The sequence below is a fragment of the Centroberyx affinis genome, unplaced genomic scaffold (assembly GCF_046629955.1).
Source record: "Centroberyx affinis isolate AG114_WGS23_722 - 3 ecotype Tasmania unplaced genomic scaffold, CSIRO-AGI_Caff_v1 ptg001495l_1, whole genome shotgun sequence".
NCBI classification, from domain to species: domain Eukaryota; kingdom Metazoa; phylum Chordata; class Actinopteri; order Beryciformes; family Berycidae; genus Centroberyx; species Centroberyx affinis.
This window is the reverse complement of record NW_027279960.1, coordinates 279,261-351,349: the sequence shown is the minus strand read 5'-3', so window position 1 is coordinate 351,349 and position 72,089 is coordinate 279,261. Positions and strand designations below refer to the sequence as shown.

At 40.4% G+C, this 72,089-nt stretch overlaps 2 protein-coding genes across 2 annotated transcripts; both read left to right on the top strand.

The window, feature by feature from the left end:
- The first annotated feature begins 29,063 nt into the window (after positions 1 to 29,063).
- LOC139650477 (CD276 antigen-like) lies at positions 29,064 to 49,909 on the top strand. Its single transcript, XM_071527160.1, has 10 exons — positions 29,064 to 30,021; positions 32,784 to 33,158; positions 33,561 to 33,866; positions 35,630 to 35,728; positions 38,631 to 38,662; positions 44,419 to 44,461; positions 45,856 to 46,218; positions 46,335 to 46,616; positions 48,712 to 48,813; positions 49,160 to 49,909. Exons 1-10 carry the CDS (start codon positions 29,973 to 29,975, stop codon positions 49,285 to 49,287), a joined length of 1,779 nt encoding a protein of 592 aa, XP_071383261.1. The 5' UTR covers positions 29,064 to 29,972; the 3' UTR covers positions 49,288 to 49,909.
- A 3,395-nt stretch (positions 49,910 to 53,304) lies between these two features.
- Positions 53,305 to 67,252, top strand: LOC139650480 (ICOS ligand-like). Its single transcript, XM_071527162.1, has 7 exons — positions 53,305 to 53,419; positions 53,978 to 54,022; positions 54,325 to 54,363; positions 56,031 to 56,405; positions 56,740 to 57,036; positions 63,612 to 63,728; positions 64,350 to 67,252. The coding sequence occupies exons 2-7, from the start codon at positions 53,983 to 53,985 to the stop codon at positions 64,661 to 64,663; spliced, it is 1,182 nt and encodes a 393-aa protein (XP_071383263.1). The 5' UTR covers positions 53,305 to 53,419; positions 53,978 to 53,982; the 3' UTR covers positions 64,664 to 67,252.
- Positions 67,253 to 72,089: the final 4,837 nt, after the last annotated feature.

Sequence of the window (72,089 nt, the reverse complement as noted above, 5' to 3'; positions counted from 1 at the left end):
CGCACTTCAGGATTTAAAACAGTGTCCAGCAGCTTTCGTTGTCGGTCGTTCTCCTCTTTTAAACCAGAAGCTTCCTCCTCGTACTCTGCCATCGTTCTTTCAAACAGCCCAAATATCTCTTCAGCAGCCGCAGTTAGTCGCTGCTTCACCAACGCTCTCAGCTTTTGGACTTTAGACATTTTCACACAGTGACAGGAACTGATCTGAGTCCATAAGAGAGTTTCTTCTCCTTCTTATTGTTCTTCTTCCTCTCAGAACTATACTGAGCCTCAGCTACAGTTTATATATTCTTCTTCTTGTCGTTAGCCACTGAAACATAGAAGTGCAATTCACTTTGCGGGTGTTTCTCCCCTTTGTCAGTTATACAGGGCTCCCGACTAACTTTTTCAACTGGTGGCGCAATCACAAAATTTTGTGGCTCAACATTTTGCTGTGGCATCGCACATTTTAGATATTATTTTACTACGAACTGCAGTGGCCTATTTGAGTAGATTTGTTATTACAAAGTACATAAAAAGGCTTTGAAAGCAGAAATAAGGTTCAACACTTTATTTAATAATTAAGTATATTTTTTCTTTCAAACTGAAGGTGCATAACAGGTCAATGTGCAAACAGTATACAGTATTTTCCTTAGAAGCCTTCCGGTGCCATTTTTTATTCTTCTTATCGATCCGATTCTTTGTCGATTCCCTTATCGATTCCTACTGTATACATTTTCAGGGGTAAAAGACTACATGCAGATTTAGGGGAGTTGACTTTGTTTTATTACTCAAGATAGACATGGCTGTGTAGAGCTACTCCAGTCTCAGAATTACTTTTCAAAACAGCTACGGCTCATTTGGTATAATGCCTTACTTTAGAGAACAAAATACAAGAGCGAGTGAAAAAATGCAATTGGAGGTCAACATCATAGAACGAAAACAAAATATTTGCCACTGACTGCATTTACCACTTTATTGGATCGTTCAAGCGTGCTCTGCCGGTAATTACAATATTTCTGATGGCACTTGAAGGCAGCATCTGCCTGCTATTGTAGTGACGGTCGGCGAGGTGCAGAACAAGTGAGTAGCATGTTCCTGCAATACCGGAGGCTGCAGTTTCAGGACCGCAGTTCTAGGACTCTAGTTTTTTTTTTAAAGTTTCTCGCGCCAGCGCCACCTAGCGAATTGGATAGCCAAGGACCGCAGAAGATGGACGACAATCAGAGTGTGAGTACTGAATGTGAATCATGCAACTCTTAGCAACCAAGTTGAATTGCAAGACAGAAAGTAGTATTTTGGTGGAATAAACCTTTAAAACGGTAAGTCGTCATACATAAAGTAGTATTTGGGTGGAATAAACCTTTAAAACTAAGTTGTTATACATAAAGTAGTATTTGGGTGGAATAAACCTTTAAAACTAGACTAAGTCGTTAGACGAAGTATGCGGTCCTAAGACTGCGGTCCTGAAACTGCAGCCTCCTGTACTTGCGGTCATCCAATTCGCGCGAAAAACTAGGGTCCTACAACTGCGGTCCTAGAACTGCGGTCCTGAAACTGCAGCCTCCGGTATTGCAGGAACATAGTATAGGAACAAGTGCGGCAAATCTGGGAAATAATGACGTCAATATTTGACTTTTGGACTCAGTGCAACAATTTGCCTTCAGAAGACTTGGATTGAGCTGTTGGAGAAATTGTATGGCCGTTTCATTTGCCGTTTTTGGAACTCTAAACAAACGGTATCCAGCAACTTGTGTTGTTTTGAAGGCTACCACGGAGCTGCGCTAGCTAACTTGTCGACTGACATGAGGGTGAGTACCTACGTGACCCGCCTTGGGTCGGAACGAGTCTAGGTTACTATAGTAACGGGTCAAATCGCAACAACCGTAGCTTGCGTTTACAGCGAGCACATTCCTAACGGAAAAGATTTTGCAACCGTTCACGAACAAAAGTGAATTTGAACGCACTGATTCACCCAAAGAAAGGGTTTACAATGGTTACTAGTTATCTGGCACATTTTACCACTGGCACTGGTGCGACCAGTTATATTTTTTGGTGACACTGGCAAGGAAAATGGTCGCAGGCTGGAGCCCTGTATTATACATATTATCATTATTATCATTATTACTCATTATACAATAACGCTGGCTACTGAGAAAACACAATCTGGTCGATATCAAACAGCGCCTTTAACGTAGCTAAATTGTGTCCTGTCTATTAACTTACCAGCTAGCTAGCTATGCTAACTTTGTAGGGAGATGAATCTGAGGAAAAAATGCGAAAAGCCATTGAGATAGAGTTCTCCACACACACACACACACACACAATCTTCTGCTGGTTAACTCGTGTTGTATGTGATATGTAACGTTACTTGTTAAAAGCTAAGACTCACGAAATTAAGCAATATTACACGAGAGGGTGTGCGTTACCGTCATTATTGGCACGACAGTGATGCAGTCAGGACCGAGGCGCTTGCGCCGAGGTCCGTAATCACTGAAGTGCCAATAATGACGGTGACGCACACCCTCTCGTGTAATATTGCGATTATACAACAGTTACCAACAAAATAAAAGATATACACAAAATGTATTCATATTGTGGGGCAATTCGCTCTCAAAATAAAAAACTTTTTGCTAGTGTTATCTCCGTTTCCCTGGAAATACATGGGGTCTGACTAATAACTGGAAAACAATCAGACACGTCAGTAGACTCCTATGTCATGGAACCTAGTTTACTACTCCAGCAAGTAGGCGGAGCCTTAGTAACGACCTAGCAACAGAGACGATTTCTAGTCCCTGTTGAGTCAGCCAGCCAACTTGAGCTAATGCTTTCTAGAGATCGCGGGATTTCCCAAACTGAATAAATACCACACATATAAACACAAAACTGCCTTGCTAGCTCAATCTTGTTGTAACTAAGATATCTGCTGAAAAAAATAATTTTTCCATGGACAGATTTAGCTACTATGTCCGCGAACTTCACATGTATTTTTAAGCTAGTAGCGCCGTGTCACCGACTCACCGGCACAGCTGATGGAGGATGCCAGAGCGTCTGGTAACATCAAGGCTGAACAGAGTTAGCGTAGCGTTATATTTAAATATATTGTATGATAATATGGCGGAGTAATATTTAGTGATGAGCACGGCTAGGTGTGCTGTCATGCTGATTTTAGCGCGTTCTAAATGTCTAGTTGACCAATCAGATTGCTTGGTCGGAACTACCTGTTGTATAAACTTGTTTAAGCCAGACGCCAGACTGTCCGCCGTTGGTTCTGAACAGGCCGGTTGGTTCTGAACAGGTCCGTTGGTCTGCCGGGAGAGGAATGCACCTCACGGGAGCGCGCACGCATTTCCAACCAGGTGTGTTTCTGGGCACTGTACAGATCAAGCATATAGAGTCTAGAGTCTAGACACTAATAACTACTTGCAAACTCAAGTAAACCTTGGTGTTGCTGTGATACCAAACAAACCCAGAATATTCCCAGTGATAATACAATTTAGCAGATTTGTTTCCACTAGCAAAACTTGCATTTAAGTTGCATAATGCAAACCAATTTTCATACACTGTTTACATAGGACTCCATTTGATCAGAGAGCTTTAATATTTATGTCATGGCCAAATGTTTTGAGGCGACTCACCTTTGATCCAGTGTAGTTCAATCCCATGGCATAAATCAGTACTGCAGCAGAATAATAATGGCTACAAGCAATACTATCTCTACACTGAGGCAACAGCATGTTCATTAACTTGGACTGTGTGGTCTAGATGTGTGGCTTTAGTCAATGTTGACAGAAAGTACTCACAAGGAAGAGACATTGAACAATTTAGCAGTGTATATTCTTAAGACTGGTTAAGACTGTTAGTAACAATATTTGTATTTGTGAGAGGAAAAACACGTAAATAAATGCTAATAAAATATAATAACCAAAGTAACCAGGAATGTAATGAAACAAACTGGGAAATAAATGTATCTGCTACTAATTATAAAACGAGGGTTAATATTGTGAAAACTTTTGCCAGAAAAGCTTATTGGATTGGAGATGTCTCACTATGGCAGAAGAGAAGAGGGAAAGCCAGATTTGGGCCATACTACAAACTGATTTTTTGTGATTTTGTAGAGGCATATATGCATTTACAGGTTGATTGGTGTTGCCTTAAGTATCATTTTTAACAAAATAAATGATTTTAAATATCGAGATTTAATGAAATATAAAAATGTATCTGGCAGTGAGGCTTAAACATAGTCAAAACAATAAATAGTAAAGCCATCTCTGACAGCATGTGTGACACAAGGTGGCTGATCTCTGCAGGTAGGCTGCCTGTCAGGGCCGGTGTGTCATGAAGCTGTTGTGTTCCAACTAAAGACTGTTGATGATTTACTGACGAAACGCAACAGCATCTCTGAATAGACTATCATAACGTGATCGATTGTAATAAGCAAAACAAATGAAGTTACTGTTAGCTATCCAGTATAAGTAAAGTGAATATAGCGAGAGGATTATACATCATGTTTATCAAGTAATCAGACAGCCAAGTTGATTCAACTAAACAGAGGCAGAGCCACCTTATGTTTCTTCTTGTTTATGGCCATAGATGTGTGTTTTCCCCCTTTCTTGTTACCCCTCCCCCAAAACTAGTCCATCTTCTTCAGTGTTTTGATTACAGATTACAGGTAAATGCAGATCTCTCTCTCTCTCTCTCTCTCTCTCTCTCTCTCTCTCTCTCTCAATTCAATTCAATTCAATTCAATTTGCTTTACTGGCATGAATGCTACAGCAACAAAATTGCCAAAGCGTCTCAGGACAACCAACAAAAGGATCTAACAACAAAGTAAACAGTGGATATATTACTGATACATTACAGTAAAATAAATAAAATAAGAATTGTACTAGTATTATAATACTACAACTTATGACACTATTATTAGTACAGTGTTAGAATAATATAATACAACTCTATTATTAAAATAATAATTATAACAATTATAACAATACATAAACAAACAGTAGTGAGTACTATAGGTCAAGATGATCATTGTGACCCTCAGCCCCTCAGTCTGTGACAGGCGGTCACATACTGTGCAGCTAGCTCTCTCTCTCTCTCTCTCTCTCTCTCTCTCTCTCTCTCTCTCTCTCTCTCTCGCCCTCTCTCTGCAGCAGCTTCCATGAGATCCAGGACCTCAGGAAGTATTTAGCTGAGAGGCCAGCTCCATCTGCTGGTTCATTTGAGGATGACAGTTTGGTGGGGAAAGGAAAGGAAACATGGGGCAGCATCAGGGCCCAGTTGTTCAAAAAGTTTAATCTGGATCAGAATGATCCGGATTTAGAAATCCTATGTTTTGCTATCCAGGATCAGGTAATCCATTTTACTTTTGTGCCGGTTTTTCAAAGCACCATTGGATTGGATCACCCTGATCCAGATACAAATTTTTCAAGATTACCAAATCCGGATTACCAGTGCTCTAAATGGGACTACATATCACAATGTAGGCTACTAGCTATGTAAAGAACAACAGGTAGAATAGCCAGTGTGGGGTCACTTTAAGTGTTTTTATTTGAAGAGACACAAAACAGCACAATAAAACAATACAAACATCCCCTTCCATTTTCAATTTCTTTTAAACAGTCAGACCCCTCATCTGACCCACAACAAATAAATAAAAACAAACAAATATACATTATTCACAAATACATATTGATATTTTGAACACGTGTTTTAAGGCTAAATGTCAGCTAGTTAACAAAATAAAGAACGTTCAGAGTTCTTCTTCATTTGTGGAGAGACCACCTTTTTGAAGGGTTAGAAACTACTTTTGACTAGTTCATCTCTGATGATTGTGTCATTGTAATTAATATACAGTGATAAATGACAGTTAAAATTAAATATATTATTTTTGTTTGATATTGACAGCTGTTTGGGGGATTATTTTATGGGGACAAAATCCTTTTTTTTTTTACTGTACTGAAAGTCTTAATAGGTAGCCTAATGTCTACTTTATCTACTTTATCACTGTAACGGTTAAACAAATCAAGTGCAAAATATAAATAAATATATATACTACATGATACAAATGTTGTATTATTTGACCAATTTTAAAGCTTTATTACATTTTTTTTTCCTGAAATCCACCCTGAATCCACCCTTCTGCTGGGATCAGTATAATCCTGATTTTTTGGATCAAAGGTATCCCAATCCTACTAAAAAGTTTTGAACAACACATACTGAAGGTTTGATCCAGATCAAAACCAAGACTGGATTACGTGATCTAATCCGATTTCAGAATCCTTTTTTTCTTTTGAACAACCCATTTTGAAGATTTGATCCAATCCGAAATCCAAAATCCGATCAGATTACTTCTGAACGACTGGGCCCTGGAGCAGCAGACATACATAGTGAGAAGCAAGTCATCATCCAAGGCCTCTGGACCAACTGGACCTGCTGCTTCTCCTCACCAAGGTAAATACACTTGATGGTTTATATTATGGTGTTATTCAGCGTCAAAGTCATTCTTAGTCCTGTGAGGTTTCATGTGTTTTTTTTGTCTTTAGCCCTGGGAAAAGTCCCTGTGCCTGTCCCACCACAGCTGCTTGATCTGGTCCCATCCTGGGCCTCTACGCAGGGATCAACATCATCGCAACATGGTATGGAATTTCACTTTTGTGGCATTTGAATCATTTGCATCACTAGCAACTCATCATTAAGCTTTCCATTTATTAATGTGCTGTGGATGCTGTGGGTTCATAATTTATTTATGTTCATATCTATTTGTTTATTTTGTCTCATTATTTTAGATCCATCGATCATCCCTCCATCCTCTGTCCAGACTGCAGCCTCCATCCCTCCATCCTCTGTCCAGACTGCAGCCCCCCCCCCTCCACCTCTCCACATGCCCGCCCAGCCTGCCTCAGTCCCAGTTATGACCAGGATGTCATTCAGTGGAACCAGGTTGATGAGAGAGTAGGATTGTAGGACTTTAGGATTATGAAGTTCAAATGCAACACACACACACACGCACACACACACACACACACCTCTCAACCCAAACCCTGTGTCTACGCACCCTTTCAAAATGTGTGTCTTTTAAATTGAGGAAAATAATAATAATTGAAAATTAGTTATTTTTTGTATTGCAGGATCTCTGGGGGTAAATCCATACCAGAAAGTGAGAGAGAGAGCGAGAGCGGCAAGTGTAAACCTAACAAGAATAGAGCTCGTCTACCATCTAGTGGCGGAACCCTGCTATTGCAGCCTGTTTCCTGAGCCCACTGACTACAATGTGACGATGTTCACTCAGTATTTTTATTAGTCCCGGGGCAGCAGTGGCTCCATGGATCGCTTTGTCGGTCGGTCAGTAGCTCTGTTCACCTCTTTAGGTCACGTGAGTGAAAGTGAAAGACCCGTGTTCGATTCCCGGCAGGTACGCTTCCACAAAATTCAATGTTACAGGGCTGTTAGACTTAGTCTTGTGAAACAAATAATTAGCCTACTTCAAAACTGTTTGCAAGTCTAAATATGGTGCAGTAGTGACTTTATGGTTTACACTGTGGTCTAGTTTTTCTACCAAAAGCAACATTAAGCTAAGTTGTTGTTTACCTTCAAACACCTATAACAAAAAAAAGGTGGGGAAAGTAGGCTATACTGATAAGACTTTAAAAGAATCAAAATATGAAAAAAAAAAAAAAAAAAAAAAAGAACTGAGCTGAGAGAAATCTGCTATAGGTAGTATGGGGAGAAAGAATTAAATGTATACAAAAATAAAAAAAATAAAATATAGCCGCAAGCGGCGATTGAGGGGTCCAAGCACAATTTGATAAGACAGATAGACAAAACATTACAGAAGGTAGAAAGACACACACAAAAAATGACATGTTGTGAAGTTCGGACATGCAGTCTAACACCGGCTTTTGTGTTGGCCCGTGACCTCTGTCAAGTTAATCTTTTCATACGGTCATTTGTCCAAAGATTAGAAACTTAAGACATGCTTAGTTATCACAAGCTTAGTGGTGTGAGGCGATAGCATTACCCACGGGATTTGAACCTGCAACCTTTTGCATTGCAGACCTATGCCTTTACCAGGCACAATTTGTTGGACCTTACGTCTGGTCTGATCGTTATATAAACTAGACAGTTGTATCTGATGTTTGCCTATAAATCTGCTGGCCATATTTACAATTCTGGTCAATTTATTTCTGTTTCTGCCCCCAAGTTCCCATACCATGTTGACATATTCAAAGATAAAACGCTCTCAATAAGGCTTTTGTAAATCAAAATGTCCTTACTGATATCATAAGAAGATAGTTTCCTTAACAGATACACATGTTGCATTGCTTTCTTAAACATGTATTCAGTATTTGCAGTGAAGCCTAGCCTACAGTCAAAAAAGGTTCCCAAGTAGCCTACTTAAACTCCACTACCTGTACAAGATGGTCGTTAACCAGGACTGGTGGAAAGGAGTGTGGATCAAGGTTACTGCTGATAACCAGCTCCTTTGTCTTACTTTCATTAATGAACAGAGCACTGTCTTTGCACCATTTAATGAGCTCACCAATATGGTGAAAATATGTAGACTCTCTGTCTGTGTCCCTTTCCTGTAGTAAACTAGGTAATACAATATCATCAGCATATTTGTACAACTGACAGGTTGAGTTCACTATCTGCATTTCATGTGTATACAAAGAAAACATGGTGATAGCACACAACCTTGAGGTGCTCCTGTATTCAAAACCAATTTTATAACGGCTAATGAATAACTGCCTCTATACTAAAAATGTTCACGTTTCCAATGATAATTAATGTCTGGGACACAATGTACCTTTATCTAGTGATTTTTGAATAATTAACAATAATAATAATTAACATAAAGTTGTACAGTAAGGTCTTTACTAGAGCAGGTGGTATGTTTTGCACTGCAGTGTGCTTTTATGAATCGCTTTCCCCCTGTTAAAATGATCAAAAGGGGCGGGAGTAGAGAAAACCTTACCGCTTATGACGACCCGGTATGTCACGTTTCTGAATGAGAAAACAGCCTATGGTGACGGAGTCTGCTCTAACTTCACGCTAAAGCTGCCAGTCAGTTTTCTGACTTTGCCCCTAGCCCCTTTGTCCCTGTGAGAGCGGGAGGTAAACTGCACAATTAGGGGAGACCGGGTCATTTTGTCACTTTTTACTCATTGGTGTATTTCTCAGCAGTGCCTTCCTACTGAGATACAATATATATTTTTCTAGCTAGATTAAGGTCTCCTCGAAAAAATTGCATTTTTACATTTTCAATATTTTACTGGAAGCAAGAGTTATTACTGATGAAATACCACTTGTTGTGACAACTTACCCCATGTCAGGGCATGTTGTCACGCATGACACATGACACATGAGTATGTACTGAAAACAACATACTTCATCTCAGAAATCGACACCCATCTGATCTGTATAACCCAATGTTTAGTTGGTATACATTTTGTGACTAATCCAAGTAACGCTAAGAGTGATGATTGATTAAGATAGATGATGATAGATGATCCTGGAAGAATTGTTACTCTGTTCTGTTCTTATTAAAGAAAGAAGTGATTATTTCACTTCAAGTGTTTTGGCTCTTCCTTGCAAGTGTCTAGCCTGATCCCAGTGAAAGATCCTGCCTAATTGTTTTAATATTTCTTTATTTATGCAAAATAGATAGTGGGTATTATTCCTTGACTGTCTTGCATATAGTCTGTGTGATGGAGTTCCCTCACTTCCCTCACATCATGTGTGTTGTGTGTTTTATTAATGTCTGTGCTTGTGAAGATTAGGAGGATTAGGAGGATTCACTGGTCTGCAGTTCTTGGCAGCCATGGAAGTCAGTCCGACACAAGGCAGGAGACATGGAGAAGCAGTTGGGGCAATACCACAAACAGGCATGCCGGCTGTCTATTGTTTGATGGTAGTCTAAATACTGCTAATATAACTGTTTCTCTGGATGTACTTACCAGTGTGTTGTAGGTCCTGTGTTCGGGCAAAAGAGTCCTACAGCAGCTGAAGTTTAATTTATAGTTCTGGGTGCTCCCATTAGTAATTGGGGGGGGGGGGACATCCTAAAGGTTGGAAGCTATAGTAAGGTTGTATTGTTAGTAGAAGTAGTAGTACTTCCTACATTATTGTTATATGTATATATATAGGAGACTACAAATTGTATAACTACTAAATATAACTCTATATGTGTTAATTATGTGTACGAATCCACTAATTAAGCACCTGGGTAGGATGGTATATAAGGAGTGACTGTGTGTGGGGATACAAGGCTGTTTGGGTAATGCTGCTGGTAGCACCTGTAAAGAAGTTCTGCTTGAATAAATGTGCCTCACCATGGGCTTAAAAAGAAGTTGATCTGCCTCCTGCCTCCTCACTGAATCTCCAGTATCGGCCAACCTCACAGTCTGATCATCAGATTTTGAAATATCCTGACAGCAGAAATCACTTGTGTTAGGACTTCAAACATGGTTACTGGTCATATCTGTACAATATCCTGACATCGGACATGACCAGTGAATCTTCTGCAGATATGACAGCTGTCCATTTCTGACTATAGATATTTTCTGAATCTGAGATGTTTTTATTGCATATCATGATGATATCAATCTACAGTATCCGGGATGACATGAACTCCAGATTCTAGCAATATAAGAATCATTGAAGATAACATGAAATCTGTGACTCTCATGATCGGAGAGTATCCACTATGTATATCATCATAGTTGGATCATATCTTGGAATATTCGGGCAATAATATCTCTGGATTCCTGGGGTTTTTGCACAGTATTATATGACTTCCCATCGCTTGATTCTACAGTGATGTGTCGTGTTTGTGTGTACAAATGTACACACTAACCCTAACCCTAACCCCACACCTAACCCTAACCCTAGGTTGGGAACTAACGCTAACCCTAACCCTCGAAGCACTGTTTCAACACGGCAGGGTCGCAGAAGTGTCAAAGTGTTGTTTGGAGTCCGCCCATCACTACTTCTAGGCATATAGATTACTCAACTAACAATTTATAACATGAATTTTTAAAGACTTCTTCCACCGGTTGAAAAATGTCTGACAATTATTAATCACACTATGTAAAGCATAAACATAGCCTGAGGATCAAGAAGAAGGTTTCTCATTGTTCCACACAGGTGACTTTAACTGCAAAACATATGATTTCACTTCTCCAGGGGAAGATTGGAAACTAACGTTTGTTTTGGCCCCTTGATCAACTCTCCAAGTAAATAACTGAATAGGCTTGTGTGTGTGTGTGTGTGTGTGTGTGTGTGTGTGTGTGTGTGTGTGCCTCCTGGGGCCTGGAGGGTCGAGCATGTGGCAACACACTCCCTTCAAAACACACAGTCAGCACCCACAGTGAGAGCGCCCAGCCTGCCAAGGGCTCGTGGGAAAATGAAACACCATACACCCACGCCTAACCACACACACACACACACACACATAAGCCTATTCAGTGTACTTATATAAATCTAACATGACATGATGAGACCACAGACTGACACTTTTATGCTCATGGGAAGCTCACTTGAGTCTCTTCTCTCACTCATGTTGACTAATATCTGAGAACAATAGGGGGGAGAGGGTTCAGTTGTCATGTGACTGTCTGAAGGTTACTGTCAATCACGTGTCCAGCACACCTTTGTGTTACTTTGTGTTACAACACAACATCTGTTAATGACAGCAGATTTTTTAACTGTCTTTGAAAAGTAACACAAATGTGTGTTGTAGCAAATGTGTTCAAAATGTCTTTTTTTCTTTTTAGAGTGTAGCGTTGGAATGAACAATATCCCTCTTGAATAGGGATGATGATGGTGATGAGGTGGGAAAGGCACATACACACACACACACACACACACACACACACACACACACACGCCTAAACCTAACCCTAGTGTTGTAGTCGAGACCACCTAAACCGAGACCGAGTCAAGACCAAGACCAGAGCGTATCAAGTCCGAGTCAAGACCAAGACTTTGAGGGGGCGAGACCGAGTCAAGACCAAGACCGAAGGGGGGCGAGACCGAGTCGAGACCGAGACCAGACCAATGTGAGTCCATTTTCAAGACCATGTAATCAGAGTGATGGCTCAACATTTACACCATTTCTCTGCTAAAATTCAAAAAGAAAGAAAGCATTATTTAGGAATTTAAGTAAAATACAAATGGCTGTACAGTATGTACTCGGTGACAGAAGGCAATCCTTTGAAACATTGCAATTCGATTTCATTGACCTTTGGAAAGGCTCAAGACAGTGGGCAGAATGAAACAGGAGTGTTAAAAAACCCTAAGCAGATAGCTTCACTAAAACATTCAAAATTATTATCAGGTTATAGCTGACCCTTGCTTTTATGTCACAATGTATAATTATTTTGATTCCTGAAATGAGAAGAAACATAAACTTACTGTCATGTATAGGCTACAAATTGTTTTTATGTTATAGTGTTTTGACTTTGACCAATGTGCCAACTTGCCCTGCTCTCCCCTACTCAGTCTGCCAGAGCCCCGCTGTGCAGACAAAAGTGAAACTTAAAATTCCACAATTTACTCTCCTGTGTCAGTAACGGTATAAACAGTAACCTGATAACACGTCTTCTGCTGCACTACAGACTTTAACGGTAACGTTATTACCTTGTGGAATTTAAGCCTAACATTAGTGAAATTATAATTTAACTGATAACTGTGTCGCAATGCTTTAATGCAGCGCGTTGAATTGAACGCGCCATGTGCCTGTATGGAATTGGTGTTTGTTCTTAGAACTGTTTTGCAAAACTCTCTGTGATTTCTGTAGGCAAATTGTATTATTCTCATTCTCTCTTCCTCAGCCACACATGGTGCTCTCTCCCCCTGTATCCTGCGTTCTCTTTCTTGGCGCAGCTCAGAGGTAGGTGAGTGAGGGTGGCAGCGTTTAATGGTTAATAAACTTTCAAACTTAAAATAAGCCAAGTTATCAGTTGCAATTTGAAGGGGAAAGTTTTATATCCAATCACAGTAAAAGATAAATAAATCAGACAATGCACCGGCAGGTAATGATGTTACTGCACTTGTGGTCTCGACTGGTCTTGAAATAAAATTCCGAGTCCTCTTTGTCCGAGACCGAGTCAAGACCGAGTAAAAACGCAGTCGAGTCCGAGACGAGACCGAGACCAGCAAAATGTGGTCTTAAGACCGGTCTCGAGACCAAGACCGATCTCGAGTACTACAACACTACCTAACCCTTACCCTAACCTTACCCTAACCTTAACCACTGACCTCACCCACCTAACCCACTCACACACACAAACATACACACAGACACAGGCACACACGCACGCACGCACACACAGACACAAATGCTGTGTTGAAATTGCATTTTTTATAATCTATAATTATTTCTCAATTCACATCATCAGGAAGTGTGCTAGTGTGTGTGTGTGTGTGTGTGTGTGTGAAATATCTATGAACTACACTTATATGTAGGTTTGTCTTGAGATTTGGGTCTGGCCTTTGTTGCCTTAGCAGCCAAAAAACATTGCTGTAAACACCCACCAGCATGCTGAGTAAGTAAAATCTAAAATGGAGAAGTGTGTGTGTGTGTGTGACACTGCATTGCAAAACAACTCATTTAATTTTGCATTCTTAAAGGTGCCCCTGCATCTGTAGCATTCTGAAACATCAATACATCAAAATGAATTAAATCAGTTTGAAATGAAATGAATAGTGCTACCTTGGTATCATTACAGGAAACAAAGGGGACGACTACAGTCTGCAGCCTCGACATTAAAATCAAATTTCACACGAACTCATTGTTTCCTGTTTCCTGTGAGAAACCGCAAAGGCGTTACAGTGCTTATATTACATTATATACAAATGTAAAAGGTAAAAAAAAACAAAACTCCCTCATATTGTGGCATGTCACAATATATTTAGCTGCTGTGTTGCAGCTTGTCTTCTCCTCTCCCAGTAAGATGGCTAGTTTGCTGATGTCAGGGAGGCTTCTGAAATTTGGGTGGATCTGTTCAATTTTTGGGTAACAGTAATTTCTAATTTGGTTATATTTAGGACAGGTGATGATGAAGTGCAGCTCTGTCTCCACCTCTCCCATGTCGCAGTGTGAGCTAGAGGTCTTCACGGGTCCAAAATGACGGACCCGAACCCTAATGGACCCGGGAATTTGTTCCGAGATCCGATTGGACCCGATAATTTTTAAAAATATATATATACCGACCTGTTTTTGCCCGAGATATTACAGACCCGAGAGGATTGAGGATCGGGTCGGGTCTATTTTATGGACCCGACAAACCCGGTAATTAAAATTGCTACTAAAAATGCCGTTCTACTGCTAAAAACGTTTATCATGTCGGATACAGGGGTTAAAGTGGGCCGGAACGATCCGGCACCTTCGATTAATAAGTAAATAAATCTGATTAGCAGTTTCATACAAAATAATGTCAAGCGAGTTCACGGGGCTGCCAACTCTCATGCATTGACCGAGAGACTCATGCAATTGACATTTATCACACGCTCTCACGCCACAAGTCCATTTTCTCACGCAGTGAAAAACAAATTCATAAACCTTGCGGCGCGAAGACAGAGCAGCACAGCGCAGCAGAGAGTTATTCAGACCACCTGAATAGCGAGAAATATACACAAATCTGTTATATTGTAATTTATTCCCATGCATGCTGCTCAGAGTAATCTCAGTCAGCAGCTCTTCTGCGTCTCTCCCTCTCCTCTCACGCCGTGCGCACGCAGGCAGGAGTGAGAGTGAGTTGCTATGGTTACGGGGACGCTCGGTGTCTGTCGCTCTGAAACTTTCTCGTGATTCCCAATAATAGGTTTTTAGGTTAGTAGGCCTATGCAAAATCATGAATGCGCCTCAATGCTGAAATCTAGTAATATAACATAATTTTACATTTTTGGTTAATATTATACAGGGTTGCTGTTTCTTGACTTAATCCAAGAGGTTAGGTGGTGTAGAAATGCAGGAAATTTGTTTTTTAAAGAGTAACTAAACCCCAAAACCACTTTTTTCAGATGAAAACTGCTGTATTTGGGTATTTAGTAGTGTTGTTGATGGATTCAGGTCCAAATTCGAACCCTAACCCTCTACTGGTTGAAACCCGGCTATTACAATTGAATTTTGCTATCGGCTGTTGCTATTGGCTATTTTTCTCTGACCCCCCCACCAATTAATATATACGGGTTGGGTCTCGGATCCTAGGGTCCGGGTAGACCCGTGAAGACCTCTAGTGTGAGCACAGCCTCTCTTCTGCTGGCAGCCATGTTTTTCTGTGTCTGCCTTTTTCCACGGCCAGGCCGTGCTCACTGAGTCTGGACTTGGTCAAGGTGGTTCCCGGTTTGGTCTCAGTCACTGTGTGCAGATATTCTGCCACAGTGTACTGTCTTTTTTTCCTTTTTTTTTCTTTCTCACTGACCAGCTCTAGTGTGGTTAACTCTGAACGTAAGCAACACTGTCGGTAACTGACATGTGAAACCTTCCCTCTTCTGCAGTATCAATGTGGCTTTTCATCTGGAACTTCCAGTTATGAACTATTGCCAGGAACTATCGCCTTCACTGGCAAAAAAAACACCCAGTACATTCTCGATAATTCTACTCTGATTCAAGTGGGTATTACCTGGAATATGACTGGTGCTGATTCTGGTAAAATCATATGCTAATTTTCTGGGCGCATGTTGTGTTGCATTCACTTCTGCTAATTCCTTAGCCACAGACGTACAAGTATGCACGTACACTCACTTGATTCCTACAAACGAAGTGCCCTCCCTCCACACTCCCCCACACGCACACACACCAGTCCGCGTTACGTTTTTGCAGAATTCTTGTAACTGGCAACCAGAAAGGTACATCCCTGTCACCCAGGTATGCACTGACACAAACACACACACACACACAGACAGACACACACACACACAGGTGGTATTATGTCATCGGAAAATACAGGAACTTACTTAACATGCTTAGTTCTTGTAAAAGAGGAAAGCACCTCACCCACTCACACACAGGGTTTGTGTGAGTGGGTGAGTGTACACACAGACACAGACACATAGACACACACACACTCACACAAAGCAGCCAGCAGTGAGCTGGGTTGTGTCTAACATGGTGGGGTGGTGGCGCCACCTGACACTTGGATGTGGTTTATCTCAGCAGATCATCCATCCTGAGGCTGAGGAGGGCAGGAATCTCGGGCGTTTTCAATCACCCCAAAACGTATACTGTGCCTCAAAGTCACACTGAGGTGAAAAATCTTTTTCCTTTTTAGCTCATACTATCATACCATACACCTAATTCATGCTGGAAAAAGGCAAAAATGTTATTTTATTGTATTTGTTATATCAAAATCTCTTTACTTCTACTTCCTGGGAAACGTAAAATCTTTAGTGATGACATCGTGCACCAGGAGGCATAAATAAAAATTCCAACCAATCAAACATCACCGATTTTTGAGCAATCCTGCCACTTCATCTTACCTGGCCATTTATTACATTAACAGGTTTAATTATTATACTTATTGTAAGTGCAAGTGCAAGCACTGCAAGTGCTTGCAGATTTTTTATTTTTATTTTTTTTTACGTTTATTGACACTTCTTTTTTAAAAGGGTTTTATTGCGTTTTCAAGCCATATATTCATGTTTATATTCTATTTTTCTTTGCTGTATTCTATTACAGTTTGCTGTAATAGAATTTCCACAACGGTATTATTTAATATTTCATCTTATCTCATGCAGGTTATTACATTAACAGGTTTTATTGCATTTTCAACCAATACATTCTTGTTTATATTCAAATTTTCTGTTTATATTCCAATTTCCCTATGTGGATCAGTAAAGTTTCATCTCATCTGGCAATTCATTATATTTTCACTATATTTTCAACCTATAGGGAGACATTTTAATGCATTTCGATAAGTTATAACATCATCCAGCAGTTATTACATTATCTAGAACCCCTTTAAGGACCCTCTGGGGGCCCCGGACCCCACTTTGGGATCTGATGAAGCCTACAGAAGGTCAACATGAGATTCAACGCACCTCTTTGACGATGAGAAGGTCTTCAGCCTTTATCTTCACCCTCCTTGTAACCTCCCCCCCCAAGGTGCTAATTGAACTCTTCCTCCCTCTTTTCCCTCCTTCACTTATTTATTTCGCTTCTCTGAAATCCGTCCTGACAAGTCTCTGTTCCCTGAGGATCTTTAAAATATCTGAGCTGGAATGCCAAGTTGTCGAACTCCCTCCCTCCTTCTCTCTCCCTCCTTCTCTCTCTCCTTCTCTTTCTCTCTCTCTCTCTCTGTACCCATGGTAACTGGCCAGCCGAAGCCAAAGTCTGGTTTGTTTTCATTATTAAACCAGCATGACAAGCATTCACTCATTGCACACTCCCACCACACGAGCTGTTAATTAGTGAGTGTGTATGTGTGTGTGTGTGTGTGTGACAGAGACAGAGAGAGAGAGAGAGAGAGAGAGAGAAAGAGAGAAGTGAAGGAGAAGGAAGGAGTGAGTGCGCTCTTTCTGTGTGTGTGTGTGTGTGTGTGTGTGTGTGCGTGTGTGTGTGTGTGCTGTGTGTGTTTAAGAGTGACAGAAAGCAAGGAGGAAATTTGTGGAGAAGTGAGAATGTGTGTGTGGGTGTTAAGTGGAACATACTGTATATGGAAACGCACTATTTAGTTATTTGACTTTCATTCAGAGATTAACACCTGAGGGTGTGGGGGATTGCAACATTGTTTGTGGACTGTCTAAATTTGCGGTTCAATTGGATGAGTCCAATTGCAATGCAGGCATGTGTTCAGTTTGTTATAGCCTGCATTTATTTTATGATTAGACTTTTATCAATCATTACGTATGAACTAAGAGTGAAACACTTTATCTTAATATATATGTGTGTGTGTATGTGCTGCAATGCACTTCAAATTAGCACTTTTCTCTTGATTTCCCTTTGATATTTTGTTTAGGTACAGTGTTACTTGTTACTTACTCTGTGTTGAGATGGTAGACGAGGCAGGAGGAGACAATTATCCACGTGAAGTATTCAGCTCTTTTCTATTACTCACAGGAATAATGTAGCCTGTGTCATCCTATCGGTGCTCCCCTGTTCGCCTTTATAATCCCCTCTCTGTCACTCTAGCCCTGCCGAGTCTTGTTTCTCACATCGCCAATCTGCGTCCCAGTTCTCAGCTCCACGTCACCACAAGTTTGTGTAGTCAGGTAGTATAGCGTTCTAGTCAGAGTTTTTGTTTTGTATTTTGTCACTATCGATCCTTACGGCAGTTAATGATAGGTAAGTGTCAGTTTGTTATTTTTACTGTCAACCATCACGGCAGTTAGAGATAAGTAAGTTTACAGGTTTTTAGTTTTATTTTCTTAGATTATTAGTTAGGTATTCTACTTCGCTGCCTGTTCCAGTGTTTCCTTTGGTTCTAAATAAACCAGTTGAACCGTTCCACTACCTCTTGTCTGTTCTCTGCACTTGGGTCCTATACTGAAAGCCTGTCAATAGTACAAGCTAGTGTTAGCAGTTGCATGGTTACATTAACATTGGCTGCTAGCTAACAAAGCAAAAAAAAAGTTTGTTCAGGTTAACTGAGCGGACTCTTCTCAAGCTACAACTCGAAGCATTTTTAGAGACATTGTAATGTGAAAAAAATATTAAAATATGTTTTGTGAATGTTGTCTTTCACTTTGTTGTACAAGGCTGGAATGGCAGTTTGTGAGCTGTACATTTTCTTTGGCGATCCGTACTGCCTGTCAAAAGTTTGCAGCATTTTTTTAAATGCTGGTTTTGCTGGATGGGATGGTTATGTTTTAGATGAGCCTTTAGGTTAGTTGTATTGCCACTGTTTTTAAACAAAGTCGACATACCGGCTCGTTCACGTTAATGGGCTCTCCTCTCTCATTCGGCGTAAACCCAAAATATTCCAAAAATATATATATATTTGAAACCAAGCCTTGAGTAACACGTTATCTTCACCTGGTTCACTGTCGCTGTGTGTGTGTGTGTGTGTGTGTGTGTGTGGAGGAACTGCCTGAGCCCCGCCCACGGTGAAACTCTGACACAGAGAGCAGACGAGAGGACAGAAGCAGCGCGACCACAAATGACAGCAAAACGTCTCAACATAGTTTCTTTCTGTTCATTCGGCTTCGGCGCTGTGAAAAAACGCTTAAGACGCTGCGCCCAAGTCTTATAATGGTAGGGAAAACCCTGCTGTTTATTCTGGCATCATGTTGGTTAAAATGTTGGTGACATTCTTATGTAAACAAACACGCATGTAAACACAACGGGCAATTATCGAGGTCAGAAAAATGATCGAGGTCATGTCCATATATTGTACGATAAGTCGATAAAGTAATTACCGCGACAGGCCTAGTCTTGACCAGTGCAAAAGGAAGGTAAACAAAAGAACAGTGGAGTGTGTTAATCAGTAAAGTCAATGTAAGCAAGTGGTTGTGTGAGCATGGTATGGTGTGGGATGTTGTGTAGTCTAAACTCAGAGAAACAAAAAGGCAACACCAGATGCAACAAAATGGGGTGTGTGATTGGTGTGTGATTAGTGGCTCTTTCTCAACATGCTTTCTTGTGCGTTCTTGTGTCCTCCATGACGCGTTTCACATAATATCTAACCGCCAAAACACACAGACAAAAGAATGGGCCTCATCCACGAAACGTGCGTACGGTCAGATTTGATCTTAAAGTGTATACGAACGTTTCCACAAACATTTCGGCATTCATCATGTTTTTTTCTTACCTGAATTTGTTCTTTGGTACGATCAAAATCGACGTGTGGTTGGAACACGCGTGGGGGCATTACACAGAAAGTGGTTTCTACTTAGAATGCCTTATTCTTTAAGGGAAATCTATTAAAGCAGTCCCAGACCTCATATCAACAACAAAATGTGTTTCAGGCCATTTGTAAGCCTAGTGATAATATAACCATATTAACAAAGCTATAGGCCGATATGAACAAATTCATAGGCAATTCTATTCAATTGGAAACATGAGTGATTAAAGTGATTAATAATTAGTATCATATTATCATTCATATATTATATTATTAGATTATTTATTGATCAATAAAGTTATATCTTATTTTACCACAGGGGCAATAGACTGTGCGCTTCAAAGCACCGTCTCCAAACGCTTTCCCCTATTTAAATCGCAAACAGTAACACACCATAAACATTCAATTAATTTGTGACGCCAACCTAAACCTCCTACATGTGGTTTCCCCTGTCCAGGAGGGAGCACGACTCGTTAGTGCTGCAGAACAGCAGGGTGCCGTGCGTCTTGAGCGGGCGCAGACTAACTAGTTTGTCTCTAGGTGATAGAGGTTATGCCTTGACCACATTGCTAAATCCACAGCTGATACACCTTCAGACCCCTCAGCAGCGATAATTTTTTATGATCAACACTTGGTTTTTAAACAGACATAACAACCTTAAACAATGGGCAATTGTAGAAACAGAGATAAGAACTTAAATCATACATTTAAAAAAAATATACATACATATACAAAAGAATACATCAAAATAATAGAGTACAAAATAAATAATTATTTAAAAAAGAAAAAAAAGGGGGGGGGGGGGGGGGGGGGAATTATAATGGCAGCATAGGGGTTCAGGGCCATAGCAATGTGAAGCATATTCAATGTGTTTTCAATGGAATTCTCTGGAATTTTCAATTCAATGGAAAAACAAATAAATTGCAAATAAAAGGGCTGTTACCTGATTGTGAGAGGTTTCAAGGGCCTTTAATGTGACTAAGGTATCTGTTCCATTTCAGACAATATCTATCTACCTGATTATTAATCCTAAAAGACAATTTCTCATAAGCTGCTACAATTCCAAGTTGAGAGAACCATACATGTGCTGGAGGTAAATCAACAGATTTCCACTCTTTAACAATGACCTTCCTACCCACCATAACTGCTGTGTGAATCCAGTCCGCTAGAGGCGTAGGGAGGTTGCTTAGCGGCGATGGATCCCCCAGAACATATAGACTAGGTGTGTAAGGAATATCTTGGCCTATGATCTGCCTTATATTTTCATGAATAGCACACCATAAAGTCTGTACTTTGGGACATTCCCATAAGAAATTAATAAGTGTACCGTGGTCATCCCCACATCTCCAGCAAGTCGGGCTCCCGTAGTCAAAAGTACAGCCAACCTCTAGAACAAACACCTCTCTAAGATTTTCATGGACAACAACATCATCAGGGGTGTTGGCTGTAATATTAGAGAACACGTCTGAATCATCACTACACAGACTGAGCATGCCCGGCTTGACAGTAGAATGCTTATAAGAATACAGTATAGATGACCTGAAAATTGATGCAAAATCTTTTGATAAATCTTTGATATGAAATCCATGTTTCTGTCATGCCTATATGTAAAGCCCCCTGTATGCATGGCAGCCATTCAGGATGTTAGACATGGTTTCGGCTATTTGCTCATGACCATGATGTTTACAGTGAGGAGCATGACTGTCAGGAAGCCAGATGGAAAGATTGAGCTTAGTTGGTAAAACCTGTAATCTTGCTTTTTATAGTGAAGATGACAATGCTCTCATCTATGGCTACACTTTTAAACACTGTGTGGGACACAGAGATCTGCAAAGGGGAGACATGCATGCTTGCCTTGAAGTCTCAACTCAGTCCAGTGTTGTTGTTGCATCCTCATGAGGTGACCTCGGGCGTTAGGGTAATGGCTAGGGTAAGATACCGGGGTCAGATATAACCTTCTCCGAGACATTCACTGCCTTGGAGTTAGACCCTGCCCACTCCAGAGTAACTTTGGCCCAGCCACATAGGTCGTTCAAGTCAGGCCCGTCCGACCAAACACCGAAGCCAGGGGGCGTGTCTGTCCAGCTTTCCACTGGGTTTCCTCCAGATGTTACAAAAATGCAACACAAAACCACACACAAACCACAAATAAACAAATTACACAGTATACAATCTCAAGTAAAACGGCTACAAACTTCAGTTTTTAAGGACTGCAACAGACTTTTAAAATCACACAGAGGGATGAAGTGATCCAGGTTTGCATCTTTCTGGAGCTGATTCCAGGACCATGGAGCATAATAACTAACAGCCATCTTCCCAAATTCTGTGGAAGGGCATGTGTATAATATTTAACTGATAGATATCGTCGGTGTCTGGTACCGTATGTGTCAAACTATATAACTTAAACCAGTATAAACATTTGATAGGAGGGCATTCAAAGGCACAAATCTTTTTTTTTTAATGCAGACGGAGCGTTCTGGGGAGTCTTTTTTATAGTCTCTTTATAGGTTTTTTTATTGCCTATTTGATACATTGCTTTTTTACACTAAATAGTTTTCTCTATTGACTTGTTGCCTTTGCAGCTGCAGTGACCTAATTTCCCCATGACGATCAATAAAGTGTCATATTATCATATGCTAATTACACTGTGCGTAGAATAGTGATTAAAGTGCTCTAAAAAAAATCCTTAAACTTTCTCAGTTGAGGACCCAAATTTAAGTAATTTAGCTTGTTCTTGTATATACTGCTGTGCTGCACTTACATCCCTATGTTAAACTGACTGAGTCCTATTCTGATATTTTAGTTTAGCTGTAAACTTGCGCTGTGTGTAATGTGGAGGTGGGTGCTGTGTGTATTAAGACAACTCAACAAGGTGGTGCTCGTTTTGGCTCTTCAGTGAAGGGAAATTTCCATAGAAAACAGGACTACTGTCTGCATTGTGGGTCTAACAGGACTGCCCAAGACATGCCCCAGACATGCCCAAGTCATGTGACTCGACCAAAAACACAACAAAACGCAGCATATTCTCTGGGTCAAGCCGCATGAACATAAGCCGTCAATGGGCTTAATTTCTCTCTGAATGGCTGTAATTGTCAATAAAACCAAGGATGGCCACAAACAGGTCTGTCACCAGATTTAGATCCTGACCCAGATTTTGAGCAACAATCTACATGACCAGGAATTTCTTTGTCTGAAGATGTTCATATGTTATATATTTACACCTCCGCCCCCCTTCCACCCTCCATCATTAGCTGTACAAGTTGGCCAAATTTATACATCATGTGAAAGTGAAGCAGGGCGTTGTTAAAAAGCATCATGTGTGCTCACTCAATTGCGGAACTCCTAGATAAAGGTAAACAAAAAAAAGAAGCTGTAAGTGGATTTTCTTCCACTTATCCACCCTTTGCTCCATTTTTTTGCCAGTGGAGAGTACACACACATCTCTTACAAACTACCTAAAATCAGAGAATTAACATGATGCAAGCTGTGATTAAGAGTGTTTTTCCTTTTAAAGTCAGTAAATACCAAACTCCCACGCTCCCTTTCAATGACAAAAAATAGCTCCTATATAAATTAACTTACTGAGACTGTGCTGCTAACTGAAGTTTTGATTTTGGCTTCAAATGATCTGTTTTCTCTTTCTCTCCTTTGGATGGAGGTAACATGTCAATCTGTGTGTTGAAATCTAGCATTTTAATGTCTTGTTTATCCTCAAACATAAATACCTTGCAGAATGACTGAAGACTTGTTCCCCTCTAGGCAGAGCTCGGATGCACTGAGCAGCACTTATTTTAATACAATTCTTATAACTGGTTGACCTGTTAATCCATGGTCTTCTCCCACCAACATAGTACATAACGTGTATCTACACTCACAGGCCAAAATTTCCATAAAACATAAAAGAGCCGTCACATGTTTATTTGCAAAAAACTGATACATAATCTAAAATTTGCACATGAATTGAAAGTCACAAAACAGCATAGATAATCAGATTAAGAACAGGGGCTGCAGGTTTTGCTTAACAAATATGTAACAGCTCTTTTATGTTTTATGGAAAACTGTTTCATGTGTTCCAATTATTTTGGCCAGAGAGTGTATGAATGTGTGTTTTCATACTTTCTTTTTAAATATTTTTTCACCCCCTATTTTAACTAAGCTCAAAAGGAGAGAGCGCAGGAATGTTTTTTTTTACAGAGAAACATAAAGGGGAATTGTTTAACGTTGCATGTGAGATCATAGGAGAAAGGAGGGAGCACAGACATTACTCAGCTTTGACCTTTACAGGATGTAGTGAGAAGTGAGAATCAAGCAGAGCTACATCAAATTAAACTGAAGGATTTCAGCATGCGTTGTCTCCCTCCCAACAAGAGAGAGAGTGGAAAAACAGGAAGTATTGCAGCTCACTTCAAATAAACATTTAGTCTGTCAAGTGGATCTGGCTGACTGCGAAGATGCAGGGACTATTGTCTCAGTGTAGCCTGGCCTTGAAGGCACAATGACCATAGCTGGCTAATGCCTGGAATGAAAGGATGCTGTTTCCAGAGTCAAAGTGAGAACGAAGAAAGCTCACGTTGTTCCCAGCTTGTCCCTATGATGTTATGGAGGCTTTGCAGTTTATCAAAATCTGATAGCAACCATGTGGTGCCAACATGGAGGCCTAGGGGAGAACTGGCTGTGTAGATATAATAGCTAAATATCAGAGGTGGGGACTCGAGTCACATGACTTGGACTCAAGACTGGAGTCACCATTTTAACTGCTTCAGACTTGACTTGATGCATGAAGAGAAGACTTTAGACTTGACTGGACTTGGGTTCTGGTGACTTGGGACTTGACTTTGACTTGTACTTTGATGACTTGAAAAGGTTTCTAAAGTCTTGACTTGAGATCTTGTGTTTGTGTAAATGACTCAGATTGAAAGTGATGAGATTTGTTCCAGCAGACGACTGAATTTAAATTCTGTTTTCTGAATTTGTATGGAATGATTGAATTTATTGAAGTTGAAACGGATTATAGAAATCAAACTCATGATGCTCTTACCAAGTTTTTATCCTGTTAAAACCATATTGCATTGAAAAGTCGTTATTAATGACATGGACTTGACTTGGTGTTCTACATTTAGACTTGGGACTTGACTTGAGACACAAGTCGCCTTGGTCACACCTCTGCTAAATATACAGTATAACAAAGAAACTGGAAAAAGAGAGATTCATGAAAGAGGTTGTTGTACTGCAGGCCAATTCAGTGATGTTCTAAGTTAAAGTGAATAGTCTGATAAGGTGGATTTGTTTACAGATGTAGGTTACTGTCTTGTCTTTCGCCCTAGTCTCTACTCTACAAAGTGAGGCCCAGCTCTTCAAGAGAAAGGGCAAGTGTGTGTGTGGGTGTGTGTGTGTGTGTGTGTGTGGGTGGGTGTGTGTGTGTCATATTCCTGGAAATCACATCAGCTATGTCAATAATTCAATCAGGAGAGACAAGTGAATGAAGTAAAGATAATTGTTTATTATAACAGATGATATAGTGAAAATTAAGACTTGTCAAGAAAGTCTTTGGCGCTTAGACTCTACAGGGAGATTTTGTAATGGAGGGGCACCGGCCCTGAGCAGCAGCAAGATAAATCCCCCTGTGGAGTCCAGACACTGTTGGTGGTGGTGGTGGCTGATGACTCTGTGGAGACTGATAGGCTGGTGAGGCTGATGAGTGATGAAGCTGATGAAGCTGATGAAGACTGGGCGGTGACGGGGAGGTGGAGGGGTGCGCATAATAGCAGCATGAACGGACTAAAGCGGAGAGAGAGAAACATATTTAAAAAGACAGCAACAAGATGATAGGCTGACAATGGAGGTGTGTCACTGTGCTATTGGATAGATGTGACCAGCTGATATCTCAATTGACGGCCCTGGGAAAAGACAGCAAGAAAATAATGAGTGAGCATGCGTGAGAGATGTGAATGGCAGGATGGTATGAGAAGTGAAACTACAGCCTAAGCTTGCAAAAGATAGTCTTCCAGACTGAACCGTTGCTAAAGCTCCATTTCAACTCATTGCTGCTAACGTTGGCAATTTTCACAATTTCAGTGACTCAATATTTACATGCAGGCTGCAGCACACTCTCTCACATCTAGCGAGGAATATCTTCATATTTTTATTCAACACTGTTGTTCATCAAGTCGATGGACATTTCTGCAAACACAAAACATGCAGGTGCAGGTATGCTGTAGGTTTATGTGCCAACTCTGCGTTCCTTCATCACAAGGACACACAGACCGGTTCAGCAGAGCAGAGACAGTAGCTGTCAGTAGCCTCTTCCTCATACCAGTATTTTCTTTCAGTGTTTATACTTCATCCCTTTATTTTGAGTTTCTTGACTTTTTGCTTGCGGCAATAGATTTTTTTGATAATGTCTGCATATCCAATATTAAAATATTGTGCTGCTGGCAGTGTCAAATGTACAATACTATTGTAACAAGTTTAATTACTTTACTTACCGCATGTAATCAGATACCAAATACCAGATGATAACATTCCAGAGTCCACTGATGTTATTTAGCTGTTATGTCTTTGTCAGCTGACCCATGGACCTTATTGGGAACAAACCATATCTCTCTCATCTACACAAACATCCTGTCTCGTTTGACCAGGCGAACAGAATCTGTCTGCTCCACCTCACTTGACATGAACATGCTACATGCTGGTGAATAGAAGGCATTTTGTTGTGAAATAAAGAGCCCTGGGCGAACAAATATCAATATTTTCATATAAATCATTGCAAAAAGGGAGAAAGTGTGATCATTGGAGAGAGAGGACTTCAAGGCCAGGAGTTAGAGAGACCCTCTGCACCTCCTACTGTTAAAATATGATGGAAAAAAACATGAAAAAACAGAACTAGGTAAGTACAGTGTTACTTTGTGGATTTCAGATAGAGGTTGAAGACACTCTCCTCTCTCAGGAACTACTGTCAAGGTTCCCTTGAGCTAATTATTATTAGTTTAATCAGTTCTGTACGTCCTTTTGTCCATACTGTGCATGTTAATATGTAGCGTAGCCATTAGCCATGTTAGCAAGGCCAGTAAATCTGCTACTTAAGTCACAGTGAGCAGCTGTTCAGAGGCTCCTACCTCACCTGTTCAGTGTGTTCAGGGAGACATTTATACCTTTATTATATTTCCCTCTTACAGCACAAAGGAAGATTCTTTTACTGCACAGACACACAACTTTATTCCAGTTGCACTATTCTACCTGCATAGTTTCAACTTCATGCCAGTTTACCTCGTCAGTGAGCATATTTGCTGTAATAAAGAGTTGTCGTCTGCCTTCTTGTTCTGCAAAACAAACATGCACAGAATGAAATGTGCACCTGGCATGAGATAGAGGCTACGAGTCATTTCCACCAAGATTTCCACCATTTGTTTACAGTAATTATACCAAGGTATTCATTTAATTTCAGAATGATATATTGATTTTATATAAAATGCTACACATAAGATTTAAACAGTCATATCCATTGTAGAAGTCCTTGTGTTAATTCTGCATCTATCCCGAGAAGTTGTACAGGCAGCTGTGAGCAAGGCAGCTGTGAGCAAGAAATAAAACATAGGGAGAGGCAAAGAATGGCACCTGTGTGTATAAAACTGACCCAAATCGGACCCAACGGACCCAAATCTGAGAATATTTGTATTGTTAGATATGATTTTGTCCAGAATTCCATGACTATCTGTATTTTAGGCAGAGATAACAGTGAAACTATGATCAAAACAGTCATTCTTCTACATTCTCTAGTTGTGTTAACTTCTTGTAAATGAAATGATGGTGAAGTTTAACAATTCATCAATTTGCTGGGGACCCCCTGGAACCCCCTCAAGGACCACTGGTGGTCCCCGGACCCCATGTTGAGAACCACTGAGCTAACAGGTAACATTACATTTGTTTAATCAGTTTATCAATGTTTAGACATTTGGTAAATGCGATTTTGAATCGCTGTAGTATGACAAATGTGTAGTTAGCTGCTAGGCTAACAGGCTGTGAAACTTTGTGAATAGACATGCTGAGCGTTAGCCTACTTGATACGGGGAAATTATTTGCCAACTCTATGCTCTAGCTATGTTTATTCTTATGATTCCTACTATGGATATCAATTTTGGGTATTGTTTCTCGACCCAAAACCTGTCATCCACCCTCATTATTAACAGTTAACGGGACATTATTAGGCTAATGTACTTCCCGGCTCTACTGAGTGCATTGATTCTTTTATTGATTAATACCTTCTACCATGACAGACGTTACTGTCGTCTACGATGATTCCATTCTATTCTACAACTCTTTTACTACTACTACAGCTCTACTATTTTTATTGTAGCTACTATAGCCATACTACTACTATAGCCATACTATTCATATACTATACTTCACAAATATCCCTTAGATACGAAAGTCCATTCCGATTCAATATACATCGCTAACTGATATACTTAACCAGGTTATTTGCAACAATTTTGTTGAATCAAACGGTGCGCGCACCAAAAATGCTGTCAGGAGGATGAAAGTTGTCAAGCTACACATTTTTTCTTGCTTTTTATAGCAAGAGCACATGGGCTGATAGTTCAAGTACAGGATACAAGCAGTGAGATAGTATTGTTATGCAAGCACCAGCCGACAAGCTGAGAAATATTTCATATTTCATGACTGCATACTTGTTGTGCTTGGGATATGAATCATTACAATGACCATGAGGTTAACGTGCAAACTGTATTTTTAGCTACATGTGGTGACTCTTGAAAGTCACAATGAAATGAAAAATGACTTTTTCACCTTGTTACCTTATTTTCATTGTTATAATATACAAATTTAACAATGAATGTAGTAGTATCTTTAATGGTGACTTCATAGTGTACCAGTCGATGTATATAAAAATTCCATGTTGCCATCTCATGGTTTTGAATTCTCCGCCCCTCCAATCAAATCAAACTGCCTTTCTCTCCCAGACTGATATCCCATTGGTTTACACTTTTGAATGATCCCTCAGGAAATACATTGCATTAAGTTTCATTGACGTTTCATTGTGCTATTTTTAAGAACAACGTCCCTTTTCGATGGACGCCACAGATGAGTGAGCGTGCGCTGTGACCTCTTGATATTGAACCCGAAAACAGAGATGAGTAATATCATAACTCTTGCTTTCCTTTCTGTGAGCTCTGTTATCCAAATTGAACCCACATCAAACTTGCAGCATCAAACCCACATCCAAATGTGTGTGAAGCTGTAGGTTGCTCACAGCTGTGTGCTTTCGTCAGTCTAGTATCAAAAGCTCGAAGAATGCAGTTAGGCCTTGTGGCAATTAGTTTAGTGTGCTGCCCTGCTGCATGGGAATTTTCACTGCTTCAACCAGTTTTTGTCACTGTTAAGCATCAATTTGCTGTGTATGAAGACAACACAGAGAGATGGTAATGGGTTAAATGGAGGCAGATGACCTTTAGCACCGTCTTGGATCTAAGTAGGGAGACACAGAGGAATAAAGTAAAAGAGAGATTGTGAGAGCAAGAGAGTGAGGGGAAGGCAATAGAAAAGGAGAAGGAAAGATGGAGAGAGGAATGTACACAGGCAAAGAGAGAGAGAGAGAGAGAGATTGAGAAAGCAAGATGGATAGAGAGATAGAGAGGGAGGGGAGAGACAGGAGTCAGTTTAACAGTCTGTGAAACATTCCAAATCAGTCTCTGAGATTTAGGAAAATAGACTCCACAGATTTCAGAGGAAGGAAATGAGCATGTGGAGGAGAGAAGGAGAGAGTGAAAGAGAGAGAGCGACTCTTATGACTCAGCATCTTATTATTTTCCGGGTGACCGGAGCCCAGACAAAGGCAGCAAGTCTGCTTTAGGTAAATCTGATTTATTTGGATAGTCCAGTGTTGATACTCATCTATCAGGTGACAAAATGTAGATGTTCACCAAAGTGTCACATGACTATTTTTACCCTGACCTTAGCCTTGAACCTATTTGTAACCCTAATGCCAACCCAAAGACTTCTAATTTGCACTATCCAAATACAGTGTGATTTTGCTTCATAATCTCTATGCAAGAAACATAGTTATGCAGGAAGCTATAACATTGTGGGCGTGGCCAGCTGATCAGATAAGATCTAACCCTCTGAATCATATTTTGAATCTGCCTACTTCCTGATATCAAAGCAGAGCACAAGTGCAGGTTGATCTGACATGAAGGGGTTTATCTTCCAGAGAGGATTTCTGTCTGCTTTCGTGGTTGGTAAGTTATCACTCATGACTTTTTTTTCACTTGACTTTTTCTATGAGCTCATTACTCCACTGACTCAATGGGAAACTGTATAGCATGGCTGAAGTCAAGACAGTTGGTTGCGACTGTGTGCACAAACTGATTCCACTGACATTAACAACATCAAAGATTAGTTTGTGTGTGTCAGGATAGGAGGAAATAATACTACGGTTTGCTTAGCTATTTGCATGATATGATTCCCTCGGAGCTACTATACACTCAGATATGCCCTTATCACTTTTTACTGCATGATTGCTGCACACTGGCAGTCCCTCAGGAGGACATAACTGAATTTAAAAAAATTTTCATTTAATTTAACCATGATGTAAGCAGATGGTCTCACTGAGATGGACATCTCTTTTTTCAAGAGAGACCAGAGAGCAAAGGCAACCATAAAACAGACAAAGAAAATAAACAGTACGATTCAGTCACGTGTTCCAGCGGTTAGTCTGAACAGACATGACAGCTCAGTGCGTTCAGAAAATGTCCTTCATTCAATCAGACTTATGCAGAAAATGCCTGACAGTGAGTTAAAGAGAGATGCCAGCCACATTATGCCAGATAAACAAATCATTGTTGTCTGGTGAATACCTCATAACTCCAATTTTGGTGATTTTCATGTTTTAACGTATTACACGGCCCTTTGTGGGTTGAGAAAGTTGTACGACCTCTTGGGCTTATGAAACCCTTTCAAAACGTAAAATGCAATGGTGGTCAAGCTAAAATCAAGGCTGTTTGTCTTGGCTCCTGAAAGCTGACTCTTTGGAGATATGGTGAATTGGATATCCAACGATATGCAGGATGCCCCACCTACAGCCCAGGATAAACGCAAAATAGAGACAGAGACTGTAAAGGGACGAGCGTTGGGGACCAAGGACCCAGGTCTGGTGTTTTTGGTCAAGACACAGACTGGACGGCATGAAGGAAAGGGAAAAATCTTAAAAGTGATGTTGAACTTTGGTAGTATCTTGGGCTGTGTAGCTTCCTCCATGATATAAACCCAAAATCAGCGATAATCTGATATCTGTTGCTCTGGTAGAGCAGTGGTTCTCAACGTGGGGTCCCGGGACCACCAGGGGTCCTTGAGGGGGTTCCAGGGGGTCCCCAGAAAATGGATGAATTGTTAAACTTCACCATTATTTAATTTACAAGAAGTCAACACAGTTATAGAATGTAGAAGAATGACTGTTTTGATCATAGCTTCAGTGTTATCTCTCTACCTACAATATAGATAGTCATGGAATTCTGGACAAAATCATATCTAACAATACAAATATTCTCAGATTTGGGTCTGAGAGGCAACATCTCATCAAATGGGGGTCCATGGCCCTAATGTGTACTGAATTTGCGGCCATTGGTATGAAAAAGGTTGAGAATCACTGTGGTAGAGGACATGGGAGAACAGTGTTTTTTTTTCTCCCTCCATTCACTGCCATTGTATGGAGGAACAGAAAATCACACTTCAGATTCTGACAATATATATAAAAAAACCCACTGCTGCTGAATTGTTTTTAAGTGAATCGCCTTCTTTATGTTTATTAAACCTTTCAGTCTGAACAAATGTAACTGTGACCGGTGAAATTCTGCGTTGTGTGGAAGGTGAAGGAAGGACCCAAAACCAGGATGTCTTTGGACCTGATGTCCGTTTATTCTGACCTGACATGAAATAAAACCAAACAAATCCTCCAAGTGAATATGTCACTCCAGCTCCTCTCCCATAGGGGAACACAGCATCCAGACAGGTGCATCCAGACTTTATGACAGTTGGGATAACAAAAATAGAAATATGAATGATAAGAAACTATAAGATGGATTGTGATAATACGGGAGGAAAAATGACACCCACCTCTCCCAGAGGTGAAGGGGGGACAGGAAGTTTATGGGGCTAGGAGAAGGAGGGGTGCAGGAGGTGGGGCTCTTACTGTACATACTGTAGCCTATATGACAGCAGAAGTAGAGGTAGAAGAAAACTGTCAGGTATACAAATTAAAATAACAGGTTTACCTCAGTAGTGTACATTTGTTACGTTTGATATATCACAGTGATTATGGCGGGACATATGCAGCTCAAGTGCCTGTTGTATAAATAGATTGTGGTTCAGGAGTGCCCCCTGCTAGCCTGTGTAGTTTTTCCTTTGTTTCCACTTCCCTTGTCTCGGTTTGTGTCACATAATCATCTTAGGGGCAGGAAGTTACCAGGTTGTGTGAGTGCTCACCAAGATGAGTAATCATGTGAAAGTGTCTTCTTTGGAAGCTGTTGCCATAGCTCTCAGTTTGTAAGCAGGATATAAATGAGATATTGTGGTTAGATAAGAACCAGTCGAGTGCAGTGAGAAATATTTCATGTTTTGACTGCATACTTGCAGTGCTTGGGATATGAAATATATATATTTTAAGCTGTAAGAAAAGAAAGTTCAACAAAGCTCAATGTATAAGACCCGTTCAAGACAGGAGCCGTTCAAACACACGGTGAACATCAGTGTGGAGGTTTTAACCTCTGGCTGTTTCAAGCCCGACGAGTGGCAAGTGTTGGGACAGGAAATGGACCAGCTGAGGGGGAAGAGTGCGGGACGGTAGCTAGTTGCATATATGTCGCTTTAGCTTTTGCTGTCAAGTCAGCCCTTTTATATAACCATAAACTGTTACTCATAGAAAACAACTCCTAGAAAAGATCAGAGAGCAAAGGTGATTTGTGATTGTTTGCTTTGACTAAATCTCCTTTCACTTTCTTTGTAGTTTTCCACTTGGTTCTTCCACTGCTGGCATCATCTGAGAACACAAATATCAACAGAACAAGAGGAGCCGCGGCTCTCTGGCTGTGCCATCATAACTTAAGTGAACCGTTCCAGCCTGCAGAAAGCCGGATATACTGGCAGGGTCAAGGTGACTCTAACATTGTTGTCCATGTGTACAACAAAGGACAAGAAGAGTTTCAAACACAAAGTGAGACATTCAGAAATAGGACCAAAATCTTTCCAGATCAGTTACCTTTGGGAAACCTTTCACTTGTCATTGAGCCAGTGAAGCTGGGAGACGACCGGACCTCCTCTGAGGTTGTTTTTATGTCAAGCAGAACAGAGAAAGTCTGCCAGTGGACTCTATATGTTGCAGGTATGATGGTCTGTATTTATAATATGTCAAATGAACTGATGATTTGATGAATTGATAAAATAACACAATTCTTGTTGTCATATTCTTTTAAATTAATTGATGTTTCTGTTTTGATGTAGCTCCAGACTCTAAAACTCCAAGATATCTTTATTCCTGGCATTTTATGATTAAGTCTGTGAAATTTGTCACCATTTCCTGTCACAGTTGCTTTTCTTGTAACTGTGTGCCATCACACTGAGAAGCGTCGCTAGAAACACGTCGCCACCAAAACCATTGTTTTCCTGTTGTACAGTGCACTCTCTTCTTCTGCAACGTGCATCACGTTTTTCTGGAGGTTTTTAGGCACGCTGTTTTGATTCGCTAAACCCGCTAAACCTAATCCTAAACCCAAACCCTTTCCAGCTCCCTTCCAGGTCCCCAAAATTGAAATAGATCCCACAAAGATGACAGCAACCTGCAGCACACAGGGAGGTTACCCTAAACCTGAAATCACCTGGAAGTCCCGGGACACTTCCCAGGCCTCTGAACGAACACTGGAACCACACGAGGTTCAGACCAGCGTGACCCTGGAGGAAGATGGCACCTACAACATCAGCAGCAGAGTCAACTTCACAGAGTCTGTGAAGTCTGTCTCCTGCCATGTTTACAACCCCACTTCAAACCAGACTGTCAGCGCAACCAGAGACACTACAGATCCTCCTCCTCCAGGTACCGGTGTTTTTTTTTATTTTGTTATTTTTTAAAGGTCCCATATTTGCTTATTTATTTTTATAGCCCTCTTTGATTATAAAGGATTATAAAGGCCTCTTTGATTATAAAGGAGGAAGGTGAAAGTATCAAAATGCACGGTCGCCAACTAAATCCACACAATCCATATTAGAAAAGCGAGCCTCTAAACGAGCCGTTTGGACTTAGGTAACTTTGTGCCGTCACAAAGGTTCGCTCATTATCATTTGTCCGCCTACAGCACCGTGGCTTTTGCAAGAAATAATAGGCTAACAAAGCATAAAAAAGATAAAAAAAATAAGAATTTACCATTCTGAAACGTGTTGTAGTCTTGGTTGGTTGTCTTCTGTTCGTTCACATTCAGGATCTGACTCTGGCTCAAAAATGTATGGTTTGATCAAATGACGTTGAGAGGCTGTCATTGTTTATTTACAGAGAGGTTTCACTACAGTTAAATCAGAGTTAAACACCTGTGGCTAGCGGAGCCGTGGTGTCTCTTGAAACGGTTAGCCAATCAGAACAGAGGGTCGTTAATATTAATGAGCCTTAAAGACACAGAGACAGAAACAGCCTGTTCTTGGTAAGGCTCAGAGAGATGCTGGAAAATGAACGTGTACAAACGGATTGAGAGTGTTTTTGATACATGACACCTCAAGACATAAAATAAAACACTGGAAATTGTAAAATATGGGACCTTTAAGTTTGTGCCAATCGTCTAGGTTCCCTTCTCCTTTCCATCTTTCCTGGTTTGTTTGCAAACAATCAGCATAGTTGCAGATATCAAGACTTGTTCTCCTCCCTTCAGAAGAAGCCATTAGCTGCCATTCACTCTTCCACAGAGCGAAAGAATCCATCACAATAAACAGTCAAGTGTTTTCATCTCAGTGCTGTGTTACGTTCCGCTCTGCTTCCTGTCAGTCAGCTGACACCCACAGGAAGAAATGGAAGTCTCCTCCAGGAAATAATCCCTCAAAATCTTCTTTACTTTCACATTCATGTAATTTTATTTAGGCCGTCATTGTTAGCCGGGAGAGCAGTTTGTTCTAAGCTAGGTTTGACACCATAAAGTTTGTATTAAAAAAACAAGGAAAAATTAGTAAATGTTAAAAAATACTTACTAACTAATAACTAACTAGACGTGGACAGCAGTAAATGGGCTATAACTCGGTATTCACCTTTGTTACACACATACAGTATATATGTATCTTTTTTGCCTTTATTAGACAGATGAAAGTTAGGAAAAACAGGAAAGATTGGGAGAAAGAGGGGGAATTTTGGGTTTGATTAATGTAATGTGATAAAGGAAAAATCCAGCCTTGGATACTCCTACACTCTTATACTCAGAATTCTGACTTTAATCTCAGAATTCTGACTTTAAAATCAGAACTCAAATACATTTTTCACATGTGGCCCTAATCCTCTTCCGTAGATTTAAGCATGTTGCTGTGTGAAAAGCCCTCTTGTTCACTACTGTTCAGTGTGAGTGTCCCTCCACATGACAGACATAATACATCACATGGACGAGTTTACAAGATCCTGAAATGAGATTCAGTTATTGTCTTAATCCAGGGGTGGATCCTAAGCCGCAGGACCCAGGTTCAAGCCCCCTTGTCCTCAAGATGTCATACATATTTTTGACAGGCTCCCCAGTGGTTGGATTTGAACTTATCCTCTATTAGTTTCATGTGTTAAACAATGTTACAGCCTAACACTGTATTGTATTTGTCTTTATGTTCTTCCAACAGTGAGCAGCCACACTGAAGCTATAGTTGTCGCTGTTGTCGCTATTGTCATCGCCGCTATCATCGTCAGTCTTGCAGTGTGGACTTATGTGTGCTGCAGAAGTGAGTGGTGCATTCCATTCTCCTCAACTTATGATTGAATGTTTGATGCAACATAATTCCCTGTGATAAATATTAAATTATTTAACTGCTAATAATAAAGACAGGTGTTAAGCCTGTATTGCCAGAATTCCAACATTTACCCAAAGTAATAATTGGGTAATATTTTTTCTAAAAAAGACAATTCTTTCACTTTTTCACTCTCCCCTCTTCCTACCCAAACCCCCTCTCTTTCTCACTCTTTCTGCAATTGTTTGTCCATCAGGACATGCAGTAGGTGTATGCCTGTTATCAAAGGAAAAGTGTTATACTAGACCAGGGGCCAGATGCATAAAACTCTGTCGATTCAAATCTGTTTGTACAAAATTGAAGACTTCAGACTTATAAAACCGTGCTTACGTGTTCTTGACATATTCTTCTGTTTTCTAATCTCAATCATCATGAAACTGTGCGCATGTGCACGAGCCTAATGAATAGCCATAAATGGATGCTGACACACTGCTATTAACGTGGCGTGGACATAAATGCTAATCATAACAGGGGCCAGAAAATCAGACTTATTTGATATGATGTTTTGCGATATTCTTATTCTCACATTCTTGTACAATTTAATTGAACCTATTTACTACTAAAAACACCCCGCTTGTGGAAACAAGGATGGTAACACACACATCTGTAGATGTTGTTATATAAAACTGTTGAGACCTAATAGGCCACTACAGTATGGATGAAAAGATTAAGGCTCCAAATAAAATGTTGCCCAAATTCCCTCTTCAACATGTTCCTTGTCTTTGCCACATTGCTATATCACACTCTGCTCAGCTGACTCAGAAAAGTCTGTGTACATGGTGTAAAACGTGGAGGTTCGCACACTCTCACTGCACATTACTTATTTATAAATACTAGATTCTGCGTGGAAAGTGGCGTTTGCATTCTTTTTGTGCGACACATCATTTATACATCTGACCCCTGGAGTCTCAAACTGTGTGATGGAGGGCCGAGAGTCTCTGGGTTTTCATTACAACCAAACACTACAGCAGCTGACTTCACTGATCAGTTCCTCCTCTCTGGTTGAAGGTGTGTTACTGAGGGAGTTCACATGCTCACTAATAGCCCAGTAACTGGGAAGTCAGTCCAAAAGTGAGTTTTCCTGGTCGCATGATGTTTCCTGCTTCCGGGGACGTTGTTCTCTATCCGGTTATGTTTGCACTAATGTGCAGAAAAACAATTACAATTTCACATTTGGCAGACGCTTTTATCCAAAGCGACTTACACATGAGATTTGCATACAACACAAGCAAGTTTCTAGATAGGAGAGAACAACGAGAGTAAGTGCTATAGAGCTAAGTTCTGGTCCAACAGGACAAAGGTGCTACGAGACAGTGCAACAAGCTAAGTTCTGGTCCAACAGGACAAAGGTGCTACGAGGGAGTGCTACAAGGCAGTGCTATGAGGTAATGCATAGAGGGCATCAAATTTTTTTTTTTTTTTTTTTTTATGAAAGGAGGTATTCGCTAAAGAGCTGGGTCTTTAGCCTTTTCTTAAGGATAGAGAGGGATTCTGCGGATCGAATGGAGTTTGGCAACTCGTTCCACCACCGGGGAACCACAGAAGAGAAGAGTCTGGCTAGAGACTTAGGGCCTTGCTGTGGTGGCAGCACCAGGCGCCGCTCCATGGCAGAGCGTAGTGAGCGGGAGGGAGCGTAGACCTGAATGAGGGAGTTCAGGTAGGTTATTGTTTTGTAGGCGAGCATCAAGGACTTGAACTTGATGCGGGCAGCAACTGGGAGCCAGTGGAGGGATATGAATAGCGGAGTGACATGTGCTCTTTTGGGCTGGTTGAAGACCAGACGCGCCGCCGCGTTCTGGATCATCTGCAGAGGTTTGAAAGTACAGGCCGGGAGCCCTGCCAGTAAGGAGTTGCAGTAGTCAAGGCGTGATATTACAAGAGCCTGTACCAGGAGTTGTGCTGCATGCTCAGACAGGTAGGGTCTGATCTTCCTGATATTGTATAGAGCAAATCGGCATGACCGAGCAACAGAAGTCACATGCTCCTTGAAGGTTAGCTGGTCATCAATCATGACACCCAAGTTTCTGGCAGACTTTGTGGGTATGAGCTCAGTTGATTCGAGCTGGATGCTGATTTGTTGTTGTATAGAGGGACTGGCTGGGATGACAAGGAGCTCAGTCTTTGACAAGTTAAGCTGAAGGTGGCGTTCCTTCATCCAAGCCGAGATGTCGGCGAGGCATGCCGATATCCGCGCTGAGACTGTGGGGCCGTCTGGCGGGAACGACAGGAGGAGCTGGGTATCGTCAGCATATGAATGATAAGAGAACCCATGTGAGCGGATCACTGCACCCAATGAGGTGGTGTATAATGAAAAGAGAAGGGGTCCAAGCACTGACCCTTGAGGTACCCCTGTGGACAAGTAGTGGGATTTAGACACTTCCCCTCTCCAAGACACTCTGAAGGATCTCCCTGAGAGGTAGGAACAAAAAAACAAAAACAAAGAAAGAAGTCAGACTAAGTCTATAAATGCAGCGAATAATTTGAAAGATTGAGCAAAAACCTAACTCTTATATTCGGGATTCTCATAATGCGATAACGGCCTTTATCCCATCAAGGAAATTGCACCATTGTGTTTACATGACCACTTGAATAATCATAATAAGCAGCTGCTGTGGTGTTTGGTTGAATGAAAACCATCCTCTCTCTGCATGGCTCACAGTTTGAGACCTCTGTACTAGGTGACAAGGAAGCATTTGATTCTACAGTGTAAAAAGATTCTGTCATTGTCCCATTGTATTGATATTGAAAATGTTTTATTTTCTAACCCCTCCCTCCCTCCCTCTCTCCCTCCCTCCCTCCTTTAATTTTTTCTCCCTCCTTTCTCCCTCCTTTAAAGGAAGGAACGAGAACGGAAGCAATACACCCCACGTTTTCTTTCGATGTCGACAAACCGAAGACACCCACTGAGCAAAAGACGTGATTTCAACGTCGCGTCTATGCTTTAGCTCTCATATAGCCCAGGATCATTACGGCTATGTATAGACCTATTTTAGACCAAGCAGTAAATACATTATTACAATGAATAAACATCTGTAAATACCAAAAATATGCACCAGAGAAGTCCTGTAGAATAGCCTACAAGATAATTATCTGAGCACAAGAAGTAATTTCAACATTGCGTCTATGCGTAGCTCTCATATAGTCCAGGATAATATTGTCTATGTATAGACATCTAATAAACTTTCACTTTTCAACCCCATTTAACCTTAATTTAGCCTAGACGGCTATGGGCCATTTAGACGTGTTTTAAACGTCTAATCAACGTAAAATTGCTCAGTGGGCATTTAGCTATTCCAAAAGACAATTTTGGAAAAAGTTCATCATTCAATGACCATCGTTCAGCAAACAGAGGATGCAGTCTGTCAGGATCCTGTGTTATCAGGACTTAAGCTACCCATTATCCTTTAATGGTGTCATTATTCAATAGAATGTTCAATCATTGCCTCATTTTGAATAAGACTACTCAAATGCATCCTGAATATATGAAGATTAAAGAGTAAAGGTCTTCTCGGCAGCTGTTTGAGCTACTGTAACAGTCATGGTGCTTGTACTCCCATGTTTCAGACTGTAGTATAAGGTGCTGCACACTAATACAGAGGTGATGAAGTAGTAACAAGTCACTGATACAGATCTGCAATGTGCGATACGTCCAAAGGTACGTGGGAGACACCCGAGTGTGACGACGCTCCTAACTAAAGCTGTGATCCTGTAGTTAACTGGAAGTCTGTATTAAGGGGTATAATGAGCAACTCCTCCGCTCATGGAAAACTGTAACACACACCGATGTACTGTATCTGGATGAACCTAACCTCAAATATAAGAGTGGTGCAGGGGAATGTATGTGAGAATTTAGGTTCTGTGTCCACCGGGAACCTCTTCTGTAGTGTCATGATCAGTGTTGGGCAAGTTACTGGGAAAATGTAATCAGTTACTCTTTACTTATAGTAATCACGTTGCTTTACCAATTACTCAACAGGAGCAGTAATTAGTTACATTAGTCGTTATATTACTTTCCGTTTCATTGGCAGTAGCGGCTCCTTGTTTTTCCCTGAGAATTACATTGCTGATAAACTGGATGTTGTGTTTTTCGCTGTGGAAAGCATTTTGCTGCCACACAACTGAGATCAATTCAATGTAATGGGAAAACTTCCAGCTGCTGAAAGTCTGCGTCTCACCCTCCATTTTTTGTTTTGCTTTTTAGCTAACAACCAATGTAAACCTGCCGCATGTCCTTAAGATACAAATGACAAAATCACAACATGGAAAAAAAAAAAAAAGAAAAAAAAAAAAAACCCCATATGAAGTGCAGAGCTCTTTTGCACAAGACATACTGTCACTGTGTCAAACTGATCATTTCCCAGCACACCTTTTGTTTTTTCACTATAGTTGTAGTGTAGTCCTTTTAGTGTTTATGTCTATGTACAGTATCTATCTATGTTAATTTTCTCATTGTGTTGTTCAATGTTAATTCTCTATGCATAGCATTATGGCCTGTTGCACTTCCTCAGCATAGGCTGGCTGTTTTTCTTATGAAATATTCTATTTATAATATTATTAAAGTTGGGTTTCTCAAGTTTTCCTCTGTGTGTTTTATCATTTCACTTTCATCATGAGCGTAACTGTAATACATATTTATGTTTTATCACTTGTCAGCTTTGTTTCAGGGCTGTGTAATACTTTGTCTATTTCCAGACACTAGCCTTACAGTACATGATCATAACACCTTTATGCTATAATAGGTCAGTTTGCATAGAGGCCTATTAGAACAGCAGGGCTACTTTGTGTGTGTATGTTTCATCTGTAACTCCTGTTGTTTGAAGTGTGTCCTCGAATACTTCCCTTCATAGATATCATGTGAATGAAGTGTGATTCTAGGGTAATAATGTTAGGAAAATAACTATAATTATTAGGAGTCAAGGACAGAGGTAGAATGGAGAAGTGATTGGAAAGTTAATCTCTACAAGAGAGGAAGAAGGGATTTGTTTATAGGTAAGAGGCAGTTAGAGCGAGTAGAGGTGGTGTTTTTGAACCGCTTCATTTAGGCGACATACTACTAAGCTAGCTGATATTGATCACAGATTTTGAATTTCCATACTACAATGGCAGACTTTCTATTTCAGGGTCACTGACTCCTGTTCATTTTGACCACAGGCTCTGGGCAAATTCAAAAGATATCTTTAGATGTTCAAATGCTGCAAACTGGCCTGTTTGGAGGGACTTTAATAATTGTGTAGTAAGGGGACCAAGTCCATTTAGGATGCATTCCCTGTTAGTCTGAAACTGAGGCTGCTACAGAGATGTGACAGCCTCGATATCTTGGTTACTCATGTACCAATACACTTAAACTATTAAGCTGTTACACTAGACAAGTGAAACATATAAATAGAACATGAGTCATGGAATTCAGGAGAAAGAGGAAGAAGAGTGAGTTTAGTGGTTCAACACTCTCGTCTCTAGGTTCTCATGGTTTCTTTACTGTAGACGACAGAGGAGGGGCTGCCTACCTATGGACGTGTGCAACTTCCTTCCTGCTTGCAGTCAGCGGTGAAGAAGCTAGGTGAAGGAAGTGCTGCACGGACTGGGAGTCACGAGTCACTCTAATCTGGTGAGTCTCAGCTGGTAGAGAGAGGGGCGAGAGAGAGAGAGAGAGAGAGAGAAAAGGAGGAGTTTTATACCAAAAATAACATCGACACTGACAAAATGAATTTTGGAGTGGAGGATTGGAGTTATTAAAAAGTGCATTATGGTAAGTTAAAGTTACTGACATACAAAATATTTATGCTTTTGAGGTTAGACTTGCCTGTGTTTTGAAATACTGACTGTTCCTTCGTCATTACTCCTTTTTGATTTGCGAGAGTTTCGGTGTTAAGAGTGTGCTGACTCATGAATTGTAATTGTTGTCTATTTATTATTGTTTGCAATGGTTATGTGATTACTGCTGGCTGTACAACAAATTGTCCCTCGGGGATAATAACGATAACCTTGAACCTTGAACCTTGCATGTGTTAATACAAAGAGAAACCTGTTGCACCCATATATTACAACAACTACAGACCAGCTATTTAGCAACCAGACAACACTGTTCTAGACACTGTATTCGTTTCACCCACCACATTTCCACATTTGAAAGTCTCAGATTGACTGATTAAAACCACAAGGGAGGAACCACAGTGGTTTCCTCTCTTGTCTTGTAAATTAAGATTCAGATTTGAGTTAAACGTTTGCATCAAGTGTTTATCCAAATCACTCTTTGCAGAACCTGTTGCTTCTGCTAATTGTCAAACAGATTAGATGTAGCACCTGTAAACATGAATGAGGCTACTGATTGGCCCCCCCAGCTGCCACCCCAAAATCTGGAGTTACAGTACTGTATGATTGACTGATGGCCATGCTTGAGGCGGGACCATTAAGCCAGCACACCCCCCGCCAAAAAAAATTATAAAATAAAAACAATAATAATAATAATTAACAGTATGAATGGCATTCACTGTATGAACCAAATGGCAAAGATAAAGGCAGCACACACCTGAAGTATAAATATGCAGGGCCTATTATAAGGACGAGCACTCACAGCTCTCTTCTTCCAATTATGATTTTATTATTATTTTAGAAGCAACAGTCCACTGAAACACATGGGTGATTTCGGGTGATGCCTTCCTCAGCGTGACCTACATGTTTATCTCTTATCTCTTATCGTCTGATAGTATTGTATTTGTGGCTGTGATCGCTCTTAAAGATTAGAGATCTCAGCCAATGAGTAGAGCACGTTTTCTTTGTCTTCAGCCTACATTTCTTTATATGCATACCAGGGTTTCCGTTATCCGGTAATTACATATCATAATGTCTGGTGAAAATTCCCTCTAAGCACAATTATTGGAACATTGTGCTCCTTGTTTTACTGAGACTGAGTTACAGCAACAGGTTGAGTTCTACTCCCAGTCTATCTCCCGACGAGTAGCTTTGAGTCCCTTTCAGTAAAGTAATAATAAATATTGCACCACGTGAGTTGATTTAAGTGACATGAGACACAACTGGGGAGGATTTACTAAATTGTTTTGAATGTAGCGTAATGTATTAACCAATCAAGGGCGATGTGTGTGTGTGTGTCAGGTGAAGGTAAGATGCCTTTGTAGTTTATTTTCATGACTTTTTGCTGGGCTGTGCTTTTTACATATTTACTGTGTTGTTTTTCTTGGTTGTAGATTGCGTATTTAGCAATTGGCAATGTGTGACGATGGTTAACAGGACATGCACGTTGCACATTTGGCATTGCGTAATGGTAAAAGCATATGGCAATTTGGCAACAAAATACATGTCAGAAATGAAGTAAAGTGCAAATTTTCATAGTAGATGATCCTATTTTTCTATTTTGCATGGTAACGTTGTGTGTGTGTGTGTGTTTGAGAGCGATAGCGTTATGCACGTGAGTCTATTGACAGGACTTATTTTATTTGGAATATAATGTATAAGCAAAAGTAGCCTACTTTTCAACAAAAAATTTTATAAATCTACATGCCTTGATGATGTCATTTTTTATATAGCCTACCTTTAAGCTCAATAAACAACTAACCCGGGACACGTGGACTGGCACCACGTGACCCCTGATGCATACAGATAGAAGGCAGATTAAAACTCCTCCTTTCGAGAGAACACCACCCACACAGCAACAGGACCTGCCTACATCTGTCTTAAATGCAGCGCTCAGTGCCGCCCTTGCTCGAGTCTGTGCCCCACCCCGACCACCCCAGTCACAACAGCCTGGACACGCCACTGCATGTACCAATACACTTACATTATTATACTCATGTCAAAGTAAAACACATCGACACAACACAAGGCACGAATCCTAGAAGCCGCTGAAGAGGAAGAGAGAGAGTGTGAGAAAGTTTTAAAGTGACAGTCTCTTAAACACTCTTATCTCTACGTCCTCATGTTTTGTGTAACCTATAATTATGGTTTACAGCCAATCAGAGGACAAGGGCCACTTCCCTGGCAGATTCATTCTTTGCATGACTGCAGTCAGCGGTGAAGGACCTCAGGTGAAAGGACTGCTGCACGGGCTGGGAGTGACTCTAATCTGGTGAGTCTCAGCTGGTAGAGTTTTATGTCAAAAGGAGCTATCCTGCGTTTTGAAAAACAGTGGAGGATTGGAGTAAAAAAAAAAAAAAAAAAAAAAAAAAAAAAAAGGCACATTAAAGGAAGTTAAAGTTATTGAAGACTTTGACATTTATGCTTTTGAAGTTACACTTTCGTGTGTTTTGAAATATTGACTGTTCCTTCTTCATTCCTTTTTGATTTACAAGAGTTTGTGTTAAGAGTGTGCTGACTCATGAATTCTATTTTTATTGCATGCCAATTGCCAAATGCTCTGCAACAGCCTCCGGATGATGTGCTCAGATTTACTTGAGGAACACACCTATGTGTATGCCAACGTCTTATAATAGGCTCATTATTTTTTTTTTCTCTCATTTTTATGAGTAAGATAAATAGAGATTGCCCCCATCATGATAACTTAGCCTGTGTGTTTACACATGACACTGAGAGCAATGAAGTAACCACTTTGACATAGTGTAGGATATACTGTAGATACAGATAACTAAAAAAATCACTTGTTTTTTTTCCAGTGGCGAATGGCTTCTAGAGGACTTTTATTTTACCTTCTATGTGGTACGTTATCACATTCTTCATTTTTTCCGTCATTTTTTCATTGACTGACTCATTCAAACAGAAGTTGTTTGGCCAGTTACAGTAACTGGCCCAACAACTTCTGTTTGAATGAGTTTGTGCTCTGTGCGCTATCTGTGTTTATGTGTTTATACGGTGTAACTGCATGTGTGTATGTCGCTCTTGTCGTTCTAAGTTCTTAGTGCATGCTTCTGTTTCATGTCTGCATAATTCATCTGTGTTATATTTTATGACTCATGTGTATTGCTCTGAACTGTCTTAACTTTTATTATCTTTCTGCACTCACCTGCCCAGACACTACAGACGAAAATTATTTACAAGTATGTGTACTAATGTGCATTGGGTTTGCGTGGCTAACACTGAATATAGTGGTTTGTCTTGGTGTAATATATGGGTCGGCAAGAAAAGGCAGGAAACTATTAGTGTATCATAGTATAAATACCTAATATACCATGAGAGTATATTACTTCATATTAATACTGATACCTAGGCAGCCATGTGTGATGAGTGCACAGTAATTCCTTTACAACATCAAATTAGACCGTCATGTTGAGCTTTAATGACACATGTAATCACTTCAAGCTTCATTATGCAACTTTTGGCCTTGAGGCAAGAAGTCTCTTATCTTAATGAGCTGTCAGCTAGACCGAGATAACCCACATCTGTAAAGGAGTTGGAGCAGACGGCCTTTCCATTCTAAATAATGGGAAAATGGAAGGCCAAATGAATGAAAGTTTCAACTTAATAGGCTCTCAATGCTTTTTCAAACACCACCATGTGCCTTTTCAAGTGGGAAAGGGGAAGCGTGCTAAGCTATATCCTCTTTACATATGCTCCCTGTTAGTTTGCATCATGTTTCCGGGTATATGTAGCCAAAGAGCCGGCTGCTGCCTTGTTTCATGCCTTGGAACAGTGAGCACGGTTCACAAAACGTCCTCCATTTGGTAGCACAGGTCAGAAGGACTCCTGAAATGGCCGACAGTGAGTCAGAGGAGAGGGATGTCACACTGTACTGTACCAGATAACAGGCAGACCGCCTCAGGCTGATGGGCAGTCAAAACAGGAAGAGTTAAGGCTCTCTGACGTCTTACTGCGTCAAACAGCAGTAGTTACTTCACTTTGTGGCTGAATACAATTTAAAGAAATCCCAGACCTTGCATATGTTAATACAAAGAGAAACCTGCTGCACCCATATATTACAACAACTGCATACCCTCATATCACCAGATAACACTGGTGATACATTTTTCTAGACACTGTATTCATTTCACCCACCACATTTCCATGTTTGAAATTCTCAGATTGACTGTTAATGATTCAGATTGATACCATTTCCCCTCCAGCTAATGAATCTGTCTTAATGTGATCTGTTCTAGCACCAGTTATGGCTCAGAAACCGGTCAGTGCCACTGTCGGAGGGTCTGTCTTGATTCCCTGCTCCCTGAACTTGTCAGTCCATCCAACGAGGCTCCGTTTCTACTGGCAAGAGGACGACTCGGAAAAGGTTTTGTTCTTCTGGGACAAAAACGGGACTGAAGGACCAAGAGCGGAACAATACCGCAACAGATGCCGAGCCTTCAATACTGAGTTTAGTTCTGGAAATGTTTCCATTAGACTCGACAATGTTAACATGGAAGATGACCAGAAAACAATCTGGGTCAGCGCTGCTTTACTTGATAAGAACAACAGACCTGTCAAAGATTTTAGAAAAGAGTGTAAATCTACTTTGCAGGTTGTAGGTATGGACAACTTCCTTTGTCAGTGTGTTTCATCTTTCCAAAGTGACAAATCTACAAATCAAGGTATGTCTGGAATGTATAAATAGTGGTGCTCTTTCTGTCTCTCTCACACACAGCTCCCTACCAAGGACCGGTCCTGACCATTAACAAAGCAACAAACACTGTGACCTGTACAGCGCACGGCGGATACCCAGAACCTCAGGTGTCATGGACTGGCCTCAACAAATCCAGCGCTGCGCCCCTGAACCTGCAGGAAGCACAGACCTCCTCTGAACAAAACCCAAGAGACAAAACCTACACTGTCACAAGCACCGTCAGTGTCAAGGACTTGAAATCTGTGACCTGCAAGGTCCGTAACCCTCGATCCAATGAGAGCATTGAGGAAACCACAAAGATCGGTGAGTACAGCAGTTTAGAAAACAAAACAAGAGACAACAACAAACATAACAACAAGCAAAAGCACAATAGAAAAGGCAGAATCACACTACACAGATGACGTGTGATTCTGCTTTTAATGCAGTTAAGAACCAGCAGCCAGTTGCACAATGTTTTCCTTTACACAACAATGTTTATTTTATGCATTCTAGCATGAATCATACTGACTCAAAATTCATTTTAAAAAGATACTATTAGTTCAGTAGATTAGTATCTTTCATTGGTCAAAACTACATTAAGTGTCACTGTATTCCTTAGCTTAATAGAAACTGTACTTGAGGGTTCATAGAGACATAGAAACTGCACGACACTGAGTGTTATACTGACACAAACATCTAAGTACTGGTACACACAAATGTCAGGAGACACACACACACACACCGCAATATGTCATATTTTTTTACAAAATGCGGGGAAATTTATTACATATTGCGTTAAAGCTGCGTATTAGAAAATGCAGCAGATTATTACAAAATGTGGGTGTTATTATATAATGAAGTGAAAATATATTACATTTTGTTGTGTTATTACATAATGCGTTGTTACAAGCGATTTAACCATTATTTTCAACAGAGCAAAAGTTAGGCATTTCCCCCTCATTAGCAGGGTGGAAAAAAGTTATTTGTTTTATTGATGGCTAAAGAAAGTTGTAAATTTGTTATTCGTCAGTTCAGTGATCTGAATTCATGTTCAAGATATTGGTTGGAACTATTTCAGTTGGTGCAACCGTACTTAAAGCCGTTTCACGGATTTGCGGAATATTCGTGCAGGAATTTTCCACATGTGAAGCTTACACACCGAGTCCGGTGCAAAAATTTTGCATTCTAGTTCTATTTTTCCAATTTCGTATCAACAGGAAAAAACAAATTCCTTAATTATCTGAGAGAAAATGGACACAGAAAGTAGCAGTCACAACAACGTTATCTTCATTCTTTTAAACAGTAAAAAGAGGAGAAAGTGTTGGGACCATCCTATTTTGGAAGGGCGGACAGAACACAGAGAGTTTATAGGCTCATCCAGGAGCATGCCAATAACTATCATACTGAAATATGTGGCTGTAACACAAAGGTAATTCAATAATCAATAGCCTACATAAAAGTTCAAATGGTATAATATCATTGGGGTGTTTAGGACTACTCATTAGTCCATGATGAATATTTATAATTGAAACCAAACAAATATAGAAAAGAAAGAAGGTGACCATGGAGAGATGGATCACTCAGCTTTAGTCTGGACTACAGGCTTCTGCAGCCAAGCAAAGACCAACAGACCGCATCAATAACCTAATGTTGCCTACAAGGAAAAACACCACAGCCCACCTCAAAACTTCATATTTGGAAAGAAACCAGCCAAAAACACATTGCAACCAAATCAGGATCTGTGTATTAATTTCTAAAATACAAGCTAGCCATTACTTCATTATATTAAATATTACATGCACATCTCCAAACGTGCTTGAGTAGCAAAACGGCACAAAGAACTGAGCAATTAAATAATAAAACAATAATGAACTATAAGGTATTTAAAAGAAAACATGACTGACTCTTCAATCATCATTCACTGCATGGAATTCTTGGAATGCGCTTTTGCTCAGCTCACGTTTCCTATAGCCTGTCTTACAGTGTTATATAGTATTAAATAACAGGAAATAACCAGTATGGATAACATTTGCTAAATGTCAAATATTTGTACATATATAATGAACTCTGCCCATTAAATCCTTTTGGGAATGTGCGTTATGCAGCACTCGTCTCCTCTCTTTATTCCTCCGACCCAGTTATCACACTCACTTTTAGTGATCACGAAATTTCCGCCCTGGTGTGCAAGCTTCCATTATAACCCACAAAACATTTTTTTTAGAAATTTCCGTGTGAATAATCTGCACCGAAATTTGCACTTGGCGTGAAAGGGCTTTGAGTGAGACTTTACGTTCAAACTAGCCTATGTTTGAACTTAAGTTTAACCGGTGCAACTGGCTGCAGATATTCTTGGTGTTGGGATAGTGGGTAAAGCAGCACGACAATTTTTTTTTACTCTGTTATACTCTCTAACGTACAGGTGTGGAACAGCTGGGCCTCTCCAGTGGGGCTGTAGCTGGAATCGTAATTGCAGTTGTAGTTCTGATTGCAGTTGGTGCAGTTGCTGCATTCCACAAAAAACGTGAGTTGTTTTCATTTCTCCTTTATTGCCATGTTTTTGTCAGAAGACATCAATATATCTTTAATGAGAAAGAATGAACTCAGTTAACATAAACCAGTCTGAAGGACCAGTTATGATAAAGGTCTGCTGATGTCTAGAGAGTGTTTACCACCAGTGGTTAATAGGAGGGACACACCGCCATGTTGGAGGAGTGACAGCAAAAGGAAATACTGTCATTACCTCTCTGCTGTAGCTATCTCTCCTCCAACATGGCGGTCTGGATGCCATAACCAGAGGAATACGTTGTGTTTATTTCCCGATGACCCTGTCACCTAAACCTCATCCTTTGGTCTCTCCTTTATTTAAGATCCCGAAGTTTTCGGCCAGAGAAACAACCAGGTCTGCTGCTGTCAATACAAGGTGGCACAGCAAGAGGAAAGAAATGATGAAGAAGCGGATGCTGCCGAGCGAATAGAGTTGGAAGAACAGGGGTAACATAATAATGGCAGATCCCGGTGCAGACATTTTTGACGCGTTTTGAGACGTTTTACAGCTCCTCAAGGATATAAACTGTCCATTCCATGGGAGAGGCAGATCTGTGGCCGTTATCAGACACTGAACCCCTGTATACCAGTACACTATCAAACTGATTTATGGTTCTTGAAACATTTGTTTTTTTTTAGTTTTCTTATGTTTATTGAGTAGAATGCTCTCTAATTAAGGTAAAAGTTCACTTGTTTTGAACTTTTAACAGTTATGAATTTTAACACAACTGGAATTTTTGTGAAACTTTCGCAACCCTTGTCCTGAGTCCTTCCATTAAAAACAGCTCTGCCGCTCTTCTTCTGCGCCTCTTCCCTGTGAGCGGTAAAAAAAAACTAGGGGGGCTCACCGCACAGGGAAGCATAGAAGAAGAGTGGCAGCCATTTTAAGACATCCTTATGAAAACAACTAGGACAAGCTGGTGAGCAAGGTGAGATTTTATACTTTATTGCAAATACTGTGTAACAGTATTTGCAAATACTGTGTAACAGTATTTGCATACCTCAGCATACCTGCATACCTCAGAGGTAACGCCAAACAGCGCTCTCTCACCTCCTATTGAGTGATGCTCACTCGGCCGGTGTTAGTCTTGCTATGTGTGTAGACTCTGCAACTGCAGTGGCAAATGTGTGCCTAAAAATTGTTGCCGATGGTCAATCCTAAAAAAACATATTGGCAAACAGGCTATTACGTTTTCATAATGAAAGACGGCTAACCCAGAGTAGCAATGTAGTTGGGAATACATTGGGGAGTGATGTGGTTATCCTGATTATTCCAGGACTATTGTAACAACTACAGCAACTGTTGATGCTGCACAGCTAGCGAGATGCCGTGGGACTGGACAGCATCTGGACTTATAAATACAAAACATCATCACATCTGCAATATGCTTTAGATGTCCAAGTAGTTTGAATTAGAATAAGTGTACTTTTCCTTGTTTTGTTGCTGCTTAGTGTTTGAGACGTGATGCACTTGATGAGTTTGCACATGTAGGAGCCTGCATCAACAGAAGGGCTGTAGCTGCAGTCTTAAACTTAAATTTTAAAGGATAACGCTGGTGGATTTTTTTTATGCATTTCTTACCATCAACAAATCCTATGAAAGTAACAAAATCAGCAATGAATTTGTTTTGCTGACAAGTCTTGTCCATGTAGCCGGTGCCCAATGCAGCCATGTCCCAGCAGCCATAGAACTCCATTGTATTAAAAAAATGATTAAAAACACGTCACAGAGCCATGCTGCTGCTCTGCAGCATATTTCATCATCATGATGCACCGGACCAGCCAACTTTTTCCTCAAACAACTTAATAAGCCGACCATAAACACGTTTTCCATCTCAGGAAAGTTCCGTAGCACAGAAAATAGTCCCCGGCGTAATGAAGAATTGTTCCCATTTGAATTTGATTTGGTAATAACTACAACAGCCTGACTTTTCATGGTAACAGTTAGCGATTTTTAAAATTGAAACTATGTCTTTGTGAGCTGTATTTCAAGGTTTTTAGCTTACAATTGGAGACAATGACTTCCGGGTTGAAGGCTGAAAAGGGAACGTGGGAAGTCAGAAAGTAATGGGAGGAGAGCAAACACATTGTTGATTTTGTTATTTTCATAGGATTTGTTGACGATGAGAAATGCATTCAAAAACACCAGCGCTATCCTTTAATGGCCATACATGTCACATACTGTATATATTTAGTTGTCAAAGTTCTGCACCAAGGCTGCTAGCCAATTAAAGGAGAGATCTCACGTGAAGAAGAGAGCAGTTCTCCTGGCTTATACTCTCAAGTTACACAACTGGAAAAAAGGGTTTCAAAAGTGTGTGGGCTGTGGTTCTGCCAGACCCAAAGCAGCCATTTTCCCTAAATTGTGCCTTGGGTCTGGTAAATAAGAAAAAAAAAGTACAGTTGAGTTTTTATTAAAATGGAGATTTGTCTAAGATCAGTTTTAGACTCTGTCATGCCTGAAGTTTGTGCTAACATCATATTGCGGAGATGAAGCCTTTACAGAAGCCGTTTACAGGAATTAGTGTTACAGGCTACAGAAAAAGCTTCTTTGCTTGATTGGTCATCCGTTTCATTCGCTCTCTCCGTCCCTTTTGGGTGTAACAGGTGGAGATATTTAACGGTTTCTCTCTTGCGTATGAAACCCTGGTATAGGTTGGGTTCTTAACCAGCAACTGTTGCCCTTTTTTTCCACTTGAAAAACCCTTTTTGGAAGGAAGAATTTTCTTCAATTCAGCTTTCTGCAACCAAGAAACATTTTTGTCAGAGAGGGTTCTTTGATTTTTGTTTGTGAAGCTGAAAAAAAAAACAACTTATTGAACACCTCTAATCTGAATAAGCTTTAATATACTCTTTTACCTCATTTATTTGAAATAAGAACAATTTAAAATTAGATTAATACGAATGTGATTTTAATGCTATATTGAAGGTTCTTTATTTGAGATGAGGCATTTGGTGAGAAGGCGGTGAAGGGATTTGATCATAAGATAGGCCTGTGTGTGTTAAGAGGCTGCAATCAGAGCCACTACACTCTCTCTGGGCTCATGTTAGTCTAGTTACAACATTTTTTAAACTGGGCAGGAGAATATTTAATATTTATTGAAATATTCTTAGATTTAAAGAAGAATTGTATTATATTGGACTGATAGAAATGTGTCTCTGCTATTTTTTTTTTTTTTTTCAAAGGATCATTTTCTGTGACTGTATTGAAGAGAATGCAGTCAGACTGAAATGGTTAGATCCAAACCCATGCTGATTTTGATGCATAGTGTGTATTAATGTCAACAACGACGACTGCTGGACCATCAACTCATTGAATACTCACTAACAGGGCGTCGGTCCACATTGAAAAAGGGTCCAGGACATTTTTATTTTCCTATTTATTTTCTTTTTGCAGTAAAGTACGCAGTAGAGCTGCCAAAAACCATGTGCCTTTAGAAAGAATTGTCTTTTCTAGTACAGACCACAGCAAAATCACAATTTTGTTATATTGATATAATTCTGTGTCTATACAACTCTGAGTAGCCAATAGAAGCTTACTGAGATCAGGGCATATGTACCTTTGTATCTTTTGGTTCAAATCAATGTATTCTTTTCTAGTTCTTTGGGGAATGATAGTGGCATTTAGTATGAGCTTTCACGCTTGGTGTGATGTTTATTCTCTAATAACGTGTAGAGCTACTATTTTCTACTACATTTTGTAATGATGTTTTGCCCTAAGAATTAATTTGCATAACATGGTCCTTGTATGCTGCCTTTGCTATTTCTATTACAATCATTGGTTTTGCAAAGCATTTCAGTTTGTTGTCATTGATATTAAACATTGAAACCGAATACTTCTGATCTGACGCTGTATTTATTGTATCAGTTGGACATTTCCTGTTAAGTGTGTGGTTTTGTGTGTGCGTGTGCTCGTGTGCACTACAGTGAGAGATAAATGGTTTTCAAGAGTTTTATTTCAAAATGAGATATGGAAGAGACGTTGAAAAATGTGAATCTTACTCTCAGTCAGTGCTAAAACTGACTATACATTAATATTAGGAGTTGTTATACATTCTTTGGTTTGAGGAAACGATCTGCTGTATGATTTAGTTACTTTTCAGTTTGTCATAAGCTCATTTTCCCTTCATTTCAGGAAGGATGGCTTCCTTATTGTTTCCCCTGGTGACCGGATACTTCTGTCTCTGCCTCTAATTCATGTTCGGTGAACCAGATAAATTCTTAAGGTTACAAGTCCCACTATGGTCCTTCATTCTCTTTATTCATCTTCCAAGAACAACTTTGGTTATGTGCTCTCTCTTTAGAAAGTGCAATCTTTTTTTAAAATTTCATGCCATCAGTCACTATTGGCAACTAAACAGTCTCTCGCTCACGCAGGCGGTGTGGCCCGGGCGATAATGCATCACTTCCCTCATACATGGAAGGAGGGAGGGACGGGGAGAGAGACAGAGATAGAGTGAGTGAGAGAGCGAGAGCGTGTGCGTGTGTGAGAGAGAGTGCCACCAGGACTTCAATCAGCAGGAGTAAGCTGTGGACAGCGGTTTAATAATTTCCTAAAGAAACGCTAAAGAGACTTGCTGCTGGTAAGCGAGATTTAAATATGTGGTAATTGTGAATAAAACCTAACCACGTTACCATAATGTGGTAAATTGTCGCCTTCTCAGGGTCAAGCAAGGTAAAGATAAAGTCAGATACGCCAGAGAGCCATGTGCTAATTGGAGAGTAGCCTATGTCTGCTGGGCAGTTTGTATTGTAGCGGATAGGAAGTCAATTTATGAAGTTTCAGACGCGTCCTATCTTGGTAATACGATATATATTTGTTATCTGGTTTAGCCTACTGATGTTGTGGTCGTTTTCATCATAAATTTTAACTGAATACAGCTACCGGGAGTTGACAACATACTGTAAGTGCGCAGGTTGATATTTATTGAGCGCCAACGGACAGAATTAGTTCTAGTCAAGTTAACGTTACACGTCGAAAAAATACGTTTATGAGTTGACACGTTCAATTAAAATTAACTATGAAATCACCCGAAACATTCGCTGGCTGAACTAAATCGTTGGATTCACTAATGGGCTTAACTTTTCACTTTGAGATTTTCACTTTGTCATAAGCTCACATTGCTTTCATTATCTTTCAGGAGGCATGGCTTCCCTATCGGCATTGTTTCACCCGATAAACCTCAGTAAGTTGATCCTGATCTGACACTGTATTCATGGTATCTGTTGAACGTTTCCTGTTAAGTGTGTGGTTTTGTGTGTGCGCGTGCTCGTGTGTACTACAGTGAGAGAGATAAATGGTTTTCAAGAGATTTATTTCAAAATGAGATATGGAAGAGACGTTGAAAAATTTAAATCTTACTCAGTGATAAAACTGACTATACATTAATATTAGGAGTTGTTATACATTCTTTGGTTTGAGGAAACGATCTGCTGTTTGATTTAGTTACTTTTCAGTTTGTCATAAGCTCATTTCCCTTCATTTCAGGAAGGATGGCTTCCTTATTGTTTCTCCTGGTAAAGCTCGGTAAGTTGATCCTCCTAACATGACACTGTAATAGACCATCAGTTGAACAATTTCCTCAAAGTGAAGTGTGTGGTTTTGTGAGAGAGATTTCTTACCCTCAGTCAGTGCTAAAACTGACTATAGCCTACATATTAATACATTAATATTGTTTTCAGCTGTTAAGACCGCTGCTGTCAAAACAGTAACATTTCAGGTGGTAAGGTCTGTTGTATTTTTGAAATACTTATTCACAGTCATGCATTCAATTGAAAGCATTCCTCCCACATCACAGGCTATAACGCACAATAACGCACAACTCATTTAACTAAACCGCAAATGAGATGGTGGTATTTCCAATTCCTACGTCAGTGACAGCGATTGCACAACTACAAAAAAGTGATCTGATCAAGGCTCACAAAATGCTAACAGCACAGAAATCACAGGTAGCCAGTTGGCATTTCGTAACAATCAAATCACTTTTTTGTGTTGTTGTGTTGTGTTTTGTGTTGTCTGACTACAGAAACAGAAAGATTTGTCAATTCAAAACACAACATGAGTGATCACAGACTGAGTCAGACGAGACAGGTCTTACTAACATTGCTGGGAAAGGTGAGAACCAGTCACCCTGTGAAAGTATGTCAGGTGAAAAAGAAAGTCCCAAGAGCTCAGGGTCGCCCCTAAGCCAGAGCCTGATACATGATGATACTGTCACTCTCCGTACATTTACTGCCCAGTGCTTAGTCATTTATATCAAAACCAAAGCCCCAAAATTCCACCTATAATAACCTAAAGTACACTCGCAATGCGTGTTCCCTTCAGTTTATCTATAGCGCTTTAGCAGTAAAGCGCTGCATTATTTTCCAAAGGCCTCATAATGTAAAGTCATGGTCATGGAAGATGTTTTCAATTCAATTCAATTCAGTTCAGTTCAATTCAATTCAATTCAATTCAATTCAATTCAAGGTGCTTTATTGGCATGACAGTTCACAAACAAACAATATTGCCAAAGCATGTAACAAGATTAATCACCAATTAAATTATTAAATAACAAAAAAAAATTAAGTAACAAAAATAATTCCATTCCCTCCCATGAATTATTGTGTGTGTGTGTGTGTGTTGCTGTGCCTCCACTGTCTACTGACTATCATTCTTTCTGTGTTTATGTCACTTGTGTTTCTGAGGGGCCCACTGACTCATATACCATGCAGCTGCTGTGTGTCCATACAGTAGATTTTGGGGCATTGCAGGGAATCAAAAGCATTTTGCAATTTGAAATATGTTTTTTTAGGCCTAGAATAGTATGTGTTTGCACCTTGTAATTCCTTTGTAATTGTTTATTTAGTTTTCTCTCCCACAAGTGCAATAACAAAAAAAAGATAATAGGCATAGCAATATTATGTACGCAATGAGGGCTTTCAGTTGTTACGGATTCCAAAATTATATTCAGATAGGTGTTTTTCTAACATGCTGTTGGCTTTGAGTGTGTCAATTCTGAGCTGTAAATTGAGATCCATTGGCTCTGCATATACTTGTGCCTTTACTTGTTGCAATAATTTCCTGTTGTGGTAGCGCGGGAGGGAGGCTTAGTAGGCATCTGTGCCCTGGGGCCCTTTGTCTCATAATCTGCCTGTGGAATCAGTGATGTGAAACCTGTTCAAACATTAGTATCTTTGCATTGACTTTTCCAGAACCTGCTGCTGTGATGGCGCTTGATGCCAATGCTACCGTCGGGGAGTCGGCGGTCTTCCGCTGCCACCTGAACACCTCGGCTCCCATCGACCCGGCCCGGTTTCGCTTCCACTGGCAAGAGGAGAGGACGCGATCGGTTTTATTCGCCTTCAACAAAGGAAGGGAGACGACACAATATGAAAATGAATCTTATAGGGACAGGAGCAAAGCCGTCACGCAGCACATGACCAGCGGGGATATTTCAGTCAGGCTTGACAACGTGACGCTGGGGGACGACGGGACGTCTTTCTGGGCTTTTGCGACGTGGTTTGATGAGAACGGAACGCACGAGCGCGAGGACAAGAAAATCTGTCTGACCACTGTTCACGTTGCGGGTAGGGATGGAGATTTGCTTTCCATTTTGAAAGATAATGATAGGGCTGGGCGATAATTCAATATTATCACATTTATAGTCTTTCAGTGGAATCATATGGTGATTTTGGGATATCGTGACACACAATTCTGCTGTCTAAACAGATGATACCAAGCAAATTTTATTTTTAAACTGACAAAATGAGGTATGGCAGGAATATTATGTGAAAAATTCAGTTTTGTTTGATCACACCTAACATTATAATTTGGTTTAATGGGATGAAGAGTAATTTGATTATTTAACAAGATTTTGTAATTTCTCTTAAACACCCATCTGTTTCTCTTCTACACCCACAGTTCCTTACCAGAAACCCAGTTTGACTGTCAATAGAGAAATGATGACAGCAGTCTGTACAACACAAGGGGGATTCCCAGCCCCATGCGTGACATGGAATGTCCAGAACCTCTCGGACAACTCAAACTACTTTCTGCACTCTAAGCAGATTAACACCACAGCTGTGGGGGACGCTCAGCATGGTGTCTTCGTCAACAGCACCATAAACATCCCAGGAGGTGAACATCTCGCTCTGTCCTGCTTCATCCACAACCCCACCTCCAATGTGACTTTGACAGCCAACCACCTTCTATCCAAAGGTGAGTCGATGGAAAAAGAAAAATGCATTGAAAAAGTTTAGGCACACTGCACTGATCCCATGAACTAATTTATTACCAACTTTGTGTGACTGTTTGAGCCATAAAGTTCTTCTTGAGACATGAAAAGCCATAAACACCGCCCCCATTTAAACCTATGACAGCCACCTGTCATAGGTTTGCCACCTCATATCTCATGCCACCTCATATCTCAATACACTGACACATAAAAATCGAATGCATTTCCTGAAAAATCCTCATCCTCACAATAGATCACAACATTTACATGACATCACCAGGGGGTTCCCCAAGCGCCGGCTGCCGGCTATTTAGCCGTCTACTCACCTCTGTCTGGCCGGCTACTTTTATAGCTGAATGTCACTAAACGTACACACTATCAGATCTCTGCTGAACCTCGGATCGCACATTGAACGGTTGCCATGGTAACAACGGACTCAACTGAAGCCTTACAGCTGGAACTACTGTATAACGCTAAATACAAGGCCTTAGCTGAGGAGATCATTTTAGGGGGTTCATGTAACGCTCCTAAAGAAATTCCTGGCCTTTGATGTTACCACCCAAGTTTAACCAAGTCCCACTTGCACACTGACTCCATTTTGCCGATGTTCAAAATATAAATGGGAGAAGTAAAGGGAGGAACAGGGAAAGATTAGAGGGGCTTCTGTTTTAGGAGGGTGTGTTAAAGCCAGTATGCAGGTGTTATGACCATGTAAAATTGGGGGCATTTCCTCATTATTTAAACTGATTTATGTTTACATTATTGGATCTCAGTTCTATGAGTGCAGTAGTACTCAGGAGAGAGATCCAGTCTTGCTCTGAGAAGACTAAAATATGCACTTTGGTATTATATTTATTAGTATTTGTAATAATATTTTTGTTTTAGACTACTTATTTCCTACAATTCCTACATTAAACATTCACAATTAAAAAACATTATCAGTTTATATTTCAATTGAGCATTGGTCCTTTAATAAAAAATTGTATTCATGTTATTTTAATTGTCATGCTTTCATAAACATATTTAAGGTTTGTTTATTAATTTGGTAAAAATGGCATCTTGCCACCGCAAACATCCCTTAGCCGGCTACTTTTCCTATCTGGTTGGCTACTCAAAAATTTGGGGAACCCCCTGTATCACCCCAGAAAAGCTTATATACAGTATACACACCATAGTCTAACACAAGCAGATTAAGATGTGTGATGTCATCGTGCCGGAATGCACTGGAACTGTGCACAACTGAATGTGTGTTATGGCTGAATTTCTTCCCTCAATCTCTGAGAAAAGCACTACCAGTACATTTTGGGCTGGTTCGGTTCATTTTTTTCCACCAAAGTTTGCTGGGGACCTTCGGAACAGTCACAGTGCTTAAAAATGCCAAAAATGGATGAAATTGCACACACTGAGCAAAAAAAATACACTTGTTAAATCAAATCGACGCCCTTGTCAGCAACAGTTAGCCTACCATCAGGATACAAGTGTTTTAGCTGTCTGTGTAATGTTACACTGAGGATATTTTAGACCAGTGATTCTCAACCTTTTTCATATAAAGGACCTCTAATTTAGTCCACATTAGGGCCACAGACCCCCATTTGATGAGATTTTTGTCTCTCGGACCCAAATCTGAGAATATTTTTATTGTTAGATATGATTTTGTCCAGAATTCCATGACTATCTGTATTGTAGGTAGAGAGATAACAGTGAAATATGATCAAAACAGTCATTCCTCTGCATTCTCTAATTGTGTTCACTTGTAAACTGATGAATCACAATTCATCAGTTTGCTGGGGACCCCCTGGAACCCCCTCGAGGACCCCTGGTGGTCCCCGGACCCCACGTTGAGAACCGCTGTTTTAGACCATTAGGGGGTTTGTTTAACCTTGAGGAAACTAGGTTCTTTGCACATATATACCAGGAGACAGGTGTGTAGGACAGGACTGGGAAGCCAGCAGAACATACCAAGACAGGTTTGTTAAATCAAGGGAAAATCATATAATAAATTGTTTCAATTTGAAAGGGGCAAGAAGAAGGTTTTTATTGGCCCATAGCACAAAATGACCATAATGTATCTGCAGTGTGATAGGGTTGTTGGTCAATATCACTGACTGAATGATTGTGTCACCAGGCTCTCAAAACCAAAACGCAGATAACAAAGCGGCATTATTACTACAGTATCTTGCATGGGATATATATATATATATATATATATATATATATATATATTATCTGATCACCTCATGTTTCTGTCAGATCTCTGCTCTACTTAGCTTACTGGTCTTTGTTGTGAAAATGTGAGTAATTGTTTGTCAGTCACAAAGGAGGTCGACAAAAACCACTTCAAGACCTTAAAATGTGTTTGTTGTGTTTATACATTTTGCACTGAAAGTCTTAAGATGTGGGAGGGGTGCTCTTCAGCAAAAGACTTAAAATACATCTTCTCTTATCTTTTTTGGTACTTCCTGTGGATGTTGGCTTCCGAACAATTTCCTCATACAGTTTGGTTTGTGGATATCTTGTGCTTTGGGACAGATGATGAAATAAGATGCGCCGATTTCAGCAAAAGTAGTCAGTTTTAAAGTTACAATAATTCTGAAGTGAATCCGTAAGTTAAGTTTCATAAAGGAAGCCTTAAAAAGTACTGAAAAGTCTTAAAAACAGTTATTTGAGGTCTTAATTCTTTCACCGTGAAATTAAATGATTTATTTTTTTTAATTTAAGTTTCATGTTTATGCAAATATAAAATTAGCGGTATTGACAGATTCTTTACATGCAGACAGTGATATCAAGCTGAGGCAGAACTGGAAAGCAAGGCAAAAGAAATAATGTTGATACCATGAATTGTGTAGTTACACCAAAATATGACTATTTTGCTGTAGTGTTTTCTTGTGTTGTATTATTTTACATGCACTTAGAGTGGGACCCATATGCATGTCCACTGTTATTGTTAATACAGAACGTAGAAGGTTAATATGCTTTAATAGCCATCTTCAATCTATTTTATTGTGGTGGTTGTTCTTACATTTAATACCAGGCAGCATTAAAACATCTTAAATTTGGCCTTTTGAAACCTGCAGATACCCTGTAACCAAGTATCTGCTTTTTTCTTTTTTATTCTAAAATTCAAACTGGCTTTTTGAATTCAAACTGAGTGGAAAAGTGCTGCAGAATGATAGAAAGCATGAGCCACCCAGACTAATATTACCTGGTGCTGCATGCTGTGAAGATGCTATGACATAGTACTGCCACCTTCTGGAGTAACATTATACTACAGTACAGGTCCTGTAACATTTTGTTGCAATGTAAAGCCATCCTTAAATGCTAATCACTTCCGCCTGCTATTTAGCAGTGGTGGAAGAAGTACTCAGATCTTTTACTGAAGTAAAAGTAGAAATACCACAGTATAAAAATATTCTGTAAAGTAAAGTAAAAGTCCTGCATTCAAAATGTTACTTAAGTAAAACTACAAAAGTATTAGCATCAAAATGTAACTGTACACTAATGTACTAAGCAACAAAAGTAAGTAAGTACTTATGCAGAATGGCCCATTTCAGAATAATACAGTATATCAAGCAAGTAAGCATCACTTTAATATTGCAGCTGGAAAAGGTGGGGCTGATTTCCACTACTTTATATACTGCTGGGTAGCTTACAGTAATCTATAATAATACATCTATTTATTAGTTGATTATATTTTGTATTAATAATCTGAATCTGCAAAGTAACTAGTAACTTAAGTTATCAGATAAAGATAGTGGAGTAAAAAGTACAATATTTCCCTCTGAAATGTAGTGGAGTAGAAGTATATAGTAGCATAAAATGGTAATACTCAAGTAAAGTACAAGTACCTCAAAATTGTACCTAAGTACAGTATTCGAGTAAATGTATTTAGTTACTTTCCACCTCTGCTATTTAGACAATTATGAAGGATCCTCAACAGTGTGAGATCAGAACATAAAAAACAGTCATCTTTTCCAAACATACAACTTGCTCCCAATGTCATCCACACTGGATTAGAAAACAACAACAAACAGCCAGATATAAGCAAAAGTACAACAGAAAATCATGAAACACTACACCTAACGTTACTGTATGTCGTGTGATTTTGCTTTTAATGCAGTCAAGGACCAGTGGCCGGCTGCACAAAGCACCTTAGTTTAAGATTTTCCTAAAATTCCCTTACGAAAAATGCATTGCACAGATTTACCTCAAGTGTTGTCCTCAGGAAATATGCTCAAATACTTAAGCATCCTTGAGTATATATTTAATAACTAACACCTTAAAATCTGTGTTCCACAAATATACTTAGCAAAAGAAATACTTAAGGTGCCTCTACAAGTATCTTTATATCTCATCAAAGAGTGATGGCTGAGTTTCCTGTCGCTGGACAGCGTGAGAATATCCCATGAACAGTATTTCACGACAGAGAAACCCCTCTGGATCCTCTCACAGACCAACCTGATCAGAGCTTATAGACCTGACCAGCAGTCCATTTATTCCTTGGCTGACAAAGTGGATCTGGATCATCCAACGTTATCTTAGCATGCAATGTTAGCTACAGGTAGGCTAGTTCAAATTAACGTTAAAGAGTAAGTAAACCCCAGAGTTTTGGCTGAAGTGCCTGTACCGTACCTTGTGAGGCAGCTGGATTCGCGAGATCACGATCACGCGAGAATCCATCTTGCCAGGCTTCAAGTTATGCGTTTGTGGCCGAACCACAGTGGTGCGGACCAATCAGCATCCTATGAGGGCAGCTGGGGGCGGGGCTTAGGTGTGACGACAGCGAGAAGCGACCGTTCGTTCACAACAATGGCGGCTCCTAAAGAGGCTAGCGTAGATGCTGCTGTAACATCAGTTATTTCTGAACTGGAGAGTACTTCTTCATTGAAAGAAGAGCAAAGAACGGCACTGAAGGCTTTTCTGGATGGAAAAGATGTTTTTGCTCTTCTCCCGACCGGCTTCGGCAAGAGTTTGTTCATATGGTTCGTTGATCTGATTGGTTGAAGTTAGCCCATGATAGACGGTGATGGATGGTTCATCCAATCACCTGCCAAGTATTTTTTGAAAGTGCCTGCCCTTTTCCAATCAGTTTCCAACGACTTCCCAGATGGTTCTGTGTAACAAACCATCTGGCAAGTCAGGTTACCTGTACCCTGGAAATTAAAAAAATGCCTCTGGAATGTGAAAAAAGTATCAACTTGGGCAGGGCTGGGAGGGGGGCCTAAGATACGCCCACTCACTCCTCTATAAGCTATATCAATATTTGATATTGTGACTTGACAGTACTGCCAAGTCTATGTATACATAGAGATTACATTGCATTATTAGCTCACGTATATTGAATGCAGTAGGTCAATGTAAAAAAAAAAAAAAACAGTATTATCACAGTTCTTATTATTTGTATATAATATATTTGCTCAAACATTCTAGTAGTATGCACCTAAGTAATTTACCCACCTGTACTTGTGTGGTTATATTACATTCATCCATGCATGACACCACCACAAAAATATGCTGCTTTTCATTACATGCAGGTGATGCATAGGTGGCTCACACCTATGCATGCAGATCGGGGGTGCAGCTTGTGTAACTGTCCACCCAGGTTTTGAACCTGTTGCCCTCAACCCCTATGTGCTGCAGGCTGTTTATGGGACATACCTGCAGCTCTTTGGGGAGATGGAGGAACCAGTGCTCAATAGGTCAGTTTTAGGAAATCAAAGTTTATACAGGTAATAGTATTTAGAGTATTTTTAATAGTATAAATAAAGTCAGCAAGAACTCAATGAAGTGTTAAAGCACACGTCTCACAAGCTAATATTCTTTCCATCCTGAAAATGAGCCTTGTTTTGGAGTGCATAAAATTATTCCCATTTTGGACAAAGCACTGATTAGAAACAAAAAGGCTGACCATGAATATAGTATATTCATTCTTCACAGTTGCTACAGACACCTGGCATACCGAAACTTTGTGCGGTGGTGCTGGGGATACCTGGGCCGGCACATCAGGGTGGTTATCCCGTCCTGTGCAGTCACCTGAAAAAAGTGGTTTGGGGGTTTAGTTACTCTTTAACTATACATAACATTAGGTAGCATTTAGCAATTAATCATTCTCACCTCCTTATTTTGTGCGGTGATATCCTTTCTGGCTGGTGTGATATTTTTTTTTTATATCTTTTTTTATCCGTTTATATGCGGAAGTTGGTCTCTTTTTCTGTTTTTTTCTCTTCATCTTCTCGGTCATTGTGATAGTTTTAATATTGTGGTTAAAAACAACGTTAGCTTGCTGCTAGCTTGTCAGCGCAGCAGGCTAAACATAAGCAGGTGGTTTCCTGTTGCCATGGCAACTGTGACAGCGACATAACATATTTCAGCTGGACTTGAGGAATCGCTTGAGATGTTTATTGCAACTTCCTTAATCCTTAGGTTGGGAAAAACAAAACCTTAAATTAAATCTTGTGTAAAATGAGATTTTGTGCAACCGGGCACATATATTTTTGGTGTTTGAATAGTTGGTAAAGCAGCACAACAAATTGTTTTTACTCTCTTTTTACTCAATTTACAGGTAAGAAACAGCCGGGCCTCTCCAGTGGGGTTGCAGCTGGGGTTGCAGCTGGAATTGTAGCTGCAGTTCTAGTTCTGATTGCAGTTGGTGCAGTTGCTGCATACTTCCACAAAAAACGTGAGTTGTTTTCATTTATCCTGTATTGCCTTGTTTGTGTCAGAAGACATCAATATATCTTTAATTGATGAGAAAGAATGAACTCAGTTAACATAAACCAGTCTGAATAACCAGTTATGATAAAGGTCTGCTGATGTCTAGAGAGTGTTTACCACCAGTGGTTAATAGGAGGGACACACCGCCATGTTGGAGGAGTGACAGCAAAAGGAAATACTGTCATTACCTCTCTGCTTTAGCTATCTCTCCTCCAACATGGCAGTCTGGCCGTCACAACCAGAATGTGAATCAGAATTTGTTGGCTTAGTAAATTTGCACAGACAAGGAATTCAACTTGGTGGTTTGCACCTGTAGTTCACTGTATACTACAACATAAAAACACAAAAGTGGTAGGAAATGTTAAAAATAGAAATTAGGGACCATGTCTGTTTTTGAAGTAGGCTAGTATACAAAGAAAGCAATATGCAAGTACATAAAAATTTTAAATATAAATTGAAGCAGTAGGTCTCTAACCCTTGCTAACCCCTCTCTATGACAGGCCTCAATTAATGCCTAGATTATATTTGGCATTCCCATTCATACTGTACTGTAATGACTGAAAAAAGCTGCCTCATCTAATTCCAGGTAGAGGTTCATACCAGAATCATGTGTCAACCGGAAACCCTGGAGGTTCTGATGGAAGTCGTGGTCCTGCTGCTGCTACCTACCAGACAGCAATCAATGGTGCTGGGGCAATTAGCCTGTTAAATGGGAACGCTCCAGTTGTGTCTGTGGGCGGTGCTAAAAACAACGCTACAGCAACCAATGGTACTACTGATGTTGCAGAGGAGCAAACAAAACTTTTAAATACCTGTGCTGCTGTGGATTCTGACAAAGACCAAGGTGAACCAAGCGCTGCAGGCGGTCAGGATGAACAGGGCCAGTCTGATGCACTGTAAGAAGAAAAAGAACAGTCATGAACTTATTAAGCCAGCTGTGAAGTGATTGGTCCAGCGGTTGTTTCACACTTTGACCAACAGTGAATTTATAGAAGCAGCCACCAGTGACACAATTGTGACTTTACTTCCCTATAAGTGCAGAATTCAAAATGATCTAAAAAAAAAATAGATAAAAATTATAAAAAAAATAAAAATAAAGTTATGATAAAAGAATTCTGAGCTCTGTTTATAGCCAGTTTAGCTCTTAGATAATATCTAGATAATGTTTAGATAATATCTTTATGAGTGGAGACAGATACATTCAAGTAGAAGAGGAGGAAAGAATGTGTATCTGTTGTGATGCAAGTGAAGTGGAGAGGGAGTGGTCAACAGGGCCATAAGCTGGACTGACATGTGGAAAACACCTCAAGCCAGACTGAGCTTCCTCACTAGGTCCACTTACGACACTCTCCCATGCCCCGGCAACCTGTGCCTGTGGTACGGCTCAGATGAAGACTGCCAACGCTGCGATGCCCCGAACCCAAAAGCCTGCAGCACATCTTGACCGGTTGCCAAACAGCACTGGCTCAGGGTCGGTATGGAATGGCGAAAGCTGGCTGAGGCACACAGACTGGGAGTGACTAGGGACCACCCATCAACACCACAGCGGCTGATCCACTTCGCTGGACAAGGAGGTGGGGCACAGAGCATCATCCGGAGGGAGAGATCAGTCCTAACACCTGGGTGCGAATGGAACTTGAGAGCGGACCTCGATCGGCAGCTGAAGTTCCCGATGGAGATCACCGCAACCTCTCTGTGACCAGACATTGTACTATGGTCCACCGCAGCCCGGCTCACTGTCCCGTTGGAGGGAGGGAGGGAGGGAGGCAGCCTTCGAGAGGAAGGAGGACAAGTACACAGAGCTGAGTGCAGAGAAGCAGGGCGGATGGCTGTCACCGACCCTGTGGAAGTCGGCTGTAGAGGCTTCGTTGGAACATCCACCCGGCACCCTGAAGAGCGTGGGAGTGACCGGACCTAAACTGAGGAAGGCGCTCAGGGAGCTGGCTGAGGAGGCAGAACAGGGGAGCTTCTGGCTTTGGCCAAGAAGGAAGGACAAGGCGTGGGGAAGGCAAGGTTCCTAGGGTCAGCTGCATGATGAAGGGTGGCTCCCAGCCTTTTACCTGTGCTTCCACCCATTCATACAGTGACTTTGTATAGTACAGTTGTATAGTACAGTCAGACATTTTCATGTACTGTAGTCTCAATTTTTGAGAACTTAAAAAACCCTGTGAATTCAGGAATTAATGGACAATGGGGACCGTCCATTAATTCCTGAACCTGGCCGGTTCTGGCCGGACATGTTTATGTTTTTTTTTTTTCTGTCATTCTGTGTGTTTTTATGTTGTATTTTTATTTTTGTTAAATAAAAAAAAAAAAAAAAAATAGCGAATGGGATGTGAGATGATCGCTTACCATATGTGATACTAAGTATCAGTAAGTTCAGAGGGGCAGTGTAATTCTTGCAGCTTGTGTGTTACAGTCGCCATACTGTGGTGTTCAGAGGATGAGGCACTATGCTATGGTTACTCATTTTAGATACAGGCTGATGCTACGTAGCCAGCACATTAATTTAGAACGGTGAACAGACACTTTCACTGGAACTACTTAGTAGGTGTCCATTATCAGGAATTAATGGACACCCTGCAGCCAATCAGAATCGAGTATTCACCCAGACCATGGTATAAAATTGAGTAAGTCACAGTGAATATGTCACAAATTTGAAAGAATGATATGGCAACTTGTTGGTTTTGCTACACAAGACAATTGTGTTAAAGTGCTAATTTGGTGCTACTGCATGACATTCAAGAAAGTATTGTTTTCCACTCTATATCACTTTCAAAATGGAACTTCCCACAGTACATGGTGAAAAAAGGAAGTGCAATGTTTGTTTACTCACTCGGTATAGAGGAGAGTTTACACAGTAGGGTTTTTTGCCCTTCTCACCAGATGTCAGATATGCTTGTGGAAATTATATGTATACATGTTGTACCCTCAAGTCTGACTCATACTGACTGAGGAGGTTCATGAGTCGCGGTCAGGTTTAAAGGGGTAGTTCAGATATTTTTTTACATCTATTCTTATTCTTTACTAACCTGTGATGTCGATCGGTAGAGGACATTTTCACTTGAAGTCCTTACTTCATTCAGCTCTAAAAGTGCTTGAACAAACTCAATGGTGCACCTATAAAGCAAACATTATGTCATAGCAGTCTTATCATGGCTAATTTGATACATTACAAGTCAAACTATCACTAAATCCCTTAGTGTTTGCAGGGCTGTGTTCTCTGAACTGAATGTAAGTTGAATCACTTGTAGGGCATCAGTCAGGGATACTGAGTTTATTTATATGAAAAAGTTAATACTTAATACACTGTCTTTTCAAATTTATATTTTTACACAAATACTGTCAGTTCAATTATTATGCTGGAATAGATAATGACCAAAACATGTTGTGTATTTTAACTGATGGAAGCCTTTTTTCTATGCAACCTCATAATTACTATTGACATTATTATTGACAGAGCCATGGTTCAAAGTGTGTTGTTTGCCCGAATGTATTTATTTCTTACAGTATAGACATTAAAAATATAAAATCAATGGAGCGTGTCTGAAGCCTTTCAGTGTGTGGCGAAATACTTTAATCCTTGAATGGATCAATATTCCTCCTCTAACCTCCTCGAACCAGAAAAGCACAGAGCATCGACAAAGTCTTCATAATGCTGTAGAAAAGTGTGGATCAGCATTGTTTCACACTAGCTTTGTGGCTTATGATTTATTACGCATCAACACATAATCAGCCTTTGTAGGAAGATGATTAAACTTCAGCCTATAGCCAAGGTACTACATGTCCATCAATGCCGAGCCTCTACCTGTTCACACCACGTTCCTCTGGATATGATCACCAGCTAAACGCCCAAAATATAAACACTACACAACAGTCAGAATCTTAAACAATGTAGACATTACCCCAAGAAAATACATAACCTCAAGAAAAACAGGCCACTTAATTCTGCCTTGACGCCCAAATTCAATAAAGGGTGAATAAAAAAACCTTTGTTTAACCTTGCTCAAAATATTTAACATTGTTGTGTGTTTTCAGTCAGATTATGGAAGTGATTTGAGCCAACAAAAATCACTGCAGAACAGGAAACCACACTAGATTTCCCCTGACAGTTACAGGCACAGAGCTGCCTACAGAATGAGGAAGTCAGTTAATTATAAAGTTGATAGGTGGTTTCCATGGGCATGAGTGGTGATAATCTACATTGCAATGAAATAAATAAATGGGAAGCTCACACACTGATATTGATAATCAGTCAAATACATCACTTAAATAAACAGCCCTCAAAATATATATTGATCAGTAAAAATCAGTCACTTCACAGATGGGCTACACTGAAATATTTGATGTGTAGTCAGATAATCAAATCATAATCCTAACCAAAGTCATTCAATCACAACAAACTAAATACAATTTACTAAGCAGGTCAAGATAAAATGATTAACCGCATCCAAAATGGGAACCTGCATGATAAATAAATCAAATGATTGCTAAAATATTGATAAAAAGAACAAATAAACACTTACACACTGGAGCTCAAACCTCTCAGCCGGAGATCAGAGAGCAAACAAACTAAATCAATGAGCTGCACCTGCTACGTCCCCCAGGTAGGGAGCGCTTCTTTTCCACTCCCTTGTCTTGTGTGTGGCCAGGTGACAGGCTGAGGCTGGGGAAAATTAGTCCCTCTAGTGGGGAATTCTGGCAAATATTAAAAACATACTAAAGCACTATAACAGTGTTGCGGAGAGTGTAATTCACTTCATGTACCCACATACAGACTGGTTGTCACAGCGAAATGAAAAATGACTTTTTGTCACTCTGTCCACGCAATAATATACACCTATTTGACAATAAATGCCAAAAAATGTACAGAATTTTATTGTATTTTTATATAGAATTCCCACTACCTTTATCTTTAACGGTTACATCATTGTGTATCAGTAGGTGTAAATCAAAATTCTTACTATAATGCTACCTGTCCCATCAAATAAAACTGCCATTCTCTCCCTGACTGATATCTGTATTAATTTACACTTTTGAATGATCCCTCCCTGCGTTATGTCCCGCCCCCAACATTTTCAATAGGAAGTACATCACAATAAGGAAGCGAGACGCTCTCAGAACATTACATTGTTTCACTGTGACTCTATGGGAGCGTGATCATTATTATTAAAATGCAACTGTGGCAATACAGTGGCAATACCCTAAAGTTTGCAAACATGATAATATATACACAAAAATATGCAATTCTATAGTTTCATACAACCTTACTCTCCAGCTGTTTTAGTGTAGAAAAGAAGCAAAGGTAAATAAAGGTTTATAAATATTTTTTCCTAGATTTAGGTACTGAGCATGCCCAGCTCTTTCACCAGGTATTCAGTGGATCTGCACCTGTTGTATCACCCTAATAACCATTGACTTATATGAATAACCATTGACTTACAAGGTTGCCAAGATTACAAATAACCAATATTAACTAAAGAGAAGGGTCAGAGCCACAGCAGCCTGCTGATAAATGTAAGAAAATATTCCTGTGAGCCTGGAAAGATCATGTATGATGGAGAAGTGCTAGAAATGTATATATTTTTTGTTAGAAATAATAGGTTGTTTCCAGCTGAATAATTAATAATTTCAGTATGATTTGAATGTTTCACTGTTGCTTGTGTGTTCTGAAAATGTAACAATTTGTATACTGATCTGACAATGCTGTTTCTGATAAATAACTACAAAGTAAATTAATTGAATTGGGAGATAGAGGGAGATTAGATTAGAGAGAGACAGAGAGGAATGTAGCAGTGTGTGGTTGCATTATGTGCGCTGCTTATCTGTGTGTGTGTCTGTGTGTGTGTGTGTGTGTGCGTGTGTGTGTGTGTGCGTGTGTGTGTGAGTGTCTCTTTCAGGGGAGCACGGGGTTAAGCCAGTGTTTATGAAACATAGTGGGAGAATAGGTGCCCAAACCACGCTGGTGCTCCGGTGGTATTCCATGTGTTGTCTTGTGTGTGTGTGTGTGTGTGTGTGTGTGTGTGTGTGTGTGTGTGTGGGAGGGGGGGGTGGGGGGGTCATCAGAGTCAGGGCTAAAATTCCCTGATGGGAACTAAAAAGCCTCAATTGGAGGATTTGGCCTCTTGGGGAAGGGGTTGAGCCCGATGGACAGCAGCTTTGAAGGGATTGCTCCTGCTTTTTTTTTTTTTTTTTTTTGTGCTTTTTTTTGCTGGGGAAAAGAGGGCCAGTGATGTTAAGCTCTTAGATAAACTGGCTCAGAGCAAATGGATTGGAAAAAAATGCAATCCGAATTAGGCAAACAAACAGGAGAGGATTTTCTGCATGGTCAGCGCATCAGGAGGAAGCTGATCCAGACACATGACACTGCTGAGTTCAGTTCAGACCTGCAGGTGTCTCCACATGGTTAAAGCCTGTTTACTTTCCTCACCACAGGAGGGCGCTATGTACAAACTGATTCAATGTAGCTGGTCTTATATGTGAAAATGACCTTTCCTATGAAGCCATGTTACAACAAACTGTACAAGTGTAACACTGAAATTCTTCCAGCTGGATTTCAGTGTTACACTTGTTCAAACTGAAATGTTTAATAAACATAAAGAAAGCAATTCACTTAACCACAATTCAGCAACATGACTAGTTGTTTTTTTTATATAGTCATAATCTGCCTTGTTCATGTTCCTTTATGTGCTAGATTGTGATTTTCAGTTTCTCCATACAATGGCAGCTAATGGAGAGAGGAAAAAAAACACAATTCTCCAGTCTCCTCTACCGGAGCAACAGATAACAGAGAATCACTGATTTTGGGGGTTTTATCATGGAGGAAGATACACAACCCAAGATACTACCAGAGTTCATCATCACTTTAAGCTGCAGTGATGTGCTCATTCATAGAGAGAGACAGTGGAGGTTTTGTTCTTTTGCGATGCTCTGTTGATCCCTGAAGGAGACAGCCGTCCTCTTGCCCTCCTCCACAGAAGGTCAGAGGTCAGAGGTCGGCTGCAGAACAGCTTCCCTAGAGTTAGCGGGGATTCACTGTCATGCTCAAGGACACTTCAGCAGGACGCTCGCCGTCACCGGGGATTGAACCCGAGCCTCCCAGCTGACGGACAGACTCCCTAATGCCTCCCTAAGGTGATGTGTAACATTCACAGTCCAAATGATTTGGATCGACGGTGCAATATGTTGACTGTTCAAAATGGACTCATGAGTTATTATTTTGGCCGATCCGTTCTGTTAAAGCTGCACTAGGCAACATTTGCATCTCAGAATCCTCCTGTTTTATCAGCCTGAATCACAACGTGTGGCTGGAGCAGAGAAGAGCGTCCCATCCCCACTAATAGAGAAACCGTACATCCACCCTGTTTGTCTAAATATAAATTCTGATGTCATGGTGTTATGGACAAACTGGTGGGAAAACGTCTCTACACCCAGGAAGTGGCAAATTGAAACTTGGGTCCTAAACAGCAAAAAAACGAGCGCTCCGTCCAGAGAAAGCTGGACTTCACCACCTCCCACATCCACCAGACACTAAGAAGAAGACATTTAGTTTCATGATGCCACCTTAAATGTTTTCTGGGTATAACAGCATTTCAATGGTGTCTTGCTTCCATAACTCAATATGTTTGTGGGAGTGGGATTGTTCAAGTGGGATTGTTCAAAATATCTGATGGTATTATTGGTTGGAATTTTTATTGACGCCTACTTTACACAATGAGGTAATCACTAAAGATACGCTGTTTTCCGGGAAGTAAGGGATTTTCGATGAATAAAAATACAAGAAAATAAAAATGTTGCACTTTTTCTGGCGTTTATTGTTAAATAGGAATATGTTATGACATGGGAAATTAGCTATCAAGGTCATTTTTAATTTAATTGTGACTTTAAGAAGCGGTGCTGTTCGGAGCCGGTGTGGCTCTGCTGACCGAGCCTCGGCTCACACCTCCTACCTGTCAAACCTTTTGGCCCACACATGTTAAAAAGCACCTCGGGCTCAGGGGGGCAAAGCCTTGGGACGTGGTTGGTCGGTGCGCCCCTCCTTCCTGTCCCCACTGGACCTTTGGGCCCCATTGTCCCTGGTTCCCATGTCTCTGCCGGGATTAATCCCTGAACCGCAGGTGTGATAATCCCAAACAGAATGGCCCTGCTGAACGCGGGGACTGACAGCGCCCGGGCCCCAATCCACTTTGATCACGGGGCCAACAGCTGCGTCGCTCTGGGTCCACAAACTGAGCCAGGACCTCCAGACAGACAGGAGGAGGAGGAGCACACCCTGCAGCAGAGGGCAGGATGATAGTTGATGGTCATAGACTATGATGCAGCGTAA

Bases quoted from the DNA above. Each gene is read 5' to 3' on its own strand.
- LOC139650480 (XM_071527162.1), top strand. From the start codon at position 53,983: ATGGCTTCCCTATCGGCATTGTTTCACCCGATAAACCTCA. The intron at 54,023-54,324 runs GTAAGTTGATCC...CCTTCATTTCAG, and splicing joins GTTTCACCCGATAAACCTCA to GAAGGATGGCTTCCTTATTG. The intron at 63,729-64,349 runs GTGAGTTGTTTT...ATCTAATTCCAG, and splicing joins TGCATACTTCCACAAAAAAC to GTAGAGGTTCATACCAGAAT.
- LOC139650477 (XM_071527160.1), top strand. From the start codon at position 29,973: ATGAAGGGGTTTATCTTCCAGAGAGGATTTCTGTCTGCTTTCGTGGTT. The intron at 38,663-44,418 runs GTTTTCTTTCGA...TTTTTTTTCCAG, and splicing joins ACGGAAGCAATACACCCCAC to TGGCGAATGGCTTCTAGAGG. The intron at 46,617-48,711 runs GTGAGTACAGCA...TCTAACGTACAG, and splicing joins TGAGGAAACCACAAAGATCG to GTGTGGAACAGCTGGGCCTC.